This window comes from Quercus lobata, chromosome 3, assembly GCF_001633185.2.
Source record: "Quercus lobata isolate SW786 chromosome 3, ValleyOak3.0 Primary Assembly, whole genome shotgun sequence".
NCBI lineage: Eukaryota > Viridiplantae > Streptophyta > Magnoliopsida > Fagales > Fagaceae > Quercus > Quercus lobata.
In genome coordinates this window covers 45,249,314-45,321,402 of record NC_044906.1, presented here as the reverse complement: position 1 = coordinate 45,321,402, position 72,089 = coordinate 45,249,314, and the positions used below count along the sequence as shown (strand labels likewise).

General features: G+C 35.1%; 3 protein-coding genes across 3 annotated transcripts; 1 reads left to right on the top strand and 2 right to left on the bottom strand.

Moving 5' to 3' along the window:
- Positions 1-32,122: 32,122 nt before the first annotated feature.
- LOC115979689 lies at positions 32,123-34,770 on the bottom strand. Its single transcript, XM_031101754.1, has 9 exons — positions 34,559-34,770; positions 34,348-34,444; positions 34,145-34,269; positions 33,982-34,063; positions 33,474-33,612; positions 33,222-33,379; positions 33,021-33,141; positions 32,616-32,804; positions 32,123-32,505 (listed from the first exon to the last, which is right to left on the bottom strand). The coding sequence occupies exons 6-9, from the start codon at positions 33,371-33,373 to the stop codon at positions 32,242-32,244; spliced, it is 726 nt and encodes a 241-aa protein (XP_030957614.1). The 5' UTR covers positions 33,374-33,379; positions 33,474-33,612; positions 33,982-34,063; positions 34,145-34,269; positions 34,348-34,444; positions 34,559-34,770; the 3' UTR covers positions 32,123-32,241.
- Positions 34,771-40,479: 5,709 nt separating this feature from the next.
- On the bottom strand, positions 40,480-43,915 carry LOC115980958. Its single transcript, XM_031103154.1, has 2 exons — positions 43,103-43,915; positions 40,480-43,005 (listed from the first exon to the last, which is right to left on the bottom strand). The coding sequence occupies exons 1-2, from the start codon at positions 43,913-43,915 to the stop codon at positions 40,480-40,482; spliced, it is 3,339 nt and encodes a 1,112-aa protein (XP_030959014.1).
- Positions 43,916-63,466: 19,551 nt separating this feature from the next.
- LOC115980957 lies at positions 63,467-64,639 on the top strand. The gene is made up of 2 exons (XM_031103153.1): positions 63,467-63,962; positions 64,191-64,639. Exons 1-2 carry the CDS (start codon positions 63,467-63,469, stop codon positions 64,637-64,639), a joined length of 945 nt encoding a protein of 314 aa, XP_030959013.1.
- Positions 64,640-72,089: the final 7,450 nt, after the last annotated feature.

Sequence of the window (72,089 nt, the reverse complement as noted above, 5' to 3'; positions counted from 1 at the left end):
TGGCAATTCGTGAAAAAACCACAACAAACAAATGAACATATGAGAGAAGTCATAAATCACTAAACTCATATTCACTTGTTGAATACAATAAAATCTATCCGAACACAAACTCTTAAAAAACTTTGCAAGAATAGAGTTTATGGCAAGTAGACTTTGACAATCTGTATTTCCGAAACACTTTAAACAAAACTTATCAATGTATCTTTGTGTGAAACAGAAATAATATATTGCATACAAGTATAAGAAACATATGTATAAAGGGAGAAAAAAAACAACACATGAAGAGGTAGGTGAAAGAAAAACATACATCAATATAAAGAAAGAGATAAGTGCAATGTATGTCAATAAATGGTCACAAGACCTCATGTACAAGAGTAATGTATCTAAAAAGAAAGAAAAGAAAAGATACATACTATCTCACTACATCCGTCAAAAAGTATCAACACTCCCCCTAACAAAATGGTCCTATACTAACTCTCCCCCTAAGATGGACTACTCTCATACCAAAACTACTCCCCTTTTTTGTCACGAATGACAAAGGGTAAGAGTGTCAAGTAGACATCTCATCAGTAGAGCTAGTATCTCCATCAGCATCATCCGAAGCATCATCATCGTCACCATCATCATCATCCTCATCCTCAGAATCAGAAGCCACGGGAGAAGGTGGTGAAGGAGTAGCCTTAGGAGCAAAACAACCCATGGATGCCTGTCGTCGTGCAATACGATCGACATGAACGTTCACCTGATACAACTCCGTAGAGAGTGTATCGAGGCGAGCATCCATGCACTGCAGCTGCGCCATGATGTCTCCTAAAGACACATCACCTGAAGAAGAAGAAGGAGCCGATATGGATGGAGCCGAACAGGATGGAGCTGAACGGGAGGAAGGGGCTGCTGAATCCGACTACCGCAATCGAAGCTGGGATTCACTACGTTTAACGGTAGCGTAATCTATGGCACACATGACGGTAAAATGGTCGAAAGAGGGAAAAGGAACGAAAAAATGGCGTAGAATCCTCATGATAGCGGAAGGACAGATGAGCTTATCATGGGACGCCGAATCTTGATGAACATTTATAATAGACAAAATGAAATGAGAAGGAAAGTCTATGGTAAGATGCTCAAGAAGTGATAACAAAAATCGAGCACGAGGCTCTGTGATGGAGTTATAGTGAGAGAGTGGATGCAAAACAAAAGTCATCACCATGTTCATGAATCTAGGACCTTTAGCAAAAGGTTGACATGGTGTAAAAAGACGCTCACCCCAAGCAGTAGGGCACTCACAAAAAGCAGACATGAGCTCATCCTTGGACACAGTCCTCAAACACTCACAACTAGGATAGTCAGGAAACTCTATCCTAAGGACCCGAAGCACATTCGCAACCAACTGCGGTGTGATAGGAATGCGCGTACTTCGAACGTGAGTGAAGAAAAGAGGTACTGACCGATCAATCCCGTGCATCTTGGAGTAGAACTCCTAGATAAGCACGAGAGGACAGGTGACAGGGACGTCACACAGTGACTTCCATCCTTTACTGTGAATGACAGAGGGAAGGTCGGTGTCTGCAAAATCCGTCAAAATGACTTGGCGTTCCAAATGAATGCCTCGTCACTTCTTTATTCAATTGTGAATAGATTTGATTGAGGGGAATGGTTAAAATCAAGACTTGGAGCTTTTGTTTTGAGGTATTGAGTTCTAAACTCTTTCCTTTCTTTTATGCTTTAATCTTGTTTTTAGTGTTTTTTTCTCACTTTGTTTATGTTCTAATATCCTTGTTTAGTTTAGTTTTATGTAGTTTTTATTGTTTAAAGCATGTTAGGTTGTTAGATTCTTTGTTTTAAATCCTGTTCTATTTTATGTGTTTCTAAGTTTCTGGGTTAGGGTTTCAGAGTATGCATACGTATGCATGCTTATTGCATGCACACGTGTACATGAAGTATGTGTATGAATACAACTGGGCCACGTATGTAGGCCCGATGTATACGTATGCGTACTTAAGCCCAGAAACCCTAATCCGAGTTTTCTACTTTTGTTTCTTTGTTTCTCTTTTATAATACGCCTTTGTTTTGTCTTTTTTCTATGTTCATAAGTCTCTGTTTCTCAGTTTGATTGTCTTTTTTCCTTTAACATGCTAGATTAGGGTTTCCTTTTATTTCTTGCTTTGATATGCCATGAACATGCATTCAAATGTCCATGCATTAGTGCATAAGTGTTGTGGTGCGGCAAGGTAAGTAAAGGTGAGTCATGCATTTGTTTGTTACACAACCTTGATATTCCCTTGATGAATGTGTATATGCAAAGTCCATGTGCTATGCTTTAAAAATGATAAACATGTTTGTTTGAGTGCTTTCAAGTTGCTACCCTAGATATACCTTGCTTGCTTGCTACCCTGATTTGTTTACTACCATGGATGTAATGAAATAGTAATATGCTAGGGTTTATGATGATATGATGATAAATGTATGTTAGCATTTTGGGATGATTGATGCTATGTTTTATGCTTAGATGTATGCTAATGTGTTTGTGAGTATAGAATGCAATGTTGAATATGTCTTTAATAGGATTAAGACGTAAGACACAATGACTGGAAGTCAACCCACAGGTCGGGCGGTTTTAGGTGCGTAACACCTTCCCAAAACTGTACCTAAACTTCGAACCCATACTCTGGTAGTAAGACTTAGTCCTTCCATATAAGAGTGCTATATACATGGTTCCTAGGCCATAAAACTAGGTGGCAGCTCCATTTATCTTTTCTCTACCCTGGTCCACTTGGCTAAGGCGTACTCCCCACCATGCATTGTGCCCAAAGTGGCGATTCCATTTGGGATTGTGAGTTTGATTCCAATGTGCCCATTTCTTTATCTTAATAAAGGCTTGTTTAATACTTGTTTGCACACACTTCACTTGGTTCTTTTGTCCCTTTACCTCAGTTGGTGATGAGTGGGAAGAGTACACTCTATTCGAGCCAAAGTCTTTCGAAGTTCATCCCACCAACTCACAATCTGCGCCATTGCCTATAATGGGCTTTGAGTACATTAACATTTTGCTACTAATCCAAAATGGTCCACTTAGGATCTTGGTTGGAATCATGACCCACCTAGTTGTGAGTGACCTACTGATCTGTCCTTTTAGCTTTAAGGAACCTACCCACACTTAGAGAGATCCTAGATCCTATCAAAAAGAGGGAACCCTTTATATCTCTTGTTTGTTCAACCATATATCTTATGTTAACCAAATTTTGAAGGACAAATAAAAGATAAAAGATGTAAAATTAAAGGATGACCCAAAAGTTATGGCATACCTTAAGATATTTGGGGTGAAAGAAAAGAAGTTCTCATATATAAGACGCTTATCCCAAAGTCCAAAAGTATATCTTAACTTGAAAGGTTCATAAGACCATAGCCTAATTGCTATCATAAGCCCAAATCAAAAGGCCTTTTGGAAAAGGAGAACCTTGGGCTTAAGGTAACAAGTATGCTATGGACTTAGCATCCAACATCCTACAAGTTAAAATGAAATTCCCTAACCTTGGGCCTCTTTGTTGTGTGCCTAGGCTCAAAATGATAAAAATTTCATGGACTTTTAATGGAAGGCTACAATATATCATAGCTAGAGGGCTACCTAAAAAAAAAAATGATGATGAAAAAAAAAAAGAGTCCAAAGGTGATGGATACATTGTATGCCCATATTTGAGACAAAGGGTTGAAAATATCTAAGTACATTCTAATGAAAGCCCATAAGAGTAAGATGTGAGCATTATTGTAAATGGACTAAAGCCTAAATGAAATAAGGGGCAAAGTTCATGAGAGGAAAGAGAGTGATTTTGTAATTGGGCCTTCATTAAAATGGACTCAAAGACTTTCTAAGAACATAAAGTTAAAAAGAACCCTTTAATTGTGACATGGACTTAATAAAAGTGGGACTTCGTTTCAAGCACCATTGCACCACCAAGATCAAGAAAGCACGTCCCCACTCCTATTTGGGTCTGAGAGAAACACGGAAGACACTTGGTCAAGATTGAGGACACACATCTAGAAGAAGTATTTCAAGAAGGAGGATCATCTTAAGTAACAATGGCCACTCCAATTGATGATGAGACCACATAAAAGATATTCAAGGAAATGGAAGAGCAAAGCGATGTTCTCAAGAAAATGGGAGGGCTTTTTACTAAGCTAAAGGTGGCTAGGCTCAAAAAGACCGCACATGTGGAGATTCATGATGATGAAGAAGGGGAAGGTTGGGATGAAAGAGATAAGGCCAATTATGAAAGGAACAAGCAATTTGTGAAGCTCATTGCAGATACCATGGCCATGAAAGAAAAGATGGAGAAGATGCAACTAGCCTTTTGCAAGGCCCAAGGGATGGATGATTATCTCTATAACATGGGAAGCATAAGTTCAAAAACTCCCATTGCATTACCTCCAAAATTCAAGTTTCTGATGCGGAAAATTTTGATGGAACTAGAGACTTTAAACAACATGTTAGGAGATATTTAAGCATTGCAGAAATGAAAGGATTGGATGAGAAATAAACTTTGCATGTATTTCCTCTTTCACTTATGGGAGGTGCATCAAGGTGGTGTTATAGCTTGGATTTGTATAAAACCAAGGTGTGGAATGTGCTAGTGGAGTTGTTTGTGGATCAATTCATCTTCAACACCATGATTGATGTGACTCTAACAGACTTAGTGACCACTAAGCAAGGTGTAGGGGAGACATTCTCCGAATATATGATAAGGTGGAAGGGAAAGGCATCAAGGATGGTCAATAGGCCAAATGAGAAAGACCAAATCAACATAATTATCAACAATTTTCTCCCAGCATATAATAGTAGGCTCCTGTCATCACCTATTAGTTCTTTTAGGGAATTGTGTGATTGTGGAACTAGGATAAAAGATGCCATCAATAATGGGCAATTAGAGAAAGGTGAGAGAAACCACCAATCAAGAAGACATATGGGGGAGGAGTAACTACTTCTAAAGCTCCTAATCTTGTAAATGTAAGTGTCATTATACCTCAATAAACCCTAGCCTACCTAAGCTTCACAAAGAAAACCTGTTGAGAATTTTTTGACCTAGGAATGACCCTCGCCCAAGCATATGAAAATTTGACCTTCAAAGAATTCATCAAACCTCTAGATCCCACACCTGTGCTCAATCCTGTACCTCCTACTTGGAACCTCAATGATTATTGTCACTTCCATTAGAAACCTGGCCATAAAACTTAAAATTGTTTTCGCCTCAAACATGAAATACAAGACCTTATAGGCAATGCAACTCTCCTAAATCCCAATATCATTACCAAGCCTAACATTAGGAAGAACCCCTTGCCTGATTATCATCGAGCTCCTCCTCCATATTAGAATTGGGTGCAAATAGATGAGATTGAGTGGGATTGTTCAATGTTGATAGAATCTATAAAGGCTAACGAGATGATGAGGATGAGATTTCGAAGAATGCGGCGGCTGTGTGGGGGATACTCCCCAAAGGAATAACTGAATTAAAGAATAGGGTCATGGAGGACAATGTGGCAAACATTACTAGGAGTGGAGAGCACTACAAGCCAACCTCTTTGGAGAAGGATCATCATGGCAGGGACATAGGAGAACGGTCCAAGCCTTAGGAACCTAATGGGAAGGAAGAGAAAGAGGAAGAAGATAGAGTTTTGACCCAATTGAAGAAAACTCAAGCTCTTGTATCTATATGGGGCTTACTAATGGTTTTTTACAAGCATCGTAGTGCCTTTTTGAATGTTTTAAGAGGAAAGGAAGTACCCATAGAAACTACGACGTAAGAAGTGCTATCTCTCATGGGAGTTAAAGCCCCATCTCATCCCCTCCTTGCCTTTTCCGATGAAGAACTGCCTATTGAAGGAGACACTCACACTAGACTTTTGCCAATCACCATCGAGTGCATGGGTGCCAAGGTTCCAATGGTGCTTATTGATAATGGATCTGCATTGAATGTGCGATCTTTTAGGACTGCTTTTGCCATTGGCCTAGATGTGGAGATGACCATTCCTTCTCCTTTGACTGTTAGGGCATATGAAAACACTTTAAGGAAGTTTATGGGGACCTTTAAAGCTCCTTGCAAGATTGGCTCATTGGAGACAATTGTGGAATTCCACATGATGGGCATCACTCCTAACTACAATCTTTTCTTAGAAAAGGCATGGCTTCATCCCATTGGGGGCCATTCCTTCTTGTCTACACCAAAAGATGAAGATCACATTGAAAGGAGGGATTGTCGTAGTGATTGGTGATGGTGAAATCCTAGCTCCTATCTGTGGGCTTGAAGAGGGAGGAAGTAAGCTTCAAATGAGTGGCTTTGAGTTTGTGAACATGGATTTGCTCCCATATTGTAGCCATGAGGTAATTGCAATGATGAAGAACATGGGGTATATGCCTGGTATGGGTATTGGAAAAGATGAAAAAGGTTTGGATGAATTCCCCGATTTCAAGACTCAATTGACCAAAGAACATTTAGGATTCTTTGAAGGCTATGATGAAATCAAAAAGAACCTTGGTACCCTTAAAGGAAACTTTGTAAAGAAAGGGGGAGACTTTCCTTTTTATGGCTTTCCCAAACTTTGGGTAGGTAAGGAAAATGTATCTGGGTTGGGAGATGTTCTTCAATGAGAAGCTTACTTTCAAGGAAACCTACTATGGTGATTAAGGAAGTTCAAGAGAAGGTCGACTAAGTGGAATACATGGATGTTGAAGCTATAGAGACTATGCTAAAGATGGAGGGGGACATGCTCACCATCACCATCGATGAACCAAGTGATCCTTTTGCCTTTATCGTGCCTACTATGGGGCACCTCAATAATTGGACTTGGGTTGGGTTTTCTAACAATGTGAGAAATAAATTTTGTAATGCAAGTTCCGATGTACTTTTCAACATTTTCAATAAGATGAATTCTTATTTGGCTTATTTTGATGTGTTCCATAATATTGAAATTTTGCACTTAAATGATTCTAATGAATTTGTAAATGAAATTAATAAACGATTGGAAAAGAAAATTGAACCTATGAAACCAACTTTTGAAACTCTTAATTTGGGAAATGATGAGAATCCATGCTTAACTAAAATTGGCTCAACCCTAAATGATAAAGAAAGAAAGGATCTCAAAGAGCTTTTCACAGAATTTCAAGAATTTTTTGCATAGTCCTATGAAGATATGCCTAGTATTGATCCCGAGATAGCTCAACACCACATTGATATCCATGCTCACATGGTACCCATTAAACAAAAGTTGAGACGTATGAGAACCGAATGGCTTCTAAAGATCAAAGAAGAGGTCACAAAGCAATTGAAAGTAGGGTTCATAAAACCCATGCACCAAGTTGAGTGGATAGCCAATATTGTGCCCGTACAAAAGAATGATAGAAAAGTAAGAATGTGTGTGGATTTTAGGGCTTTAAATAAAGCTTTCCCTAAGAATGATTTCCCTCTTCCCCACATAGATGTCCTAGTGGATAATACAGCCGGTAGTGCCTTGATGTCCTTCATGGATGGTTTCTCAGGATATAAATCTTAAGGATATGACTAAGACCACCTTCACAACAAAATGAGGAATCTACTACTACACAGTAATGTCATTTTTTATTTTGTTTGTTTTGCTTTTGTTTTCACATGTTTTTTTTTTTTTTTGTTTAGCTTCTTTTCCCATGCTTTTATGCTTTCAATTTCTATGGTCCGAATGTTTGTTTGTTTTTTTATTATCACATGTAGAATTAGGGTTTATTTTTTGTTTTCTTTGAATCAGTGCCATGATCATGCATTCATATGCTAATGCTGAATGCCATAGGTGCTGAGTTGCTTCAAGGTAAGTTAAGGGTAAGTCATAAATTAATAATGTTCAATCATTTGTGATATGATCTTGCTTTGATGATAGAGATGAACATGCTTGTTTCGATAAGTTATGCTTAATCACATGATTGTTTGGATCTCTTCTTACGCATATGGTTCTGTCTTGGTTTAATATTACATGTTGCTGCCTTGAATATGATATGATGCAATGCTTGATGAATGCTAGGATGATGTGATGAGATGTATGTTAGGGTATGCTATGATGTAATATGATTTATGATGACGCATCTTTAGATGTATAATGCTAGGGTCTACGAGATATGTTGTGCCATGATTAGATGTATGGTAGGCTTTGTTTGCAAGCATGATAGATGTATGGTTAGGGATATTTGATGTCATGTTATGTGTTTAAATGTATTCTAGTGTGTGTATGTGTGAGTTAGATACAAGTGTTGAGTGTGCCTTTAATAGGGTTAAGACATAAGATACAATGATGGGAAACCAATCCTGGGGTTGGGTGGTTTTGGGTGCCTAACACCTTCCCAAGACCGTACTTTAACTCCAAACCCATATATGTCATAGTAAGATCAAAAGGTCCTTCCTCGAAAGTACGCTATATATATGGTTCCTGGACTATTGCAAAAGCTTGGTGGCGACTTCTAAAAGAATGACCCCTTGCATCCACACATATCCTGAGGGAATTGAACATGTAGGCATAGTAGAAGATGTAGAGATAGAGATAGAGACCAAGGTTGCCGAGGCAAGAGCCTCAGAAGAACAGGTAGAGAAAGAGATGGAGAAGACTAGAGGCGCAGGCCACCCAGAGAAGTTTGAGGCAAAATACCACGATTGGCACCACATATATATTCCTTTAAGCTCGTAAGGGCACCCTTGTTTGTTTGGTTGTTTGGGATTATAAGTGCACCTTCGTTTGCTTTTCTTTTTAAGTGACTCTAGGATAATGAGTGACTTGCCATTCGCTTGCAATTGGCAAACCGAGTTCTGGAATATTGAACTTGTCGTTGCTTATTTTCGGAGCAATAAACGTGGGAATTCGAACATACGAATCCCACGTGACTTTATGGAGTCGCACCCTACCCCATGTATGCGTGTTATGTGCCATGTGCATAGGTTGGGCCTGAGCCATACGTCGAAACAAAATGTTTTGTCTCTTATTCTTTTGATTTCGTGAACAAAGTTCACGAATCAAAAGAAGGGCATTTGTAGACACCACATTTTGTACCCTTTACAACTCAGGCCCCCATTCCGCAATGATGTAGAAATTCTAATACCCAAGGTTGGTTTAGGGCCCAACCAGTTGATAAATTGATTTGAGAAGTGCTAAATGAAAAATATAACTTTTAAAGAGAAATTAAATCTATTTTTGAAAAGTAAGGCCAATGGAATCCCTCGTTATGCGCACTCAAGAATAAGCCTGCGCATGCAACTTTCTGCATGCGTATGCAGGCTCGATCTTGTGCACGCATTGCTATCCACATCTTCTGGGATCATTCCAAACCCTTTTTTCCACACCATAAGTAGCCTTACATGGTATATTTTCAAAAGACACGAAAATCCTACGGGAAACGATTAAGATTCACTAGAAATAGTGAATCAAAAAGGGAGTTTTTTTCACAAAACATCCTCAAGTCAATTTTCTTTTGATTAGGGCATTTTATGGCCTTGATCTTTTAGTTTAAGATTACTAATCACTATTTTATTGAATTGGGAATAGATTTGACTAGGGGCAACAGTTAAAAATAAGGCTTGAAGAGCTTTTTCTTTGAGGTATTAATTTAAAATTTTCTTTTTCCTTTTCTTTTCTTATTATGCTTTAAATCTTTCTGTTGACTTTATTTGCTTGCTATTATATGGTTTAATATGTCTATCTAGCTTAGTTTTATGTAGTTGTATGTTTGAAAAGCATGTTAGGATGTTAGATTTCTCATTTTGAAGTTTTATTGCATCTGTTGTGTTTTTAGGGTTTTCTAGGCAAGACTTGCATAAGCTTAATCTTGCTAGTGCACGTAGGCTAGTTCATGCGTGCGCATGAACTTGCTTGAAAACTCTAATTTTTATTTTTTTGTTTTTCTTTTGTGTTCGCATGTTTTTTTTTTTTGTTGCTTTTATGCTTTCAATGTCTATGGTCCACATGTTTGTTTTTTTATTATCACATGTAGAATTAGGGTTTTTTTTTTTTTTTTCAATGCCTTGATCATATGCTTATGCATAATGCCATAGGTGCTGAGTTGCTACAAGGTAAGGTAAGTTTGAGGCAAGGTACCACGATGGACACCACACCTATATATATATATATATATATATATATTCTTTTAAGCTCGTAAAGACACCCTTGTTTGTTTGGTTGTTTGAGCTCGTAAGAGCACCTTCGTTTGCTTTTCTTTTTAAGTGACTCTAGGATAGTGAGTCACTCGCCATTTGCTTGCAATTGATAAACCAAGTTCTGGAATATTGAACCTGTCATTGCTTATTTCTCAAGCAACAAAGGTGGGAATTGAAACATACGAATCCCATGTGACTTTATGGAGTTGCACCCCGCCCCATGTATACGTGTTTTGCGCCTTGTGCGTAGGTTAGGCCCGAGTCATACGTCGAAACAAAATGTTTGGTCTCTTATTCTTTTGATTTCATGAACAAAGCTCATGAATCAATAGAAGGGCATCTGTAGACACCGCATTTTGTACCCCTTATGACTCGAGACCTCGTTCCCCAATGATGTTGAAATTCTAAGACCCAAGATTGGTTTAGGGCCTAATCAGATTACATATTGACTTGAGAGATATTAAAATGGAAAATATAAATTTTTAATGAGAAAAAAAAAATTTTATTTTTGTAAAATAAAGGCCAAAACAAACTCTAGGCCTACGTACGCAGGCATGAACCTACGTATGCAACCTAGAAGTCTACGTATGTAGGCAAAAGCCCGCGCATGCAGATAGGGTTTCAAAAGTACCAGAAAGGCAAGGTTTTTGTATTAAAAAAAAGGGTTGGAATGAATCCCATATCGTCTGGGAGCCGTTCCAGACCCCCATTTTCACAATATAAATAGCCTTACATGATACCTTTCAAAAACACACCGAAATCCCACAGGAAAACATTAAGATTCACTAGAAATAATGAATTAAAGAGGGATTTTCTCACAAAACATCCTCAAGTTAATTTTATTTGATTAGGGCCTATTTTGGCCTTGATCTTTTGAATTTTAAGATTACTAATCACATGTTTATTGATTTGTGCAAGATTTGACTAAGGGGAACGGTAAAAAATCAAGCATAGGAACTTTTTTTGCTTTGAGTTACTCTTTTAAACTTTTCTTTTTATTTTCTAGCTTTTGTTTAGTTTGTTTCTTTATTTGTTTTATGTTTTAATATGTTTGTGTAGTCTAGGTTTATGTTGTTGGATGTCTTAAAAGCATGTTAGAGTGTTAGATTTATAGTTTTAAGTTATGCTTTGTTTCTGTGTTTGCTGCTTTTTGGGTTAGGGTTTTTAAACAACCCTTGAAAGTTCAAACAGTGTGTAAAACACCCTTGAATGTTTAGACCCCCAATTACAAAATAACCAATTCAAGCTTTATGCCAAATAACTAGTGTGAGGAAAATGAACAAAAGCTATAAAACAGAATTGGTAAACAATCTAAGCCAATTTAAAATCACAACCCACAGCATATAATAAAAGGCACAGATAAAAGGGAAGGAAGATGCAAACACAAGAACAACACGCGATGTGTTATCGAAGAGGAAACCGAAGCCTTCGGGGTAAAATCTCTCCGCCGCCCTCCAAGCAGTAAGTAATCCACTAAAAAATGTAGTTGAGATACATGGACAGCAATAGACCCTCCAAGCGTAATCTACCCAGTGCACCTAAGCCCTCCAAGCTTCTTGCTCCAACGAGGTTGCGTCGAACCTATTTCTTTTCAAGCTTTTCGGATTTCGCTACTTGACCATAGCACCAACCAATGTAGATTGGTTCCTTCTTAACTGCTTCCCAGAACACCAAACAGCCCTCTCATAGTAATGGATATGGTGAAAACAGGTTTTGGTAAAAGACCTCTCAAGGGTTTAACAATGGAGAGGAAGAGAGTTGAGGAATTTGAAGAGACTCTTATATAAAGATTGTAGATGAATCAATCTTGTTTTACTCTAGGGTTTCTCTCTTAAAATTCTCTCTGGAAGCTGTCTTTGTTATGTGGGTATAAGGGGTATTTATACTGGGATGAGAGGGGAATGTGAAACGTTAGGTTTTTCAAAACAGGGCTGGCTTGCAGCTTGACTGAGTCACGAGATCCAGCCGCGCGATAACAGAATAGCCAGTTGTCCTATTTTGTCCTGTAATGCTCCAGCTAGCATGACACTTCGAATTCTGGCATGCTTGGCACGTGTGTTGCTTCTGGCGGTTTACAGCCGCGAGTCACCCGCGAGATCTAGCTGCGAGACATTGTTTTCTTGCATACTCTTGAGCATTCAACACTCTATCTCACTCACTATCCTTACAACAAACCCACCTAAATACAGGGTTACTAGTTGCTGAATTACAAGCAAATTTGGTACGGAATAAAACCAACAAGATGGTTGAATAAATTCAACCTTACAATCTCCCCCTTTGGCTATTCCGTGACAAAACCCTAAAACAGACTCTAGACTTAACATGTGAGTTAGGAACAGTTGAGCAAAACTCACTCACACCTAATTCTAGAAACTGTGAGGCACTTGAATCATATGAACACGGAACTCCTGAAACACAAAAATACACCATGATCATTGTATGCAGAAAACATGAAATGCATATGAAACAAGCATAAAGTGATCAAGCAAAGATGAAGTTAAGAAACAAACCATGGCTTGATCAAACAAGTAATCACTACAAGGTAGTGATCACAATACTCATTCACACTTGGAATGAACACTTGAACATACAAGCTAACAAGAACAATGCAAGTTACTTGTATGCCCAACACTCAACCAATGCATAATGCACTAAATATATGCATCTATGAACAATCCTACAAGGGCACAAGAGTGACAGTACTTAACAAGAAAATGCATGACATTTAGTTAACAGTACTGATTTAACAAAAACATAGAGGTTGCATAAAGCATGGTACAAACCATAAAGCCTACAAGTAACCCTAAAAGCTTACAAAAGCAGCATGGGTACAAAATACACTATATACTGAAAAACAACTTAAAGTAAAGTATTGAAACTGCTTGTAGAAACACTCCCCCTTAGGTAATTTCCTCCCCCTCTGATCAAGCTATCACTCCCCCTTTCATTACATTCCCCTCCCTTATGACATCATCTCCCCCTTTTTGTCATGGAATAGCTACACATTCTCTTCTAGCTTCCTCTGAATCTGATCCAATTGAGTTTGGAGTGAGGTAAACTTCATATCCCATCGAGTGTTGTGATGGTGTAGAGTAGATGTGAGTCCGGACATCTTGGTATTCAACTCGTGTATAGAGGATACAATGTGATCAAGTTTTTTGTCAAGGGAGAGGGTGCTGAAATGCGAACCATTGTGAGATGTGGAAGTTTCCGGTTTGGCTCTCTTTCGATTATGACCAATGCTTGCGTTGAATGTATGCATGTTGATTGAACTCGGTTTTGGGCAAGGAGATTCATCTGCCGTTGGATAAATTCCTTTGAGTTTCAAGATCCTTGAAATGAGACAGCAGAAAGGAACACATATTCGGGACTCAGTTCGTAGAACCGTTTTGCGCAAAACATGAAAGATATGAGCACAGATGTCAATCTCTACATCAGAGATTAGGTCATGAAGAAACAAGGCACGTCCGAGGTTCATATACCCAGTGCTTGATAGGGGGTACAAATTATGACACATCACAATTGTAAGCACTCTCAGTTTTGGAGGAAGAGAGGAAACACTGACGGAGTTTCCATTGGATGAGAATTCCAAGTCTTGTCCAAGACCCTCCTTAAGGAGTTCCTCATCAGGACAAAGATCATCATAAACCGGTGAGTGTCTAAGCATTGGTCGGTTGATGTGAAGGATCTCTGCCAAATATGCAGGAGAGACTAAAAAACTCTTTTTCCTAACCCTGCACTTAAGTTTTTCTCCTTCCACAATCACGTTGGCATAAAATTCCTTTACCAAATTCTCATAAGCGTCATCCAGATAAGAGAGAAGGTAATTCCAATCCTTGTGAGCAAACCATTTTGGAATGTCAGTGTCATGAAGAAGGTAATTCCAATCCTTGTGAGCAAACCATTTTGGAATGTCAGTGTCATGAAGTGACGATTGGTCAACAGATCTTTCTAGTAATGATGTAGCATTTCGGAAATAATTCTCATGAGACTGAAAGGCAGCATAGGATCTGAACTTGTTGGGATCGAACCCTTTTGATGAAGAACGAGTCCCTTTTGTTTGAGGTGAGTACTCATCGACATCAATGACAGGTTCCTTTCCTTTGGAACTACCTCCTTTCACAGTTGCTTTCTTGAATGGAGACATTTCCAGTCTGTATCATGTAATAGAGGAAAAGAAAGAACATATTCCAACAGACATTATTAGCAGTGGGTTAGAGTCAAATTAGGGATAATGAAGAAAACCCTAAGAGCTAGATGGAAATGACCAGAAAATAACAATGAGGGACAATAATGACCCAAATGTTGCAACAAAATAGAGTGGATTAGATTAAAACCACACAAAAATGAAAACATCAGACACTCAAATAACCAAACACGGGTAAGAGATATATGAATACCAAATAGAAAACAAAAAGCATGATGAAAAGGCAATAACTGTGAAAAAACAAAGAGTAGAGGACAAAACCCACACCTTTCCTTGAAGATTGAGAGAATGGTAACAAATTGGTGAAAGAATTTGAAGATTACCACAGTGATGTTGAAATAGTGAAAGTAAGACCAGAAAGTGAACATTCACAGAATGCGAGACAAGCAAATAAGGACCCCTTTTTGAGAATAGTGTTGAAAACGAGCTTATTTTGCAAAACACGCAATTTTCGCGACTAAGGTAAGTCACCAGAGAGCCGCCAATATTACCCACCAAAACACTTCAAATCGAAAATTTGAAAAATTTACTAAGTGCTTTTCGCGACTGGAAGTCTCACTGGCGAGGGAGTCGCGAGCTGAGCTGCAAAAATCTTTGTGTACCCTTCACGACTGGACCTTCCACTCGTTAACAAGTCGCCAAAAATGACCCGCGAGCTCGCGACTGTGGCATGCGACTTGACTTACTCGCGATTGAGTTGCCAAAATAGGGCAACACTGTTTTTTGAAATTTTCAGTTTTTGAAGAACAAAATACTTTCCAAAAACACCTAAAACACTCAAAAATCTTTTTGTGCTTGAATCAACAAAGATTGAGCATGTGAAAACACATTTTATCAAGTACAATCACACAAATGAATATGGCATTCATTGAACATAAACTTGTGTGTTGTGTGTGGGTATCAACAATGAGATAGTCCTTAGTCTAATGTGAAACTTCAATGATCAATTCAAACAAGACATACACAATTAGCACTAGATCATGTGACCCATCTCAATTATAGAAGTATGCATATATGACCTCCCACAAGACTTGATTACATAATTTGGAGCTTTATATTTGACTCCACTTTCAATCATAACATTTAATCTTTTTGATCCTTTTAAGACAATCACCTCTCATTGTGAGAGTGATATTTGATATTTCACCTTGATGAGATAGCCTTTGGCTTTTTGAATAATCATTCACTTTAATTTTTGGTCGCTTTCCCTTTGTCCTAGTTGAATACTAGTATGTGCGACAGGCTTTTGTAGCTCAATATCTCTTTTCATTTGGAGATTTAAATTTGGTGAGCTCTTTTTAGCAAAAACAAAAATAAAGAGTGGGAAGATATATAGGCACAAGTCTATGCATGTCTCAAGATCAACATAACCATTCACTAATCATTCATGACAAGTTTGAAGATCTATTTACAATAGTCACATAGATTTCAAAATTTCTTCCACAATATAAGAGTGCAAAGGAACAAGCTATGCTTGTAAATGCATAAAGCCATTAGCACAAAGGTACAAGGCAAAACAAGTTTTGAGACAAAACTCAACAATGTCGATCAAACTTTTTGATTTTATACTTTTTATGTGGTTTTTGGATTTTTTGACACATAAGAAAGAAAAGATTGATAAAAAAAAACAATGTAAAAACAACAAAAGCAAACAAAGCAGTTAACGTCCAACAGAATCATGCTATACAAACAGCCAACAAAGTATTGTGTGCCCCAACAAAAAAAAACCAACACATTGTATATATGTGAAGCACACATCACACAAGAGATTCAAGGAATTGTACCAACACCAATGGTCTTACGGAGGGATTCAAACCGTGGACCATCGAGAGGCATGGTGAAGATGTCCGCCTTTTGATTGTCGGTGTGTATGAATTCAAGACACACAACTCTTTCCTCTACCAAATCTCAAATGAAATGGTAACATATCTCTATGTGTTTAGATTTTGAATGCTGGATAGGATTCTTAGAAAGATTGATGGCAATGGTGTTGTCACAGAAGACACACATCATCTCTTGAGGAATTCCATAGTCATGAAGTAATTTCTTCATCCAAAGAAGCTGGGTGCAGCAACTTCCAGCGGCTATGTACTCTGCTTCAGCAATAGAGAGACACGAAATTTTGTTTCTTGCTCATCCACGAGACAAGATTGTTACCAGGGTAGAAGCAGCCTCTTGAAGTACTCTTCTGATTGTCCACATTACCAGCCCAGTCAACATCTGAATACCCTGCAAGACAAGCATTTGAGTCTTTTGAATAGCACAGACCATAGTCTGAAGTTCCATTGATATATCGAATAATTTGCTTAACTGTAGTCAGGTGTGATTCCTTTGGATTAGCTTGATATCTAGCACAAACACCAACGCTGAATGCAATGTCCGATCTACTAGCTATAAGATAGAGTAAACTCCCAATGATACTCCTATATAAGGTAGGACTCACTTCCACTTCAGAAGAATTAACATTCAGTTTAGTAGACGAGCTCATGGGAGTAGAGGCATGTTTTTTGGAGTCTAGTCCAAACTTCTTGACAATGTTTCTAGCATACTTTTCTTGTGAAACGAATATACCTTCCTTCTGTTGTTTGACTTGAAGGTCCAAGAAAAATGTGAGTTCCCCCACCATACTCATCTCAAATTCTTTCTTCATCTCCTCAGAGAATTCAATAGCTTGATCTTCAATGGTAGCCCCAAACACTATGTCATCAACATATACTTGTGCCACAAGAAGATAATCTTCATCATTTTTGACAAACAAAGTCCGGTCGGCATATCCCCTTTTGAATCCTCTATCTAGGAGGTAATGTGTAAGCCGATCATACCAAGCTCTAGGTGCTTGTTTTAAGCCATAAAGGGCTTTCTTCAATCTCAACACATGATCAAGAAAGTAAGGATCCTCAAATCCTTTTGGTTGCTCAACAAACACTTCTTCATTCAGGTATCCATTTAGAAATGCACATTTTAGATCCATTTGATAGAGTTTGAAGTTCATAGTGCATGCAATGGACATGAGAATTCGAATAGACTCATGTCTTGCCATAGGAGTGAAGGATTCATCAAAGTCTACTTCTTCTACTTGAGTGTATCCTTGAGCTACTAACCGAGATTTATTCCATATTATCTCTCCATCTTCATCGGTTTTGTTTTTGAATATCCATTTCATGCTTATGACATGAACATTTTCAAGCCTTGGAGCAAGTTCCCACACATCATTCCTCACAAACTAATTCAGCTCTTCATGCATTGACTCAATCCAATTCTCATCTTGAAGAGCCTCTTCTACCCTTTTTGGCTCAAATTGAGTAAGGTAGCAATGATATGTTACATGATTGGCCAAAAGGATGTTTCCTTTTTCTAAGGCGAAGACCTTCATCTAGAAACCCTATGATGTTGCTTTCTGGATGGTTCTTAATCACTCTTGATGATGGCTTCGTTGATGTAGAGACTTCATCACTCCGTGAGATGGGAGGATGGACTTCCAGAGGAGTGAGAGGACTTGATGTTCTAGATATCAATCTTGTTTCCATTCTTAGGTTCATGGGAGTTGATTCTTCTTCGGGTGTAGATTCTTCAACTTCTATATCAAGAGCTTCAACCTCAACATCGGGTTCTTTGGTGCTCGGCCCTTCTCCATCATCAATCATCTCTACCTTAGTTAAGGCATCATCAATCTTGACATTGATGGACTCCATCATTGTCTTAGTTCTCTTGTTAAAAACTTTATACGCCCGACTTGTAGTAGAGTACCCAAGGAAAATACCTTCATCACTTTTTGCATCAAATTTTCCTAGATTCACCCGATCATTTAGGATATAACACTTGCTTCCAAACTCTCGGAAATACTTTACTCTAGGCTTCTTTCCATTCCAAATCTCATAGGCGGTCTTCTTTGTTCCTACTCGGAAAAATATTCTATTGCCAATGTGACACGAGGTGTTTACAGCTTCTCCCCAAAACTTTTAAGGTATTTGCTTGTTAAGTAACATGACTCTTGCCATTTCCTGAATCACCCAATTCTTTCTCTCTACCACTCCATTTTGTTGAGGAGTTTTGGGGGCTGAAAATTCCTTTTTGATTCCATTCTTTTCACAGAAAGACTCAAATCTTGCATTCTCAAATTCCCTCCCATAATCACTTCTTATCTTGGCAATAGGGACCCCTCTCTCGTTTTGTAATTTCTTGCACAAAATTTCCAACCTTTCACATGCTTCTGATTTTTCTCTAAGAAATTCAACCCAAGTGTATCTTGAGTAATCATCCACAATGACCATAATGTACCTCTTTCCTCCTAGACTTTCAGTTCTGGCAGGCCCCATTAGATCAACATGAAGTAATTCTAAACACCGAGAAGTAGCAATGACATTCACCTTGTGATGGCTTGCCTTTGTTTGCTTTCCCATTTGACATGCACCACAAATAGTCTTCTTCAACTTTCCAAACTTAGGAAGTCCCTCAACTGCTTCAAGATTAGACACTTTCGCTACTTGTTTGAAATTTGCATGCCCAAATTTGTGATGCCAAAGTTCCAACATGTCAACACGAGCACGTTTACACGAAATGGGTGCCGTAGGAACTACTCTGTAGCAGTTTTCTGTAGTCCAATTTCCCTCCAAGACTGAATCCCTTCTTCATTGATGATTAAGCATCCCTTCTTGGAGAATTGGACCAGGAAATCCTCATCACATAGTTGAGTTATGATTAGAAGATTTGCCTTCAACCCTTTGATGTATAAAACATCTTTCAACAGAGGTAATCCAGGTATCTCGATAGTCCCTTTACCGAGAACTTGAGCATGACTTCCATCCCCAAAAGTCACATAGTCACCAACCTTTTCTTTGAGTGTCTTAAACAGTGACTTATCCCCTATCATGTGACAAGAACAACCGCTGTCAAGATACCACAAGCATGAATTAAATACCTTCAATGAGGTATGCACAAATAAACTCACATGAGACAAACATTCTTGACCTTCAAATAGAATCTTATCTTCAGTTTTCATGCTTCTGTTAGATTGACCTTTCATTTTCAGACTCTCAATCATCTCACACAACATTCTATTTTTTCTTTTGTATTTCTTAATCAACGATTTAGATTCAAATATGCTATTGTGTAAGATGTGATTCTTATTTTCAAAATATTTCAGCATGTGAACAAATATCCTAGCATGTTTCTTTGTTTTTAACAACTCTACGAGTTCATTGTTAAGACACCCTTCAAACATACTCATAGAGTCATTTTCACAAACACTTAAACTACAATTCAGCATGGCCTTTTCCATAACAGCATCCATAACAAAGGGGTCTAGGATCGCACTTAGGTAATTAAACCACAACAAGTGCACCCGCTCTGATATCAATTGAAAGTTCAAACAGTGTATAAAACACCCTTGAACGTTTAGACCCCCAATTACAAAATAACCAATTCAAGTTTTATGTCAAACAACTAGTGTGCGGAAAATGAACAAAAGTTATAAAACAGAATTGGTAAACAATCTAAGCCAATTTAAAATCACAACCCACAGCAGATAATAAATGGCAAAGATAAAAGGGAAGAAAGATGCAAACACAAGGAAAACATGCGATGTGTTATCGAAGAGGAAACCGAAACCCTCGGCGTAAAACCTCTCCGCCGCCTTCCAAGCAGTAAGTAATTCACTAGAAAATGTAGTTGGGATACATGGATAGCAATAGACCCTCCAAGCCTAATCTACCCAGTGCATCTAAGCCCTCCAAGCTTCTTGCTCCAATGAGGTTGTGCCGAACCTATTTCTTTTCTAGCTTTCCGGATTCCGCTACTTGACCATAACATCAACCAATGTAGATTGGTTCCTTCCTAACTGCTTCCCAGAACACCAAACAGCCCTCTCACAGTAATGGATATGGTGAGAACAGGTTTTGGTAAAAGACCTCTCAAGGGTTTAACAATGGAGAGGAAGAGAGTTGAGGAATTTGAAAAGACTCTTATGTAAAGATTGTAGATGAATCAATCTTATTTTACTCTAGGGTTTCTCTCTCAAAATTTTCTCTGGAAACTCTCTTTCTTATGTGGGTATAAGGGGTATTTATACTGAGGTGAGAGGGGAATGTGAAACGTCAGGTTTTTCAAAACAGGGCTGGCTCGCGGCTTGACTGAGTCACGAGATCCAGCCGCGCGATAACAGAACGGCCAGTTGTCCTATTTTGTCTTGTAGTGCTCCAGCTAGCATGACGCTTCAACTTCTGGCATGCTTGGCACGTGCTGCTTCTGGCGGCTTGCAGTCGCGAGTCACCCTTGAGATCCAGCCGCGAGACTCTGTTTTCTTGCACACTCTTGAGCATTCAACTCTCTATCTCACTCACTACCCTTACAACAAACCCACCTAAATACAGGGTTACTAATTGCTGAATTACAAGCAAATTTGGCACGGAATAAAGCCAACAAGATGGTTGAATAAATTCAACCTTACATCCCTGCGCACGCATGCTTTGTGTATGCGAATGCAGGTCAAATCCTGTGCATGCAGGCTTCTATACTCGTAGGCAGGCCGTTGTCCAGAAACGCTAATTCAAGTTTTTGCTTTATTTGTTTCATATGTTATAGCCCTGCTTTGACCCTCCATGTATTTTTATATGAGTTGGAGTCTTTGTTTCACCTATTTGTTTGCCTTTCTCATGTTTAAATTATGCTTTGTCTTTATTTCTTTGTTAAATGTCATGCCATTTATTCACATGTTCATGCATAATGATATAGGTGCTAAGTTGCTACAAGGCAAGTAAAGGTAAGTCATGCATTCATAATATACATGCATGGTATGGTTTAGATTTGATGATACAATTGTGTACTTAATACATTAGGTGATGAACATGATTTGTCTTGTTTCCGTCTTGATTTGATGTTCACATGCTTCTGCCTTGGATGGAATATGATGACATAATGATAGTGGCATGCTAGGGTTTGTGTTATACCATGCTAGATGAATGCTAGGATGATGTGACATGTATGTTAGATGAACGTTAGGATATGCCATGATTAGATGTATGATAGGGTTTGTGATGCTAGGATATGCTATGATTTGATGTATGCTAGGGTTTGTGATGTGATGATGTGCCATGATTAGATGAGTGCTATGTTATTTGATATGCATGATTAGATGAATGTTAGGCTTTGGTTGGCAAGCATGATAGATGTATGGTTAGGGATGATTGATGCCATGTTGTGTGTTTAGCTGTATACTACTGTGCATGTGAGTATAGATACAATATCAAGTATGCCTTTAATAGGGTTAGGACCTAAGACACATTGAAGGGAAGCCAACCTTAGGGTTAGACGGTTTTGGGTGCCTAACACCTTCCCAATACCATACCTTAACTCCAAACCCACATCTCTGGTAGTAAGATCAATAGGTCCTTCCTCAAGAGGACGCTATATATATGGTTCCTAGACTATTGCAAAAACTAGGTGGCGACTTCTCATTGTGTCCACACCCTTCACGTTTTGTTTTGTCTTGTCTTGGGCCCATTCTTGTTTTGTCTTGGGGCATTAAGCCCACTTTTGTCTTGTCTTGGGACTTAGGCCCACCTTTGTCTTGTCTAGGGGCAATAAGCTTATTCTCGAGTCGTCTTGGGCCTCCTTTGTCATGTCTTGGGCTTTGGCACATCCTTGTTTTGTCTTTGTCTGGTCCTGGGTCTTAGACCCATCCTTTGTTGTGTCTTGAGCTTTAGGCCTATCCTTGTTTTGTCTAGGGGCATTAAGCCCATTCTTATGTCTTCTTGGGCCTTAGGTTCATTTGTGTTTTGTTTTTACCTTGTCTTGGGCCTTAGGCTCATCCTTGTTTTTTTAGAGGCATCTTTTTTGTGTCTTGGGGCCTTAGGCCAATCCTTGTTTTTGTTTTGGAGCCTTAGGCCAATATCTTGTCATCTAGGGTTGTTACCTTATCTTGTCTTTTGTTTTGGGCCCTAAATCCACTCTTGTTTGTCTAGGGGCATTAGGCCTTTGTCTTGTCAAGGTTTGTCATCTTTTAGTGTCTTCATTGTTGTGTCTTTAAGTTTCTTTCTTTTAGATCTTGCCTTTCTTGGGTCTTGTCTAAACTTTATGGTCTCATTCTAGGGGTATGGTTAAGTGGGGATTGAACATAAAAGTTTTGTTGGTAATCTTCTTGAAATGTTTCTCATAAGGGTAAGTCTCTTGTAGGTGACCGATCATTACTCCTAAATAGAATATTGCACAAGCTTCTTGGTCTCGAACTTCTGATAACCGCCTTATAAGAACTGATCTTACTTCTGTCGACCAAATGGCATCAAGTGACCAAGATATTTTGAAGAAGATGGAAGAAATGATGTCAAGGATAACTGCTCCTATCATTGAGGGGCTTCACCAACTTGAGAGTGCTCAGGGAAAGAAGAAGAAGGTAGTACAAGAACCTCAAGATGAAGACTATCTTTGATGAGGATTTTTTTTTTGAGGAAAAAGAGGTTAAGATCAACAAGGAACCTAAGAAGAAAGAAAATTTAAAGGAAACCAAAGAGATGAGTCAAGAAATTGAGAAGATGAAGGGTTTGCTTAAGAGGTCCCAAGGTATAGAGGACTTCATGCATGATATTGAGGGATTGTGTCCATTTCCCGATGTCTGACTCCCCTCAAAGTTCAAGATGCCAAAGATGGATTCTTTTGATGGTATTGGAAATCCCAAGAATCACTTGAAGCAATGTGTTCTTGCCATGAAACCTCTAGGTCTTACCAAGGAGCAAATTATTTTGTTTTGCCTTAAACTCTTAGGGGTGTAGCCCTACAATGGTATCTCTCATTAGAAAATGCTAAGATGAATGATTGAGACAAGATGGTTGAAGCTTTTGCACAACAATATTTGTACAATGTTCAATTAGATGTAAGCCTTAGAGACTTGGAGACTACAAAGCAATTGAGCAATGAGTCATTTTCTGATTTTTTGATGAGGTGGAAAGGAAAAACTTCCAAGATGCCTAATCATCCTAGTAAGAAAGACCAAGTGAGGATGGTTATAAAGAACATTCTACCTACTTATAGGCGCCAACTTGCACCAATTCCATTGAAGACTTTTGTCAATTTGTATGATGCTGATATACAAGGTGAGGATGCTATTAATAGTGGACTTATTGAGAAATGTAATGCAAAACCTCAAAAGAAGTTTGGGGTAGGGTATTCAAGTAATAGTGGTAACAATGGTGGTAAGAAAAGTAAAGTTAATACTGTTAATGTTCAAAGAGAGTTCACTCCATTGGGAATGACTTTATCCCAAGCACTTGAAACTTTGTCAACCAAAGGATTTATCAAGCCATTGGATCTTGGAAGGTATACTCCAAACTCCTCTGCTCCAAACTACAATGTAAGTGAGTATTGCCAAAACTATGGTCATTCTATTGACAAGTGCACTCATCTCTGTCATGACATTGAAGACCACATTCAATCTAGCAAGATCCCTCAGCCACCCATCAACCTCCCAAACATCAAGAGTAACCCTCTCCTTAACTACTATGTTGTGCCTCCTCCTACGTGGGGTTGATTGATCGAGAAGTTTAGTCTTTGTTATTGCATTCCACAAGGGTCTTTCATTTCAATGTGTTTTTCAGTTCAGAAGTGTCATTGTTGTTTCAATTCAATATGTCTTTGTTGTTTCAATTAGGTGAGTCTTTCAATTCATGTACTCTTTATTTCATCAATAAAATGGTTTGCAATGATGTGAGTGTTATGATAAGTTCTCAAAGTGGTTTGTAATTATATTTATATAGTGGTATTAAATATAATTAATGGTAATTTTAGGCTTGTCAAGAGTTGACAGAAAGGCCCAAAACCCATTGAAGCTAGTGTCTTATTTGTCCCTTTTGGTCCCACTCCAAGCCATATACTAAAACCCAATTATAATGGCCCAAAAGGCTAGCCCAATTAGATAATTAGTTATATATAAGGAGAGAAACATACAGAATTTTTTATGGTATAAAAATGGTGTGTATGTGAGTGTAAGTCACTCTCTTATTCTCCCTTGAACAAATATGTATAAATTGATTGAGAGACCACACTTCTTGGGTACAAGTGGAATTGGAGTGAATATTAAAAGTGTTCCCAAGTACTTCGCATCTTTGGTTTTGAATTTCACTGCACCAAGGTACGCTCTCTTGTTCTTAAATTCTGAAATTTACATAGTACATGTTATCAATTGCAAATGAGGTAGATCCGTTGGTTTTCCATTGCATATGTTTTGTATGCGATACAGACTATGTTTTTCCTACACTAACACCTCCCCATCCCCATACCTAAACTCTGAACCCATACTTTGGTAGTAAGATTAATCCTTCCACATAAGGGTGCAATATTTATGATTCGTAGACCTAATCTAGGTGGCGACTCCATCTTTTCTCCCTAATCTACTTGGTCAAGGTGTACTCCCTTTTCCTAAGGAGAAAACTGCCACGCCCACAACGATTTGCATGTAATTTGACCTAATTAATCAACTTGGGTAATTAATTCAATTACCCGGAGTCAATCTATATTTACCCATCAACTTTTATTTGATTTTTTTGACACTATGAATTCCTATATCTGAATTTCCTTCCTTTCTTCCAGTTATAGTCGTTAAGCTGTTGTTGAAACAGAAATATTTTTCCAATGAGCTTTTATATTTTCATTTAGTAAGTTGAAATTTGCATTCACCTGATAAAATATTGAATATAATTTAGCATATTCTTGTCAAAGTAAATGAAAGATCATATATGTTAATTGTATGGTCTTATAGTTGCACATTTGTTAGATAGTTCTCTTGCTGTTGTTTGAAGTACTTTTTTAGCTTTCTTATTAAACAAAATAAATATAGTACACTCTATTCAATCATCAACATTGAGTTGAATTCTGTACCTGCATGTATAAATATCTAATTTAATTTTTTTTTAATAAAAATATTTACTTTTATGTTTACATATATTGTATGATAGTGAAATTGATAATTTAAATTTTACATTGGAATTGGAAAATCAAACTTACATTTGCATTGATTGCACCAAAAATCATTTTTAAATTTAACTGTTTTTTGCACTTTGTGCATCCAATATAGTACCATCCAAAGTTTGTTTCTATATTTTTTGTTGTTGCAAGGCATGTGAATACAATTTCCTACAATATAAAAGAAAAAGAAATTACTTTTTTTGTTAAGTTTGTTGAAAACTAAATATATTATTGGTGTAATGTTATTGAAAAAAAAAAGTAGAGTACTTGATTATCTGACTCTCATTCCAAAGATATTATTTGCTTGATTTTCCTTCTATTTTTTGTGATCTTTTTTCAAGCGGTATTTCCTCCTTCAATTGTAGAGGAATTCCTTCAATTTGAGTATTTTCCATATTTCTTTCATGATAGAAGATTAAAATTAAAACATAGTTAACAATTATTGGATATGAAGGTTGTTATTGTACTAAATTAATGTATTAGGATCATTTAAAAAATAATAATTGATTAGAATAAATCAACAATCAAAGAAAAAAAAAGCAACTTAAAATACAAAATTAAATTGCATAAACCAAAAGTAGAGTTCTAACGAGTACAAAAATTTATAAACCTAAAGCAAAGATGCAAGAAAAAAAAATCAACCAAAAAATTGAGAGAGAGAGGGGGAGAGAGAGATAACATTTTTCTGTGAGGGAAAACTATGCAAAGAATGGAAAAAGGAATGACAAATTTATAGTAAAAGGGTGTGAACAAAAAGGGACAAAAAAGTAGAGGGTAGTGGAGAGATGAAAAAGTAAGGGAGGAAGAAAGGTATAGTAAAAGGGTGTGAATAAGAAGAGACAAAGTAAGAGAAGATGAAGGGAAAGATGAAGAGTGATATTAAAGTTGATAGGCCAAGAATGTATTGACCCCTTGTGATGAATTAACCAATTAATTAGCCAAGTTAATTAATTTATTCAATTAGCATGCGATAAGCGTGGTAGCATAAACAAATACTAACTAAGTTAAAATGTAGCGGAAAATAAATTGACATGGTGATTTGTTTACAAATGGGAAAAATGTACACGGCAAAAACCTCACCGAGTGATTTTAAGGCCACCACTCCCGAGAATTTACTATTATCACAACAAGCGGTTACAATTAAAGGAATCCTAGTACCTTATACCAACCTACAGTTGAACCTTTACCCCAATACCTAATTGGACTTGTTTTGTAGTGACAATCTCTCCTTTTCAATGCATGGCTCCCAGTACGTGACTAACTAATTCGATGTGTGGATCCCCATACGCAGCTTATTCACCAACTTGAGAGAGATGTTAGTTGCAAAGTTCTTTAGTTCATCAATACAATAAAGATCACAAAACTCCTTGGTTACAAAACCCTACGCTGTACAAACACAACAGCTTCTTGAATAGAAAGATGAACTAGGGCATATGTCTCTGGTTCACAATATGCTTGTGAAAAACTTTTGCATTGAGGTGCATCAACTGTGACGGCCCTTAAAACAATCCTTATATATGTTTAGGGTTATGAGAAAAGAAAGCCCAAACATCTATTCATGGATTGGAGTGAAATCAGATCCAAAAAACTAATTTTTATAAACCTCGACAGATATCCTATCTATTGAGAAGTTTTCAAGCATTGGGCTTAAATAGCCTTTTAAACCTCGATAAATACTAGCTGTTGAGCTTTAACACATTCTAAATCTAGTTCCTTGAACTTGAAACCTTGTTCCTTGAAACATTAAACACATCCTAAATCTATCTAATTACAAGTAAAATGCGTTTTGTCAAAGGATTAGTCAATTCTATATTGACATATGTTCCTAACATGATTCACATATGTCCTAACATGATTCACATATGTCCTAACAAAAGTAAAGAATAATTGAGAGATGAAAAGGTAAGTGAGGGAGAAAGGTTAGAGAAATTGTAAATATTAAAAAAAAAAAAAAGAGTAATATTTAAAAACAAATTATAGAGAAATTGAAAAGAAATAAGATAATGACGTGGATGCTAATGTGGCTCAACTGAAGCATAGCCACAATAAATGCTACGCTTCAGCTTTTAGATATATACTAGTGTTTAACCCGCGTAATGCGCGGGATCATTTGAAATCTCATAAGTAGAAGAGAAATTATTATCACTATACATTCTAAAGACTCTCAGTCATCACAACCCAGGAGAAAAAAAAATTAAAAAATGAAAAATTGTAACATTCAATTTCAATTTTGCTAACAGCAAAACTGTGCCTACGCACCAAAAATGACTCTACACAGCATTTTTTACATATGCAATAATCTAATGAGCTTATGTAGATAGTCATACACACATAATTTAAAATAATGGTCAGCTTAGCAGGTAAATCTACTTTGTATTCAAATCTCAACACATCATACTTCTCATTTTATTTATTTTAATCATGTTGCTAAAAATGACAGCAAATCAAGTGTCAAAGTGAAAATATAATAAAATTGTACAATAGAAATACAACTTCACATTTTGAACTTTGGTGGCATTTACTTAGGAGCCTGACAAATTACATTGAAATAAAACAAACATGCCTTTTCAAAGGGGGAAAAAAAATCTGTAACATTCAATTTCAATTGAAGTAAATGCTGCTTGTGGAGGTAATCTAAAATGGTAGATTTTAATTAAATCAACGCAGGTGAAACAAATTGGGCACCATCAACTGGTGTTGAAGACCCGGATGGATGCATTTTGTCAGCAGCAAAACTGTACCTATTCACATTTTGTCAGCATCATTTACATACACTTTCATAATGTTTTCCTTTATTTTAACTCAATAAGAAACTTTGGAAGTGTACTACCTTACATATGCCTAAAGCAAATTTGAGAAAAGCCAAGCTGGATGGATATTCTGTAAATCTCTAAAGCTACTAACTTTCAAGTTGAAAACATGAGTTTCATTTTGATCATTGAAGAAAATGCAATTACTTTTATACTCAGTAAACTTTTCAGCAAAAATCGATAAACAACAATCATTACCCTCCTCCTTTCTTTATTAAAGTATCTATCTACAGCATAGGTCAATATAGCTGGTGCTTTTCTTCATTCACCTTTCTTAATCTATGATCAATATATAGCAGGAGCTTTAACATAAATATACACTCACATATCAGAAGCTTGTGTTTGAACCAAAAGAAAATACTTAAAAAGCACTAATACATATTAATATGAAAAAGAAAATTCTCCATCTTTTCATTGTGATCACTAACACCTATCAGCTTTTAAATATGGTTCAATGTTCTTTGATAAGTATCTATTTTGATTTTTCTTTCACCATTGGAGGCAAAAATGGAGCCAACTTCAACGACGAATTGAATAAATTTTATCATATTAATATGGAATTGAAAAGAGTAGGAGTCAAAAGGATAAGAATGATAGTAAGGCTATCCTAACCTATCAGTTTTATCCAGCAATGTTTGTTGAGAACACCTGGTGAATGTTACAAATCTGAATTTTATCGAAATAACAGGATAAGAAAGTTTGTTAAAATTACAAAATTTTCAAATTTTAAACAGTTTAAAACTGAAATATATGTATATTGGAGATTTAATATGATAATTCGTAATGGAAATATGGCAGTCATAGTAACTTAACAGTACATTCTGTTTACTCTTCTAAAGAAACTAAAAAAAAAAAAAAAATTAACAATATAATGTAATACATAAAGACTCCTAGAGTAAGGTAGTATATACATTAGAGTTCAGATTTTTTTTTTCTTTGATGCATTTTGCTTAGTACCCTTTTGATGTTTTTGAAGCATTTGGAGCGGCATTCTTTTATGACCAGGTCTTCCATCTTCAGTATTTACTCATCAATATAAAATCAGCCCACTACCTTCTTTTTATCTTTTCATTGAGTTGCAAAGCAAAATTTTAAATAAAAACTCGAAAACTAACACCAAAGGCTGGATGCATGCACATATGAAAAATTATGTGAACATGAAATACTTTATGAATCATATACTTATTCAGAGCAGCCCAATCAGCAAAACCTACAAACATTGAAAAAAAAAATGCTAAGAAATCAACCATTATTGAATGACGAACATATTTTTTCCTACACATATTCAAGGACTAAACCCCATGATGCCACTCCCAAAAAAAAAGGATTACAATAAATCAAAAAGAAAGCATCAAAATAAAGTGTAAAACACATCAAGTAACAAAATTCTGACCTTGGATATAGGTGCTGCAGAAAAGAAGCGAAACAGAATAGGTGTCAAATTAACAATTGGAAGGAGGGAGAGGTTTTATTTGGCCGTTTTTTCTTTTACCAACTACCTATCCCTATGAATGCAGAACAAATAATGACTTAGATTGTCTCTGATGACATTGTGCAACTTTGTTTAGTATTACCTATAATTTTCAATTTCAAAGAAGGTAGTAAATAATCAAAGAATATAATAATTCCAATTTGGAAAAGATTATAATATTAATAAAGTAGGAAAAACTAAAATTATAATCTGAGGCCAAAACATTGAAAGAGACAGAATAAACATTCAGATTTTAATTCAAATTCGAATAACAAAAAGCAGCAGTAAAGATGTAAATTAAGTAGAAGAGAGAATTGGCTAAAGAAATCAATTTGTAAAGACAAAAGCTGCCTAAGACATGCAAATCAAAGCCAATTGAAACAAGAATAGAGTAAATGAACAAAATGATTTATAATTGTATTTGAAATTTAAATATCAAAGAAGGAATGGGTTTTTCATTTTCTGGTAGAGAAAACAGTAAAAAGAGAGGAGAGGCAGCAATTCAAAGAGCTTGAAAAGTCAATAATTAAACAAACGAATGTTCAAAAGCACAGAGATTAAAAAAGTGACAAGGATCTATATAGGATGCATTTGTGATTTGGTTCTGTCAAGTTTGAAAAGCTTTCACTATTATGCATTTCTGAATACAGATCATGCCGTAAGAATTAATATTCACAAAAAAACATCTAAAGAAAGAGAATGAACATCCGAATTTAAGTTCATATCCAAACACAAAAAATTGATACGTACCTTTTGTCGGTCTGTTGTTAGTTCCGATTATGTTAGTCACAGAGTTGCGTCGAACTCTATCTCCGTATCTCAAATCCCTAAATTGACAGCAAACCTGAAGAAGACAATAGAGTAAGAGATTAAACCAATTCTAACCCGTCTATTTACATAAATTAAACAAAACATCTCCTAACCAAAAAACCTAAATCATAACCAATCTAACCAAAACACCTGAATCATAAATAATGCCCAAATGGATCTCTCAAAAAAAAAACCCCACTGCCCAAATGTATAAATATATATTAATTTTTTTTATTAAAAATGGTTTAAGCAAAATAAACAAAAGGCTTGCAACTAAAAAAACCTAGCGATACAGAGAGGGAAGGAGAAAGTGCCTGATCGAAAGTTCAGATTCACCCACAGTTCCACCTTTCCGGTGCAAATCCATATACACATAGATCAGAATAGCGTGTTTCAAACCAACAAACATACGAAGAAAGAAAATCCAAAAGGAAATGGAAAAAAGAAAGAAGAGAAACCTTTAATCGCACGATTCTCCGCTGGATCGCAGTTTCTAATTTTTTTTTCTTCTACTTCTCTACATCACAATATGGCTTGATTGTCTAAGTCTGGCATGGGATGGCAATGGTCGGCCGTACGAATCTTCACTGGATCGCAAGTTTTTCCCTTCCTCTATGCCGCAATATCGATAGGTGTTTTCTTTTAGAGAGAGAAAATGTCTAGCGAAGTCTGATGACAAAAGATGGCTAGGTTTTTTTTAATTGCAACGTGTTTTTTATTTTATTTTGGTTTTTTTTTTAATATACCAAAAAAACAGTCAAACGGTGTTGTAGCTTTTAAAACAATATAATGTATCACTTTTTAAAGTAAAACGTGTCTGAATTTTGGATAGGCAGTTATCCTATTTGTCAGCACGGCCTTAATTATAGGAATCCATTTTCTCTCAGCTTCTGCTATTATATATACTAGTATTTAACCCGCGCAATGCGCGGGATCATTTGAAATCTCATAAGTTGCGGAGAAATTTGTGTAATAAAATAATTTTTAAAAGCAAAAAATTGTTGTAAAGTGTGTATGATACGTTAGTTATCAATTTGTTTGTTTAATTAATACAACGAAAACACTCAAGACTAACTGAAATTTCTTAGTTCATATACAAATCAAAGGAAAAAAAAATTATATGATTGAAGCATTTGGAGCAGTATTGTTTTATGACGGGTGCTTCCATCTTCAGTAGATAACCAAATCTACTTAGCTCATAACCAAATCAAAGAGAAAAATTTTTTTGTAACATTCTATTTTAATTGAAGTAAATGCTACTTGTGGAGGTAATACACTCGCATGAGATTCTAAAATTAAAGCTACTATATTTGAAGTTGAAACTTCTTTCAGGTTTTCATTGAATTAACATGTTTCTAATTTGTTCTTAAATCAATCTTGAAGTTTGAGTTGCACTTCTCTCACAACAAAATACGGTTTTTTCACAAAAGTTTTAAGGATTCTAAGGATAGAGTTTCATGGCATCATGCAATTTTTTATTTTTTTTTTACTTTGTCCATGATCCTATATATTTTGAAAGCAAATGTTCGAAGCTACAGAAGCACTCTGGAACAAAATATTGATTCATAAAAATCATAGTTCAGCATAATGTGTTCAGATAAATTAGAAATTTGTTTTGATAAGACATAATAGAAAAATATAGAAGCAGTTGTCTTAATCTATGATCAATATATAGCAGGAGCTTTAACATAAATATACACTCATATATCAGAAGCTTGTGTTTGAACCAAAAGAAAATACTTAAAAAACACTAATACAGTCATAGTAACTTAACAGTACATTCTGTTTACATTCAGTTTAGTCTTCTAAAGAAACATACGTACATTCAGTAAGGTAGTTCTAAAGAAACATATGTACATTCAGTAAGGTAGTATATACATTAGAGTTCAGAATTTTTTTTTTCTTCGATGCATTTTGTCTAGTACCCTTTTGACGTTTTTGAAGCATTTGCAGGGGCATTCTTTTATGACCAGTTCTTCCATCTTCAGTAGTTGTAGGAGCGGTTAATTCAGGTCGTTCAACAGATGTTTCTCCTATTTCTATTTTTTGACCGGCTATGTACTTGTCCTTTTTTGGTTTTCTTACAATTTCCTCCAATATGTTCTGCAATAATTTGTATTCTTACATATCAGTTAAATATGTATCGTAAATTATGTGTAAACTAATGTTTGAATCATATAGTAACCAAGGTGAAGTAAGTATGCTTCAATTACCTGATGTTCCTCAACTTTACATGAGTCATTTTGCTTATGTGAAATTTCCATATCCAAAATCTTCGAAACTGTGTAATTTTCTGTTCCATACTTCAAGTTATATTCATCAAGATGCAGTTGGAACAAATATTTGTTGCCAATGATTTTTTGAATCTCTTTTGGTAAAATATTCTCATCTAATTTCAAGATCTGTATGAATAAAGTATCATACTGTTAGCAAAATTTGTATATATACATGCATCATGTCTTGTGCAATTATTTTTTATTTTATTTTTAAAAAATAGAAAATGGTGCGTGAATTTATGTGTTTTTGTGTGTGTGCATATATAACATTGGTAAGAAAGTATTAAAACTTCAATTTCTAAATAATAAAGATATAGGGCTGACATTTATATATAAAATTACCTCTTCTTGCATCTCTGCAAGTTCTTTTGCAGTTTTCGATATAATTTTCTCAGCTCCTTTGTCAAACAATATGAATGTGGTTGATCCGGTCTCATCTTGTACTTCGACTTGTATTCTATAGCTATTTTAGATACAAAGTTGTTAGTAGAGTATTATATATATTTTGTGCTTATGTTTACAAATCATTTTTTTTTTCATTACCTTGGGACTGCAAACTTTGGTTCATTTTTACAACGTTCACACCATAAAACTCCTTTGACTTGTTTCACTTTTGTTTTGCATATAAGACATGCAACATAATACCATCCATATTTTTTGTTGATATTAATGATTTTGGCATTGCATGTTACCATCAAGTCCTATAATACAAAGTTTAGTCGGTTTATAAAATTATTTCTTATTATAAAATACATAAATAGTTATAAATTCATAATATAAGACTATAGTTGTTACCTTTGTCTCTGAGTTCCATTCCAAGTTCTTTATTTCAGCAACTGTTTTTTTATTTTGTGACGCAAGTTCTTCATCTTGTACTTTAAGTAGTCTCTTTGGGAGTATTTCTTTAACATTTACGTCTATTGTGGTGTTCAATCTATGCATTAACATTAACATTAGTTTATTATTAATTTACATATAGGATTATCTAACCCAAAATTAGGTATAACTCAATAAAACAATAACAGAACAGTTTGTACATATTTAATTGTTGATACCTAGTATTGCATTCTAAATAAACTGAAATAAACATGTTTTTCTTAAAGATACTTGCTGGTCTCTTTTTTAACTTCTATAGCATCTGTTTTATGCAATTTTAAGCTATCTATCATTTAAGAAGTATTTCAAAGTAGTCTCTTTTTTAACTTCTATAGCATCTGTTTTATGCAATTTTAAGCTATCTATCATTTAAGAAGTATTTCAAAGTAGGTACACTTTCTAAAAGAAAAGGTGTAATAGTAGTTACTTGTTTCTAATTTCTGCAACTTCTGGAATGTCTAAATTTACACACAGTTTTGTTGCAAAAGTTGATGATAATTGATAGTCACCTACAAAAAATTGTAAAAAAATTTAAGCATTATAGATACATAAATATTATGTATTTGATAAATGATTCAATCAATTGTTACCTCTAAAAGTTTTCACAATAGTTGAAGTGACTATTACAATAAATGGCCCTTTATTTGTTTTGTAGAAATCATCATCTATTTGATGTGCAGTATTTCCCCACAAAGTTGTTTGAATTGATTTGGTCCTGAAGTTGTTTATATGTAAGTTTGAGTTATTTGAAAATTATAACATATGAGTTTTAAAAAATGTATATAGATCTTACTCTTCTAACAATAGTTGAATGTTTCTTATCTTTGTTGGACGCCCTCTTGTTTTGATCTCCTCAATGGCTCCAATGTAGTCCAATATGCCAATCACATCTGGAAAGAACACATTTAAAAAAAAATATATAATAGTTAGTATTAAATTATGAATTGCATTATTTTTTTGTTCTGTAAAAGTAGATGCTTGGCTTGTAAAATAATTAAAATTACCACTCAAGTAAGTATTGTCATAACAACGGGAAGCTATTGTTCCATAATCAGCAAATTCAAATTGGAATTGAGGTATTGAATGATCAATTCCGCTGAATTTTGAGATTGAAGTTGCTGAATTGAAGAGTATTTTGAATTTGTTATGTACTGGACGATAGTTTCCTTTATTTTCTTCAACTAAAAAGTTTGTAATTGTATATATGCTCCCTTCAATTAGTTATGAACGATAAGTTTGAGCAAGATTCTTTCTGATGCTTGCATGTATCAATGTTTCCTATGACCATTTCAAATGAATTATTCGTCAATCAATAAAATAATATTAGTAAAATTTATTTTATTTTGAAATCAATTATGAATTTACCTCTTTGTCAACCAATATCATATCGAGGCTGATCAGATCATGGTTGCTTGCTATATTAATTGCATCCCACATTCGCAAAACTCTAACTTTCACTTTTGAGTTATCTTTGTCACTTGATATCTGTTTCAATGTTGTGTACTCCATATTCATTAGAATTTGTATTATCTGCACAATTTAAACATCATTAAAATTTATATATAATTATGGAATAAAATCTATCATTTGCAAAATAAGTGACAATGAAACTTATATTATTGACAGTTTCAAATTAAAGAACAGTATGTATTACGTCTGTATGTACTATTCAATATTTCTTTATGTACAATATTAACATGGCAGGATCAACAATAAAAACAATGTTAACAATCTGTGACCATTATTTGACCACTGGAAAAAATGGAAATAAATTAATTGGGACATAATAATTATACATGTCAATTTAATTCAAAATAAAGTTTTAATTGAATCAAAATAAAAATGACATAAATAGGAAAAAAATCAGGGCATTCCAAACTTTCAGTTTGATTTACGTAATATAAATCTGTAAAAGATATCAAGAAATTGTAAAAATAAATGGAAAATTAGAGAAAAAGATAGCCAAAACTAATATTTATTGAGTAATGCGGCAAAACAGAATTTAATATGCAATAATTAATTTTAGGGAAACCATAATTTTAGTTTAAGGAAAACCATCAACAAATTTATACTCTTCAGTATTCGACAAAACACAAAGACAACCGGAAAAGATAAGTGAAAACTTAACAAAAATTTCCTAAATGGAAAAAATAAAAATGTTAAAAAATAAAAAAGGAGAAAGTTAGAACTCATATGTTTTTCAATAGAGATAAAAGAAGAACCCTAGATAATTAAATTCAATAGAGAGGAAATGATCTGTGGGCAGTTATACACAATTGGGAACGGTAATTGAATAGGAAAAAAAACATGCTAACCTTCTAAATAATTTGTTGTTTCAGTGAAGCCTTCTGAATAGTTTATTGTTGACTGTTGTAGTGAAGGAATGGCGGTTGAAACAATTGGGGTAGAGATTCTCTATTTTTGTTTGTGTGTTTTGCCGAATAAGTGTACTGCTTGAAGATGTTAAAAAGTTATCGCACCACTTGAATGGGTGATTCATCAATTTTGGGCTTGATCAGCTTATTCCGACTGGCCCAATTTTGGATCTCATCTGAGGCTTATTTTACTTCAGTAACAGAAACTATCATACAATCAATGACTTTTTTTTCTCATGACTGAGGCCGGGCTTGGGATTGTCTTTTATTGTATATGATTTTCCAACATAACTCCGTAGGCTTCGTGGTTATTAGATGAAATGGATTGGTTTTTTTTAGCTTAAGGTATGGGCCTACCCAAATAACTTTATAGGTCTCAGGTTTATTAGATGAAATGGTTTGGGCTTTTTTAGCTTAAGGTATGGGCCTACCCAAATGGGAAATTGGGCATTGTTATAGACCCACAATAAGAATTTATCTGGAGTTTTAATTCTGAGATTTTTGTGTATTTGGCAATTGTCTGATTTGTGAATATGTAATGGTCTTATTGAAGGTAATTTTTGTGATTTTTAATTTTAAAAAATATGGTGTCTGATTATATGATACGACAAATTTCTATTGTTATATGGGATGATACATCATCAATAATTGTTACATTGTTCTACCATGTGTGATAGGAGTAATTCATAGACTTAAATGACAGCATCCAAAAATTGTGTTTCCTTTTTGACATTAACAGGACCCATTTTGTGATTGACGGACTAATCTAATGCCAGAAGTCCACTGAAGTTGTTTGAGACTCATTCTATGTCTAAGTCTAACACTTCGATTCTTTTTTTCTTTTCTTTTTTTAACTTTTCTGGCCTTCTGTTTATTTCTTTAAGGGCTAGCATTAAACTGAAACCGTGTAGCAGTGAAGGTCAAAACAATAAGTGAAGCACCAATTGAACATAATTTTAACCATTCTATTTAGTATCATTGTTTGTAAAAGGGCATGAATGTGGTAATGGTCATGAAAGGATTATTGTACATAACGTAATCATCATTCTAGTAACTAATTTTTTGCCCAAAATATGGAGTTTGGTCCATCTAAAATTAAAATTAGTACCTGAATCAAACGTAGGAAACAAAAAGCAAGCATGTAAAAAAGAAAGAAAAAATTCAGGCTATAAAACTGTACACTAAACAGATGTACAAATTGCCATTGTTCAAATACATTTTAAAAATAATATAAAAAATCTTCCACGCCATTAATACAGCCACAAATGTGACAATGTTGCTAATTCAGCATATGGACACTCAAATTCAACAAAACAAAGTATTCAACAGTATGAAAGATTGAGGTTAATAATTAAATAGATACAAATATAAGATACCCAAACTTTATAGTTTCAGATTTCAAAATTCTACAATTTCAATAACTCTTCAAAAACAGCAGATCAGGTAGAATGTAAAACGGGAACTGGCAACTAAATAGAATTTTGTAGTTGCTATTTTTTCTTCTGATGTTATCGTGCTAGCTGCTGCATCATTTCGAATAGTGATAACACTTTCTCTTTTTTAGCGCTCCTCCCCCCTTTGAATACCCACTGCACCACAACCATACACATCCCACAAAATTTAGTTCAGAATATGATCAGTAGGATGCAAACGGGAAAAAAAAGTGTAATATTCATGTGATCATAAAAACAAACCCCTCATTTTAATTAGTCAGCAACTTTCAGATTCTAAAAGACCAAAAAACTACACTACAAATCATATTATAAACAAATCAAAAACTCTCTCCTTTTACAGTCAAATTTAAGAAATTGTGGTTGCTAATATTTGGTTTTTGAAGTTCCAAGTTAAAAAAATTCAATCCTCTGACATTGCTAGAGCTCATAAACCAACTCAACGTTAGAGTATTGCAAATGTAGTTTGACTTCCTAAGAGGAGTCTTTGAACTTTGACTTTCTCTTATTTGACACATGAGACATATGTCCATGAGTCAACGTAGTTCTTTATGTTTTGTGACTTAAGAAGTCTGCTGTGATATCGCTCCGAATCAGTAAGGTGGATGGCCTGGCTTCGGTGGGCTATCGAAACGGTTGATGGCCTGCAAGGAAGGAAACGCAATCAAAGAGGAGACCGGAGAAGACCGGTCGAACCCCCTCCGATGGAGAAGTTAGTTTTGTAGAGAAGGAAGTTCCAAGTCTTTTGGAAAATTGTCTGAGTGAGAATCTTACCTTTGTCGGGTTCAGACCGGTCCCTTATATAGGGAGCCTGGGACGGTTACTTGTCCAATAACCGTTCCAGGATTTGTGGAAACCAACAACTCCGGAGTTAACTACCTCAACGGATATAAAATTGTAACCGCTAATGGAAGTTAACTTATTCGAAGGGTTTGTTGAAAGTCTAAGTGTTGAGTTTCCGTCTGTCTAGCATAGGACGGTTTGGTTCGTCCAAAGATATCTATCGATTGTTCATGGACGAACCTAATGGACGATCATGCCTCATGGAGGACAGTTTATGGAGTGGTGCTATTATTCATGGACGCTTCTTCCTCTTCTGGATAAACTATGGGATCAATCCTGCGTTGTAGGCTCTGGACGAGCCCGTTGGACGAGCTGGAGATGGGAATTATTTTCCGCTTCTCTATCATGCTGTATTTAAAAAATTTTAAACTCATCATGTATAGAGTTGTTCTGTCTACAGTAAGAAGCCTTTCTAACTTCTGTTCTCTACTTTATATTGAATTGTTCTTTCCCATGTCTATATATCACCCTCAATCTTATTCCTAGAAGGTATGGAGATGCCATTTGAGCTAAAGCTCAACGTCAAGTTTTGCTTGCTTTCTGCAAATCTGCTCTCAAAACATTGTGGCATTAATTCAACTCTAATAAATCAAATCCTTCTCTGCTGTTATTCGTTTGTGTTATTGGCCAGATTCAATGATTTTATGTTTTCTAATGAATAAAGTCAGCTTAAATAGATCTTTAATCACTTATTTTTCCCTTTTTGGGATCATGATTACATGCTCATTTTTTGTTAATATGGTGTTTGTCGTGTCAAAATTCTTTTACTTTAATTCTATTTTAACTTGTATAGTACATTGCCAGTGTACTTGGAGTGGGTTTGCTTCCTTCCTAACATGATGAAATACTGCTATGGCCTCTAGGTACTATTGAGTAGTAGAGTGGTGAATATTGATACTATATATAGACATATAACTTTTTCCTTGTGGATACATATGATCTCATGTTACCATACTTGGTTGATTTTGTGAAATGTAGTTCTCTCAGGTATGGATTTTGCTTTAATGTTATTGATCTTTGCAATTTTATACATTCTGAAATTCAACTTACAATACACCACATGAAGAATCACCTAATGTTTAGCAAATTACTTCTTTAAAATACTAATGGATGAAATGATGAAACTCCATTAACTTATTCTATAACTCACTGGCAGAGACTTTTTAAATAAGAAATCAATCAAACATATAGATCATGACAGCATATTTCAATATCATAATTACTAAATCAAATGGTACCAAAATATTTTGACCAACTAATCCAAAAAAATAAAAAAATCAATATAAATACAGTTAGGTTCAAACAGTAATATAATAATTGGTAAGAAGTAAATCACAGGTACAACAACCGAGGCAAACATTTTATCATTTTTCTCTTTGACTCTTAAGATTTTCACAAAAATAGTAATTTCCTTTTTACTACTAAATGTGAAATATCTTGTACATCATCAGTATATATTATATGAGAAACATAGTGTAAAATTGGTGTATACACAAATTATAATTTCATGTGAAGTGTATATATCAATACTAAGATCATCAATAACTCCCCATAGCAGATATGGAAAATGTTTTTTAGATTTCTATATCCTTTTTTTTTTAATATTATTTTCTGTTTAAAAAAAAAATTAAAACTTACCTATTAGTTAACCGAAATCATAGCAATGTTGATCAGGTCATAGTTGTTTGCTATGTTAACTGCATCCCTCATTCACTGCTATTTGCTTCAAAGTTTTGTACTTCATTGCGATATAAATCTGAAATATTTGCACAATGTAAACATTAGTAAAATTTATATATAACATTAGAGTAAAATCTATTGTTTACAATAAAAGTGACAATCTAGTTTACATTATCATCAACTGCAAAATAATTTTAATAGATAATATGTGTTACCTTTTGGTAGATCATTAAATATTTCTTTACATACAATATTTTTGGTATGAAAGTGATCGCCATTATCATTTTCAGCAATAAGTATTTTAAGACCATTTCTGCTTGTAACTCTAGAGACGGCAACATATAACTGTCCATGACTGAAAACTGGTCTCTCTAAATAAAGTCCAACAGATTTCAAAGATTGTCCCTGGCTCTTATTAATTGTCATAGCAAAGCAAACAAATACTGGAAACTGTCTTCTTTTTAGTACGAAAGGCCATTTAGATTCAGAAGGGGAAAGAACTATTCTTGGAATAAATACTTTATCTCCAACATGAGATCCTGATATTATTTGAGCTTCCAAAACCCATTTTGATAACTAAGTGACTAAAAGCCTGGTACCATTACAAAGTCCAGCACTTTGGTTTAAATTTCGAAGTAGCATTATTGGCAATCCCACTTTCAACCTAAGTTTATGGTTTGGAATACCGGGATACTTCAATGAATTGAGATGCTCTGTTGGATACATCATATCTTGATCTAGAATGTTGGTTGAAGCTTTACATATTGAATCTGCACCGAGATATGTCTTTTCATCAACATTGATAAGGTCAATCATGTAATCATTTATGTCTTCAACTACTTCATTTGTTGGAGCTAAAATTGCCCTTTCTTCTAAGTACTTTGAATCGCTGAATTTAGCTTGGAAGTCAGGATAAGTAGCATTCACGATATCGTTGAAAGGATGACTACCAGGTTGAATTAGTAAGTCATGTGGTATTTCAATCAATGCTTCATCTTCACTATCATTAAGTCCACCATCACCAATTTTCAATATCCATTCAGCAAATTCTCTTGCACCAATATCACCTGGATCTTGTGTCAGCCTCATATTTTTGGACAAAATGAAAACTCTACAATTGTTCCATAATGAAGACTTGGTAATTGATGCTTCAACTATTTGTTCTCTTCGTCCTTTTGGTATAACTGGTAAAATCTGTCTAAAATCACCACCAAGAACAACTGTTTTTCCTCCAAAAGGTTTGTCTGTACTATCGCTGGCAGTAAAATGTAATATATCTCTTAGTGAACGATCAACAGCTTCAAAACAGTTTCGATGTGTCATAGGAGCTTCATCCCAAATTATAAGACTTGCTTTTGTCATAAGTTCTGGAATTTGTGAACCTTGTTTAATTCCGCAAGTTGAACTGTCTGTTACAATTATTGGTATTTGAAATCTTGAATGAGCCGTTCTCCCTCCTGGCAATAATAATGCAGCAATTCCAGATGATGCTACTGCAATGACAATCTTTCCTTCTGAACGCAGCCGGCATATAATGGTTTTCCAAAGGTAAGTCTTCCCAGTACCTCCATGTCCATATACAAATAAGAAGTCACCTTTATTTCTCAAAACAGAATCAATTACTGCATTATATATATTCCTTTGATCAGAATTAAGACCATTAAAAAGTTCAATATGTTCCACTGCCAAAGAATCTCTATCATAATCCAATTCTTCTTGTAATATTCTGTTATTACATTGTCTCAAAAGCAATGTGTTTGGATATGGTATTGTTTCAAATTCTTGCAAAGATCTTCCACTTCTTATCAGAATTTGTTCTATATCACTAAATGCATAATTCTGCAATTGGAAGTCGTCAAGATGTAAATTGTCATAGCGTAAAACTACTCTCTGATGATGAAGAATGTCCTCGGATAATAATCGCCAATTCGAAATCCATAGTTTATAAGGGTCAGAAACTTCACAAAAAATCAGCATTGTGACAAAAAGATCACAAAGTTGTTTTCCTGAAGCCCAATGTGACGCATGATTTAAAGCTTCATGCCATTCTTTATCATCATCAAGCAAACCAAGCGCATAACATGCTGATCTGAAATCTGAATATACTACATTCTTTATAGTTCTTATTTCTTTAAAGGATCGAGCTCCTTTAACAACATTTAATAACATCCGTAAATAAAAACGCTCTCCACTTGCAGGATGAGCATAGTATATACGCCCTATACATCTTCCAGACTTCCTCAATCTCCATTCCTTGTCTTTTTTATGCCATGCCCATTTTGTTGGAAACTCAGAATAAGTTAATTCTCTTGCTTCTTCATACAACTCATTTGCTTTCATCCACTTTGTAAATTTAGTTTTTCTGATGTCTGGTCTATTAATAACATTATCTAAATACTCTGTATCTTTAAAAACAACTGGCTGTTGATTTTCGATATGGAAACTAAGTCTTTGTACAGCAGGTTGTCGATAGTGGATTTCAAACTCAAATATCCTCCAGCATGCCTCTATGGCAGACACATATCTACAATTTAAGTATGCTTTAACTTCATCCGTGTCTGTCATATTTTGCATTCCAGTAGAAGCATCAACATGTAAATTTTCTTCAAGAATCAAAGTTGCACGATCAGGTCCCTTCGTAATATATTTGAATAAGTATTTGATAGACCTTGAACGATTACACCACTCGACATTTATGTGAGCTTGAAATTTCACCAATAAATCAATATTGTGAGGAACTATATATCGATTATCGAGTTTGACTCCATTTCTTTCAATATATATTCCATTATTCCTTCTTCTATAGATTGGGAAACCATCATTATCAACTGTGGTCTGAGAACAAAATTTCTTAGGAAAGTGTTTCACACATTTGTTCTCAATCATACAACTTGCCTTTGAATTTACAGATCCGCAAGGACCATGTACCATGTATTGTTTGACAGCATCATAAGCCAACGGTTCCTTTTTCAAATCTGGAATTTCTGCTGAGATTATCTTGTCAATTTCTGCTGCTGTAGGATGTTTGTCATCATTATGTAGAAAAAGCAATATGTGTTGCATGAGGTAGGCCTCTCTTTTGATATTCAACTGTATAGACAACTGGTACCAAAACAGCAAGTTAAATATATTAATATAGAGTAATTATAAACACCAAAAGGAATAAGAAACCACTCATCCAAAGTGTACCTGCAATTACTCTTCCAAAGTGTTGACCATGCTTTAAATCGTTTAAAAGTTGATCAAGCTTTATCTTAAATACTCTTGCAACCACATCAGGTCGGTCTTCAATTTTTTGCCCAGGTTTCCTAGATAGGAAAAGCTCAATTTCCGGCCATTTTGCATTGCATGTGAAGGTAATGAACAAATCTGGGTAGCCATCCCATCTACAAATCGCCATTGCATCTTGGTAATTTTCGATCATATACCTTGGACCTCCTGTGAAACTTGAAGGTAAAACAAATCTTTTCCCAGCAAATGCAGGGGTGGTATCACCTCTCATAACAACATCCTTCAATCCATTATACAGTTCAATCCTCAACTTTTCTTGATTACTTTTCACCCACATAAGTCTTATTGCCTCAATACATGTATAGGCATCTACATCAAATTGCTGAAATAATCGGCCACCAGAAATTAATGCATGTCCCTCACCATCCCGCTCTTGCAATCTAAATGCATAATATTCTCTCATAGTAACGAAGTCATTTGTGTCAGATCTGGTCTCATCTATATTTCTGTACAATATGCCAAGCCTGAAGCCATCCTCACCATATGGAAATAAAAGAGGATATTGCAATGCCATGTATGACGGATGCAACTCATTGATCCTATGTAACCCTCCTTCTTTTAATTTCACAATAATATCACGAAATGCATTATCAACACCAATATCGCCAACAATAATTGCAGCAATTTCAGAACATGTAGGAAGATTGTACTCTCTTCCGTCTGTACTTCGTGAGCCAATAAGACGTAATCTTAAATGATGAATATCACGTTCTATGAACATCTCTAGACATACGAAATATCTTCACCAAATTGTTTGACTCATCAAACATTTTGACCAATGCATCAACAATAGATGGATCAAGGTCTTTATTAGCTGTACTGCTACTAAAGGCATTCATTCTATGTTGGACTTCATTTTCAGTATCATAGAAATATAACTGTGCAAATTGTGGGTCCTCACCATTATTAGGAAGAAGTGTTCCAATCCTATGATGGGTTTAACCATTAAGTCTGAAAATGTATGGGCCTCTACCATCGTTAACTCTATTATCCACCTTGCCACCCATAGATGTCATTGCAAACATTGCGTTATAATTCCTTATTTGAGTTCTAAATGTTTTAGATCGTTGTCCACCAAGAGGATCTAATAACTCATTAAGAAGAGGAGGTGTTTTTCTAAGTAAAGGCAACTTCACCTTACCCTCCATACAGCACAAAGAAAACGTTGGAATTCTAGGCCTTTTAGATTTTACACTCCTTTCTTCATACCATAACACAGCACCACAATGCTTACATAAATAAGAAGGTGGGCCAAAATTCCAAGGTTCAATAGCATTACCGGGTGAATGTAATGAACAATTTTCATGATTGACTACCATTTTGTTTCTCCTTTTTTTTTTTTTCAGCAATGACTATTTTCCTGTATTTTCTAGCTTCAGCAACTTCATTTTGTAAAGTATTTTGTATTTCATACTGTTTTCTTTTGGATCGCTTTTCAAACATCATCATCCGTCTTTTCTGTCGTTCTAAACTTGCATTTTCCATTTTCTCTTTTACTATTATAAGATGGAAAAACAAAAGTAAAATTAGCATTTATTTTAAAAGTGAAAGAGTACATATTTAATAATCTTCTCAAAGCTACTTTTGTTCAATTGTTTTTTTTAATCAAGCATCAACAAATTATAAAGAGATACAAATCTAAATAAAACCAACAAAGGGGAATTTGGGCTTAGCATCTGTTTTAAGAGTCAAATGATAAAAAGATACTAATCTAAATAAAAGCAACAATGGGGAAATTTGGCAATACTAACCTCTTTATTTAATTCAGCAGTTCTTCTTGAATAGTAAAAAAAAACGTCTTAAAATCCAAAACAGAGATGATAAACCTACAATAGCACGCGAGAATGTAAACACTATTGAAAACACAAAACATGGCAGGTTTATTTGTATTAAACAGTAGAAACTATCAGTTTACTGAAATAATGAAAAATAAAGTAATTAATACTAAGAATGAGACATACACAATTAAAACAAATGACTATACAAAATAAGTAAAGCTAACAACAACAACAATTACAAATTTAAAAACACTGCCAATAAACTGAACCTAATAGCCTGAGCAGTACAAAAAATAAAAGATACCAAGTCTAATACAACAATTTTGAAATAAACATCAGGAAAGAAAATTTAAAAAAATAATAGTAAGCATTCCAGTAAACCAAAACAATAAATCAGAAGAGAAACAATAGTTAAATAAAATACTAAGAAGAAAAATACAAAGGCAAGAATAGAAGTGAGTGTGCTAAATATGTTTAAAATCATGAAATTTGGTGTAAAGATAGAATTAATTCAGATCTATTCTTTGAAACTTGAAATCTGAATTAAAATTCGAAAATCAAATTTTAATGCTAAGATAAGAAGCTAGTATGGGGTAATTCTTATGTATTACGTCATAAACAACCATCCAAACTTACAAAATGTTCATCCAACAGGTACAAACTATTAGTTGTGATAGAACATGATAGAATTACAATGACAATACCAACTTCAATGAAATACTTCAATTTAAATTACTTTATCAAAACTGAAACAAAATTGTATCATAATTATATGATTTTGAAATTATGTAGATACAAATAAAACTGAAACCCCACTTCAAAAACTGGAAAAAGCTTTTTAATTCCTCAAAGCTTTTCTGATCAATATAATCAATTACAAAAGTCAAGCAAATATCAGAAGTTAGCATCTTGCTATATTTTAATATTTTTCGTCACACTTATAATAGTAATTGAAAGTCTATAAATGCATACTTTTGGATGAACACATCAACCAAAAGAACTTTGCTTTTACACCAACAAATAAAATGTCTTTATAACAAAAGAAGTGTAAGACTGTTTTCTGCAAAACACTAATTACAAATGCAGGTATAAATTATATAAAATAGTTTTAAAAAATAAAATTTATAACAATTTTTTTTTCAAAAGTATAATACAATTAGAATCCCTAAATATAATAATATATATAAGAAAACAGTTGAAGAAACAGATTAAAGAACCAAATAGATATGAAGAATGTAACTGCAGGTAAATTGTACCTTCACATAAACCATGCATGTTACTTAAAGAAACAGTCTCATAAATATGGTCATTAACAAACTCTTCAAAGTAAACAAAAAATAACATTGACCAAATATTCAAAATTCCACTCTCAACCCCCCCTACAAATAACAGAACAGGTAATAGAGAAAACCAAAAAACCCAAAAATTATAATTTAATTATTAACTTTAAAAAATAACCAACCATTAAAAGTTAGGTAGTTTTCAAAATTTTAGAAACTGTATTACAAAAAGTTACTATTGTGAAACCTATAGTTGGTACACTCCTCCATGGTTCTTAATTTAAAAATACATTTGAGCAGTTCATTGAGTTGCAAAGCTAAATTTTCAATAAAAATCAACAGCTACTGTACATGAATCAATACTATAATCGAACAAAACAAGATTCAAGAAATTGCAAAAATAAATGAGAAAATAGAGAAAAAAGGAGGAAAAAATGCATACCTTCGACTATACCCATTTTTCCCTGGAAACCCTAGAAACGACAAATGAATAGAAAACAAAAAAAGAGGAATTTTACCTTGGGGTCATTTTATAAATTAGAAAACAATCAACTTAATACACTATACTTAATGTGATGGAAAATATGGAAGGGGGTGGATGGTTAGTTGTTTAATTATTTACTTTGCTTGAAGGTACTATGGTTTTAAAATGGATAAAATTAATGACTATTTCTTTTTCTTTTTAAACAACAATCTTTACTAAAATGTATCTAAGTACACACGGAATATCAAACAAAGGAGTAACTACACTAAAAATACGTTTGTATGAAGGTATCTACATGTTTGGAATCTCTAATCATACATGCCTAAAAATGTTTCTAGATTGTTGCAAAACTGATCAATATAATGAATTACAAAAGTCAAGCAAAAATCAGAAGTTAGCATCTTGCTATATTTTCATATTTTTCATCACACTTATAATAGTAATTGAAAGTCTATAAATGCGTACTTTTGGATGAACACATCAACCAAAAAAACTATGCTTTTACACCAACAAATAAAATGTCTTTATAACAAAAGAAGTGTAAGACTGTTTTCTGCAAAACACTAATTACAAATGCAGGTATAAATTATACAAAATGGTTTTAAAAAATAAAATTTATAACAATTTTTTTTTTCAAAAGTATAATACAATTAGAATCCCTAAATATAATAATATATATAAGAAAACAGTTGAAGAAACAGATTAAAGAACCAAATAGATATGAAGAATGTAACTGCAGGTAAATTGTACCTTCACATAAACCATGCATGTTACTTAAAGAAACAGTCTCATAAATATGGTCATTAACAAACCCTTCAAAGCAAACAAAAAATAACATTGACCAAATATTCAAAATTCCACTCTCAACCCCCCCTACAAATAACAGAACAGGTAATAGAGAAAACCAAAAAACCCAAAAATTATAATTTAATTATTAACTTTAAAAAATAACCAACCATTAAAAGTTAGGTAGGTTTCAAAATTTTAGAAACTGTATTACAAAAAGTTACTATTGTGAAACCTACAGTTGGTACACTCCTCCATGGTTCTCAATTTAAAAATACATTTGAGCAGTTCATTGAGTTGCAAAGCTAAATTTTCAATAAAAATCAACAGCTACTGTACATGAATCAATACTACAATCGAACAAATCAGGATTCAAGAAATTGCAAAAATAAATGAGAAAATAGAGAAAAAAGGAGGAAAAAAATGCAATCTGCAAATTAGTGGACCACCAAACTTTAGTTCATCTATCAAATTTTTACTACACACTCCACTTCAACTTCTTGAAGCCCCAAATTCACAAATCACTACACTTTGTAATCTTTGTAATTTTAGAAACTGTATTACAAAAAGTTACTATTGGGTGCATTCACATATGATTAATTTTGCGAATTATAAAAATCAACAGCTACTGTACATGAAACACTTTATGCTAAGGACCACAAACTAAATATTCAAAACTGGCTTGAAATTGTAATTAGCAGTTATACAACCCTTAACATTACAAAGTGAAATATCTCAAAAATAAACCAACAAAGACATAAATAAGTAAACAAAACATAAAAGCAATTCCTACTTTCTAATAAATCAAAACATGAAAATAAATATCAATAGAGGTTTATTTCAGTAGAGAAATAAAAAAATAATAATAATAAATACAAAAAAGTAAAACAACAAAGACGATTGTATATTCCAAGCATTCAGTTTTTTTTTTTTTTTTTAAATACAATCTAAACAGAAATCTGCCAAACTAAAACTAAATTTAATCAATGAGAAATTAGGGAAAAAGGAGGAAAAATGCATACCTTCGACTATACCCATTTTCCCTGGAAACCCTAGAAACGGAAAATGAATAGAAAACCAAAAAAGAGGGAAAAATGTCTACCTTCTCAATTGTTTCTTGTTGAAGAGCAGAGATGGAATAGTTTCTAAGTCATCTGTTGCAGAGAACGAACAGAGGTTGCCACTGTTGCAGAGGTTTTACTTTTCATCTATTTATACTATAATCGACCAAAACAGGATTCAAGAAATTGCAAAAATAAATGAGAAATTAGGGGAAAAAATGCCTACCTTCGACTACACCCCTTTTTTTTCCCTGGAAACCCTATAATCGATAACTGAATAGAAAAAACAAAAAAGGGGGAAAATTTCTACCTTCTGAATTGTTTGTTGTTGAAGAGCAGAGACGGATTAGTTTCTAAATCGTCTGTTGTAGAAGTTTTCAGTCTGCACGCAAGTTTTGTGTTTTTTGTATAGTAAGCTGAATTTTGATCGTGTGTTTAAAGGTGCTGTATCGCTACAAGTCTGATTTTGAGAGTCTGAAGATAAAGTGATAAACCACTCCAAACGCACCGTCTGAGTTTTTTTAAGTTTAAACTCTATACGTGCCGGGTTACTGACTAAAGATGAGGCACTCCAAACACACCGTCCAGTTTTTTTAAAGTTTAAACTCTATACGTGGCAGTTTTTTAGATAAGCATTTTTGCTTATGTGTCAGCACGTGGTTAAAGGCTTCTGCTATTATATATAGTATTAGATTAGATATATATGATAAATTTGTCAGATTATTTTGATTCGTAATAATATAGAGGGCATTCAAATTGTTGTTAACATACATTGGTGATTGGGCTATGCAATAGATGCCATGCTTAAATGTAGTTGATATAATAATTAATATATATATATATATATTTATTATTATTATTTTTTTTTTTGAGTTAGTAAATAGAAATATCTTAATTGAGACGGAAGGGGGAAATGGTCAATTCTATTCCATCAACCGCTTTGGTTTGTCAATTAAAACGAATTTTCTGGATACCAATCTATTCTAGTGTACAATTTTTGGAGTTAATTGAAAGCTTTTTGTGACACAATCATCTCTGTCTAATCGCCTTTCATTTGACAAATCGATTTCATTAAATTGACATTTGACAATATATAAAATCATGTGTCCTAATCCTTTACTTACCCTCATAATTAACTCCAACTATAATGCCCAACAGGCACGGCTAACAGCAATCAGATGTTAGCAAGCAAAGTGCTAAGAAAATCATACCAGACATGAAGCTCTTGTAGCTAATAGCCTTTGGTCCAAATGACCCCAGAAATATGTAGCCCATGTTTCTATAATTACTTATTTGTATATTCAATGTGCGATTAAAAAAAAAAAGAGCGATTCAAGTTTCCTTGTGTATTTAACCAAACAATGATGAAAAAAGAAGAAGAAGAAGAAAGATAAGACTTGCATATGGTGATTAAATATTGTGTAAAAAATTGTTGATAATTAAATATTGTGTAAAACATTGTTGATACCCATTTTCGCGACACATTTTATGTAAGCCCAATTCAACCAAGCTCCACTTCTTTGTGGGCTTAATTCATGTATTGTATTATATTTTATTCTTTTTAGCATGGCCTAAGCCCATGCGACTTATTGGAAAAATTGAGAGAGTGTGGTTTGGTGGGTATGGGTTGATTCCTTTCGGACCTTTTGCATGACCTCAGCACATGCATACTACCAAGTGAGCAAGGCACACTGGTAGCACCCCTTGCCCCCCCCCCCCCTCCCTTGCCGATCTTGAAAAGCAAATGAAGATTTGGTTGGGTCTTAAGAGATAAAGCCCTTAGATATATTACAGAACAAATACTTCTTTGATACACCTAACTGGCCTAAGGGAAGGCTACAAAAACAATGAAGTTTGAAGGGCAAAGTTAGTGAAGAAAGAAATAAAAAGCTACTGGGAGAGAGTAAGTGTAACACCCTAGTTATTAAGTGTATTTTGGAGGAAGCTTGAGGGGCAAATTGGTAATTTTACTCAAGATATTTTTGGGGCAATTTGGTAATTAAGCTTTTCAACTTAAGTCACCCCCCTCCCCTCCCCTTTCTTCCTCATTTCACGTTGATATCTCTCTCTCCCTCTTTCTATCTCACCCACCCACCGAAGCCCACACACCTACAGACTCTAGCTCCCTCTATTTCTCTCGCTCCCTCACCGGTAAACCAGCCATCTACCACCACTTTTGGCAGATTTCACCAGAGAACCTCATTAGAAACCCCATACGCTCAATTATCCCAAACTTTAAAGGTAAAACTCTTTAACTATTTTGGTAGCTTTTCAAGTTGTTGTAAGATTTCTTTCTAATTTAAGCTACTTGAGTGATATACATGTGATTTGAGTACATGGGTTTTTGATTTGGTGGACTTAATTGTTAAATGGTTAAGGGTTTTTACAAATGGTGATCATTTGGGGTTTCTCCATGGTTAAAATTTGGGTTCCTTGAGCAATCATGTGGGTTGATTTTGTGGAAGTTTGGGTTGATTTTTGGAAGTGTGTTCTTTGCATTTTAAATGACTTTGGCAAATGTGCGTGTGAGTGGAGTGATAATTACAAATTTATGAAAGTTAAGTGTGAGCATGTGCTTTTGCATACCAAGTGTTTGATAAGTTATTTATATGGGATTTTTGGGTTTGATTCCTTGTTTTTAATATGCTTTAAATCTAGTGGTTTTAATGTGAGTAAATTCTCAAATAATTTGGGCTAGTCTTACAACTATAACAATTTTCTAAAGCTGTCATGACAGATTTGAGTCAGCCGCAATGCATGATTTTTAATAAATTACAGAAAAATCTTTTTGGGCTGAATTTTCTGTGGTACATTGTATACATATAGGGGAATGTTCCCTTAAAGTTTTGAATTAATCGGATAACTTTTCATTGACCAAAAATTTTTTAAAAATGGCTGCCCTATTATGTACTGAATCTTAAAGTAAGACTAAAACGTTGAGAAATTGTGGAATTAATCCCAAACCTCGGTTGAGCTTATCTTGGCTTTAATATATTATTTAGTACTCAAAGAGATTAATGAGTATTTTATATTATCTTATGATGCACATTTTTGTGGTAGTGAATTTAAAATGTTTTGGTTGTGTTAGCACTATGAGTTTCTTGGATGCTTGTTTGGTTCCTGCTTGGGAAGGGTACTTGTCTTAGGATGGGCAAGCTAGACTTTAGGGCCTTTGGTTTGATTTTAGGGTATTGTTACGATTTATGGAGATAAGTGTGATGGTACTTTATGAACAGCCTTGTTATTGATAGGTTTGACCTTTGTGTTTCTAGGTTTCGATACTCTTGGTGATGGACCTAGTGACTAGATTAGTTGATTTTGTGGTGCCCAGTTGAGGTAAAATTAGTTAGCCTTCCGAGATAAGTAGCTTTTTAATGGGATTTTTGAAAAATAACCATGTTACATAAATGTTGTTTTTAGGTTAGACACGCTTTTGGAAACTATCTATGGAAACTATATTTTCCTAAAAACTATTGTGCCGTAACCTTAGGCTTCGCTTGGGAGGAGGGAATGCAATGAAATGGAAATGAATGAAAATAATCATTTTAGAATATTCTTCATTTTCCTTGTTTGGGAGTTTTAATGGAGGGAATGGAAAGCTCATTCCCTTGTTTGAGAGTTTAAGTAGGAGGGAATGGAATAGGTAGGAGGGAACACTCATTCCTCTCTATTCCCTTAGGCTTCGCTTGGGAGGAAGGAATGGAATGGAATGGAAAGGAAAGAAAAGAATCATTTTAGAATATTCTTCATTTCCCTTGTTTGGGAGTTTTAATGGAGGGAATGGAAAGCCCATTCCCTTGTTTGGGAGTTTAAGTAGGAGGGAATGGAATAGGTAGGAAGGAACACTCATTCCTCTCTATTCCCTTAGGTTTCGCTTGGGAGGAGGGAATGGAATGGAATGGAAATGAATAAAAAGAATCATTTTAGAATATTCTTCATTTCCCTTGTTTGGGAGTTTTAATGGAGGGAATGGAAAGTTCATTCCCTTGTTTGGGAGTTTAAGTAGGAGGGAATGGAATAGGTAGGAGGGAACACTCATTCCTCTCTATTCCTTTAAAATCTCAAATTTTTATTCCCCCCGAAATTGGGAGGATTTTGAGGGAATAGAATTAAATTTAATGATTTTTTTACTAAAACTCCCAAAATATCCCTGTATATTCAACTTTTTATTTTAAAATAGGGGTCTAATAGTAATATTGTCATAAAATGATTCCGTTCCATTCCCTCCATGTTGCTCCCAAACAAGATTACTTACATTCCATTCATTTTCATTCCTTTCCATTCCTTTATTTTAAAACATCCAATCAAGGTTACTTAATTTCATTCCATTCAATTCTTTTCCATTCCTTTCCCTTACTTAAATATATTACATTCCATTCCATTACTTTCCATTTCCTTATTATTATTCCATTCCATTCCCTTATGAACTCCTAAGCGAAGCCTTAAAATCTCAAATTTTCATTCCCCCCGAAATTGGGAGGAATTGGAGGGAATGAAATTAGATTTAATGATTTTTTTACTAAAACTCCCAAAATACCTTTGTATATTCAACTCTTTATTTTAAAATAGGGGTCTAATAGTAATATTGTCATAAAATAATTCCGTTCAATTCCCTCCATGTTGCTCCCAAACAAGATTACTTACATTCCATTCATTTTCATTCCTTTCCATTCCTTTATTTTAAAACATCCAATCAAGGTTACTTAATTCCATTCTTTTCCATTCCTTTCCCTTACTTAAATATATTCCATTCCATTCCATTACTTTCCATTCCCTTATTATTATTCAATTCCATTCCCTTATGAACTCCCAAGCGAAGCCTTAATGTATATGTGATTATATATATGAAAATGCATCATATTTGGTATTGTATTTGGGGAAATGCATGAATTGTTGATATGGAAAATATGAGCATCTTTGATTTAATCTTTGATAAGGAATTCATTGATTTTATGGTATATTGAATAATTTAAAGATGCTTATCTTGTCTTGTTATTTGGGAAAAAGATTGAAAATCTTTTGACAAGAATGAAGTTGAAAACCTTACAAACTTTGTGGAAGTTAGATTATTTAAGGTTTTCTGAAACTAGCTAAATATAAACTATGTGTTTCAAAATGTATGTAACCTGTGAGCTTTATGTGGTTTTAACACCATGCCATGTGTGATTTCCCGGTAATCACTCGATTTGGTTTCCGTAGTCTTTGTGACAACGGAATCAAATCCAGGTTAGTGCCCTTTCACTTTGGATGACGCGTTCTTCCCTGCTACCTATGGGGGGAAGAGGTTCCTTGATTGTGTGTGGGTGAGGCTGCTGCCCATGGGGCCAAGAGACTACATTCAAGAGAGGTCCTATTTGATGCGTTCTCTCTGCTGCCCATGGGGGAAAAGAAAAACCTTGAGGGTATGGGTGAGGTTGTTGTCCATGGGCCAAGAGTCTGCATACCAGAGAGGACAATATCATGCCAATTGTGAATGGGTGGATCTCTTGATTGGTCTATGTGGTAGTATGGTATATTTGTGATAAAATTACTGTATGTTAAATTTTATGGCTTTGGAAATTGTATTGTTAGTGCTCACAGATTATAATATATAGTTTCATGGTATTATTTTGAGAAACTTTGTGTTTCACCATCTAATCATTCTTGTTACATTATTACTAAAAAATGATCTTGCAGTATTCAGTTAGCAATTTCCCAAACTAAAACATGTTTTGCAAACTATTTATAATCATGAAACTTGCATTTCCTCCACCCCATTAATTATGCTACTTACTGGGTTTTAGCTCATCACACTCTCCAACAGTATTATAGATAAATTTGCTATATCTCGAGCATGGAGCTTGTTTTATTGGTGGTAATTGGAGCATTATGCTAAGTGAGAGATTTATGCTATGATTGGTTGGTGACTCAATCTTGCAAAGTTTACCGAGATTATAATTAATTTTATTGGAGGTTGGATACTTGGGGTTTGTTAGTCTTAGGCTTTGTAGGCCTAACTTCAATGTTGAGGTTGTGTATTCTAAAAGGGATTGTGGTTTTGTGTTATCCATTTGGAGCTTTGAAATATATTCATGCATTATTTGGAGGAACATGACTTGAGTTATTGTTTGTAATTGTGTTATAGAGCTCTGACTTGTAATATGAAGATTTTAGTATGGTCATTTATTCTTATCATGCGTCAAGGAGAGGAATAGAAGAAAAAAAAATCTCCTACATTCTTGCTTTTAATGGTTCTTTCCTCACGCTTTGGACCCTTTTAGGTGTAGGGTGTGACAGTAAGCAAGCAGTGTGGGGTTCAAAACAAATGGTATATTGATATGTGATTTGGTGGGTATGAGTCGATTCCTTTCGGACCTTTTGCATGACCTCAGCACATGTGTACTACCAAGTGGGAAAGGAACACTGGTAGCACCCCTCGCCCCACCACCCCACCCAACCCCCCCCCCCCCTCCCCCTCCCCCTCCTTTGGCCGATCTTGAAAAGCAAATGAAGATTTGGTTGGGTCTTAAGAGATAAAGCCCTCAGATATATTGCAAAACAAATACTTCCTTGATACACCTAACTGACCTAAGGGAAGGCTATAAAAACAATGAAGTTTGAAGGGCAAAGTAAGTGAAGAAAGGAATAAAAAGCTACTGGGAGAGAGTAAGCAAGCGGCGTGGGGTTCAAAACAAATGGTATATTGATATGTCAATATATGTTATAAAAAAAATAAATAAAAATAAAAAAAAAATAAAAATAAAAAAGTGGCTGCAAAACAGGAACTTCAGAAATTACCACGGGGCCCACCATACATGATTCAAGACTTAGGAGCTTAATTATTTCTTATGGCATATGGGGTTATGTCTAAGTTAGTCCACATGCCTTTGTACATGCCTGCAAACATCTTTCTTTAGGCATTGAAGTCATGCAAACGTTAGCACCCAGCAACCATCTCTTGGTCTATGTCATGTTCAAGCATTTAATTCTTTGAAAGGTACATTTCTCCATGCATTAGGAGAGTGAAGCTTCAAGACACAGCTTGGGTTTACTCATCTAGGATTTATATTAGGAATATTGTTCCTAAAGTATAATCATAGAAAGCCAAAGAGAAGCGAGAAAGCACCAGGAAATTAAAGGTTCCCAAACCATTCTACGAAGAAAATTATAAAGCTACATGTGGACATGAAAAAAGAAAAGAGCATTACGGATTGGACCTATCATTTGGTTACAATGTGGCTTTGTTGGACTCATGACCACAATTTTTCAATAAGTGGGTTCCATGACCTATGATATTTATACAAACAGACTTCATTGACCCATATCATCTCAACAAAAAATAAACGTTTGGGTAAACTAGTTCCCAAACTTGCAACATTTTCAAGCAATGGAAAATATCAACTACTCACATGCTTGTCGCAAGTGCCACACGTGCTTGGGGGGCTAATGTTGATACCCATTTTCGCGACACAATTTGTAAAAGCCCAATTCAACCAAGCTCCAGTTCCTTGTGGGCTTAATTCATGTATTGTATTATATTTTACTCTTTTACGCATGGCTTAGCTCATGTAATGTATTGGGAAAATTGAGAGAGTGTGGTTTGGAGGGTATGGGCTGGTTCCTTTCAGATCTTTTGCATGACCCCTACCCATGCGTACTACCAAGTGGGCAAGGGACACTAGTAGCACCTTTGGCTCATGGAGGAGGTCTTGTACCCGAAATTTCCACCTTAAAAGAGCCTTTATGCTCTAGCTAACTGTGGCCTAGCTTTTCTGTTCTAAAACATATAATTGACCCTAAGTGGCTAGCCTTGTCTATTGCAACAATCAAATGCAAACTCCAGGGGCCTGCCATGTCTAGGAAACATCAACCCATGAATTTAGGCCACTTCAATTCCCAAATTATACAAAAAGCAAGCCAACCCTCTTACCCCATTAAAGCAAATCTGACCATAACCTCTTTGATTGAGACCTTGGGGTTCAAAACCTCTTTTATTGACCAAAAAATTGTCACTTAGAGCAACCCAAATGCATAAAAGGCCCTAATCAAATTCAAAATGAACTAATCACGTTCTACCCTTAGAGATGAAACTTTAGAGCAAAAGCCCATTTAGCCAGCTAACATCCTCACAATTCTGAAGCTTAGGGGTGGAAATATAGGTACAAGGGAACCTTCCCTCTCTTCCTCACAACCTCTCTCAATTCCTCTTCTCGTTGATTGTCGGTTGAAGTTTCGGACCTGTGTGCTTTTTTTGCATTTTCTTGTATTTCAATTATGGCATTTTGATTTCTCTCTTGTTAAAGTACCATTAGCCTTTTGTTCATTATACATTTGGAATTTTGGGCTTAATTCTCCACAGTAAACACTTCTAAAGAACCCAATGGGAGATTTGGGCTAATCTTGCATTTTTGGCCCTTGTCGCAAAACATCCCAAACATTTTGGAGACTCCACTAGGGAGTCAAGTAGCTGAAACCAAAGAAGTTATGTATCCAAAGATGCAAAACCAGAAAAAAGATGGTGTTTCTCACACCAACTTGTCATTCCAAGAGAAAACTATATGATGCTTTGCCGCACAAGAAGAGCATGGTGAAGTTGAGCAGAAAAAAGTTCTATCCTTAGCTCATTAAATTGCTGGAGATGCTCCAAATCATGTGACAAAATTGCCCCAACCTTTGGAAGTCATGACCAGCTTATGCATCCAAAATTATGCTCGAACCTCGCATGCTATGCCACGGCATGTTCATATATTTCAAGTCATGACAAGCGCATGCATTCCAAGCCATGCCAACACCTAAATCATTCTTGAATTTAAGATTATGCTTGAAGAGGGAAGCGCTAATGTGTCATCCTTAAGAAAATTTTTCTTGTCACTCAACTCTTGCAAAGGGAATTCCTAAGTAAGCCCACTAGTAGGGGGAGCTTGGCACGCACCTTTGGAGAATTCTTTTCTAGACCTCACTCTAGATATTGATGTCAGATAGCTCAAAAATTACATGCAAGTTGCTGGAAACTCATTCCAAAAACTTTTGAGTGAAATCTTAGTATAATGTGGAAACTTGGAATAAGCGACATAGAGGCTAAGGAGAGAAATTTTTGTGCTAGGGATGCAACAACCCGACATCGACATCTCTAATTCTTTTTTGTGCTAGGGATGCAACAACCCGACATCGACATCTCTAATTCTTAGGCCATCAATATCCCAAAGAGGCTAAGAAGCGTGAAAAAAATTATAAAAAAAAAAAAAAAAAAAACTGTTATGCTGGGAATGAAATTGTTGTGCTCAGACTTGTGCACTTTTCTGCATTTTCTTATATTTCAATTATGGAATTTTAATTTCTCTCTTGTTAAAGTACCATTAGCCTTTTGTTCATTATACATTTGGAATTTTGGAATTGATTCTCCATAATAAACACTTCTAAAGAACCCAATGAGAGATTTGGGCTAATCTTGCATTTTTGGCCCTTATCACAAAACATCCCCGTCAAAAATTAATATTCTTCTCCTAGATATCTCTTTTTTCTTTGTTTTCTTAATTACAATTATGAGATACAAGATTATTTGAGTTATGAATATTGCAAAAGTCGAGGTGATTCATCAATTTTTGTATGCACAATTACTTATTCAGTATATTAAAAAAAATATATATATTGGATTCAATTTTTCCTTTGTATTTCACAAAAAAATATAAAAAAGATAATTCTTGTGTATGGTGTTTAGAATTTGTCACGCCCCAAACCCAACTATAAAGATAGGCACATGACAACCGTCACATGCTTATAAAGTAAGTACCCTACAAGTATGCAAGGCCTTCTTAGCAACTAAAATTTATCCTCAAAAATTAAAACCAAATAAATCCAAAATACCTCAACACTTTCTTTATGAACAGATCTCCAATAATTTAATAGGAACAAAATCCAAACCTCATGTACATAATGCCAATTGGCCAATAAATATAAAACTATTAAAAGACCATCCAATCCCAAAATCACTAAACTTCTTTTCCTACTCACAACACAACATCAAACTCCCAAAACTTGGTATTCTTCACAATCTGAAACTGGAAGGGAAAAAGGGGTGAGCTGACAACTCAATAAGTAACCAAAATCCTAATAAGTTTTATAAAGCAGTAGATCTGTAAAGTAATAAGATGTAATATGATTTTTCAAAAGTTATAATATACTATGGGTTTTCAAAAATAACTAAAGAAGTTTCATAGTCTTAAAATAATAAGTTGCAAATAGATCACATACTTTAACCTTACAAATGTATCATAGATGGTTTAGAAAGTAGTCAGTTTTCCATATATCAAAAGCTATAACTTACAATAGATTCCAAAAATACATAAGCAATTTAAGTGACTCAAAATAGTTCAAATACTCAAACATAATTCATATTTTTAACAATCTTATGACTATGGTCATGCTATATCCCCGTGACTGAGCATCAGAGTACCAATGAATATTCTTAACAATCTTATGACTATGACTATGTTGAGTAATTTTTCTACTTCTGAATCAAATAAAATGAATATGACCATTCCTGAGCTATCTTCAACCTTTAATTGAATTCTATACTTGATAAGAGAAATGACATATATAATGTTAATATCATATTAGTTATTGTGAATTTTAATATAAAAAGTAAACATTTTCATTTTGTGTGCCTTGGGATTAGGAAGCATGCCTTTTTGTTGCAATTGTCGCACCATAAAAATTCATCTCTTGACTTCTTTTTACGACATACTTTGCAAGAGATAAAGTACCAACCAGAATTATCTATCTCAATGTTTATAATCCTTCCTTGACAGGTAAAGATTGTTTCCTAGTAATTGAATTTAATATCAATCAATTCATAATTTTATAGTTAAATTTTGTAAAAGTAGGTCTATAGTACATAAAGCAATGTTAAGAACACAATATTATTGTTCAAGGTTTTTTTTTTTTCTTACCTCGCTATCAAAGTCCCACATAATTTTTGTTATTTCACTTATGGTTCTTCTGCTGATGTTCATCTCTTCTTGAATTGTCACTTGTGGTTTGAATTGCTTTGGCATTTGTACTATTGGTTGGTTATTTTCCACCAGCATGTTATATTACATAAAGATATTAGACATAGTATTATAGAGACTGTAAATACATTAAAAATGTGAATCATGTAAAATAAGTAACAAATAAGTTTCAAAAGTAATGATACCACAAAATGATAAAACATACACAACAACTTATTTTAAAAGGCTAATATGTCACAACCTAAAAAACTTGACTATTGCACATGTCCTTTTAGGAATTACTACATTCTAATTTACAAGTTGCAGAATTCCAGTATAGATTCGGTGAACTTCTTTTTGATAGGACATTATAAAAAAGAGTCATTATCCACGCACTGCCAAAACAACCTTCATATCAAATAAACACTTTCCCATATTTTGTACCACTTAGACTTTTTTACTTTAGGCCTTAAACGACTCCAAAACCTTCCTTAATGTACACTCTTCCCTGTCATTAACAACTGCAATTCATGTTTCTAGTTTCCCATATTTCATGTTAACTACAATCTGCCCATTGTGACCATTATTGTTTCCTACAGAAACTACTAATTTGTTCCTGGTGGCATCCACCGGAGTATTGCACAATAATTTAAGGTCATAGCTTATTTACCATGCAGTGACTTGGGACATATGCTTTGAGCAGTATTGTAGAGACTGTAAATACATTAAAAATGTGAATCCAAAATAAAGCACTTACTAATCTTTAAATTTAGCAGTATTAGGAATGTCCAAATCAATATAAACTCTTGTTCCACTTGTTGACGATAAGTTATACTCTCTTGCAATGCACAGGATTCATTAGAAAAAAAAAGTACAATTATCTATATATAAACTTATATTTGTGGTAAAAAGGCCATTCCATTCAGGCCCATCAACTACCTAAAAAGAGAAAGTACCCACTCCAAGTGGATTACCAGCTAGGCAGTTATTTCAAAACATCCCACTTGAGCTCAAAGAAGTTTAGGAGAAAATTGTCTTATAAGTTAAAGACATTTGTCATCTACTCAATTATAAATTTTGAGGCTTTGTTTATGTACCATAAGTGGACCCTCCTATCACATGTAATTGTTAAACACTTCCTAAGTAATGAAGGTATAGAAAATGCACAAAACACATGACAATGTTGTGATACAAACTGCTTATGCATTTAAACCATTGCATTTAAGTGATAAGTTTACACACACAGTGAGTATTGAACCTACAATCTTATTCACCACCCTTTATTTATGAGTCTCTAACTAATTACAAAAATAAAATAATAATAATAAAATACAATCATCAACCCAAAATAAGAAAAAATGATCCAACCAAATGTACAACAACCAATTATGCATAATACAAAATACAAAACCAAGCAAAACCCATCATAAAAAAGTGAAAATATTATTACACAGAAAGACTATTATGTGGATGGCCTACTCATATGTCTCATAAGTCCCTGCTTCATTGACTTCAACACTACACTAACATTTTTTTAAATCATCGAATCAAATAAAGTATTATATCTTCCAGAGTAACACGGGAACCTTTCATTTCTACATGAGCAATAAATTTGAAGGAAGCTGTAATATTAGTCTATAATTGAAGTGGCACTTGAATCATAATCATCATCTATTACATAGTGTGCATACTGAGAACTCCTTCCTTTATAACTACTGCATATATAACCTATTGGAAAATCTGGTTTTGCATCTCATACAAACACACAACAAAAGCAACAAACACGGATCTACTTTATTCATGAGAGATAACATGTAACCTTGAATTCTAGAACAAATAATAGAAAGAGTGCCTTGATGTAGTGAAATTCAAAATCAAGACTTGAGAATACCTCTAATCTTCATCCCAATTCCACATGGTGCCCAAGAAGTGTGGTCTCTCAATTAGTTTACATGTATGTATTCAAGGGAGAATAAGATAGTGGCTTTCACTCATATACACACCATTTCCATACTATATATTGAAAATTCTATATGTTTTTCTCCTTATACATAACTGATTATCTAAGCTTTTTGGGCCTGCTTAATTGGGCTTTAGTTTGTGGCTTGAGATGGGACCAAAGGGAACAAATAAGACTCTAGCTCTAATAGGCCTTGGGCTTATCTGTCAACTCTTGACAAGTCCAAAGTTACCATTAATTATATTTAATACCACTATATTAATATAATTGCACTCTAAGCCTTATTAATAAATTATATCCCAAGACTCTAATATAAAATATCCATAGTAAACAAAGTCATAATCAATTGTCACTTTGTAAAGAACTATTTTATCCGTAAGTACCCGATTTAATCTTTTAGTTATTCACATTTATTGAAATCCATAAGCCTTATTAACTTTGTAAAGTTGTGATTTACAAATATGTATTTTGTTGGCTTTTTATTCCGTACCAAATTTGATTTTAATTTTATTCAATCTTTTGTACCCTGTATCTGTTGTGGGAATTTATTGTAAGAGTTATGTGATAGTGAGAGAGAGTGTGAAGACTCAAGCTATTGAAGTAAGGAAGGTTTTTGCGGGTATCTCGTGACTAAGCATCTTGCGAAAAGATGCATGTGCCCTATGCATGTGCCCTATGCATGACTGGAATACGAAGAGTTTGTACAGATGGAGACAGCTGTGTCTCACAAGTATCTCACAGGCAAGGCCTTCCCACGAGACACCCGCGAGACATTCTGTTTTGCCAGTCTATACTGTTTGATACACACTTTCTGTATCGTCATTATATATACACATATTACCCACAAATATGAAGGTGAGCTTCTGAGAGAAAACCCTAGCCAAAACACTTGAGAGTTAGAAATTGTTATACCAACAATTCTCTACACATTTGTTTGTGGAATTTTCTTATCTCCTACCTCTTCATTTCCATACCATTGAGAGGTCAATAGCCCAAACACTTACCACACCATTTGAGAGTGTCAAGTGAGGTTTTGGTGCTGCTAGGAAACATTGGAAGAAGCCAAGGATGGCAGATGCAACATGGAGCTTGTTGCGGGATCTGGAAAGCTAGACAAGATACAGTTCCGAGAAGCCTTGTTGGAGTAGGAGCTTGGAGGGCTTAGGTACAAAGGGTAGATTAGGCTTGGAGGGTCTCTTGCTTACCCATGTATCCTAACTGATTGTCTAGTGGATTGATTACCGCTTGGAGGGCGGCGGAGAGGTTTTCACTGAGTTCTTCGGTTTCCTCTTCAATAACACATCTCGGTGTTATCTGTGTTTGCATCTCTCTTCCCTACTCTTGTTCATTTCATTTTGCTGTTGTGTTGCTTTAAATATGGATTAGAGTAGCTCTCTTGCATGTTTGCTTCCATTTACACTATTCCGCACTTAGTATTAAGTTAGTGTAAAAACAACCAAGCCGTAATTTGAATTGGGGGTCTAAACGAGCTCTTGTGTTTTTACACATTTCAAGCTTTCAATTGGTATCAGGGCGGGTACATTCGTTGTGGTCTAAATACCGAAGTGTGATCCTTGACCCTTTATGATGGACCGGTCATAATCTCTTAATGCCCTACCATTCTATGATGGAGGCAACTATGCTTTTTGGAAGGTCCGAATGAGGGCTTTCTTGTGTGCTATAGATGAGTCCGTGTGGGATTTCACAAAAAATGGGTATGTTAAACCCATTACTGCCAAGTTCAAATGGGACAAGGCAGCTCTTGCATTAGCTAATGCGAATAGTAAGGCCATTAATGCTATATTCTGTGGTGTGTCCCCTGATGAGTTTCACAGGATATCACACCTGGAGACAGCATAGGAAGCTTGGACAATCCTTGAAACGACCTATGAGGGTACCAAGAAAGTCAAGGATACGAAGCTACAAATGCTTACCACCGGATTTGAAGAACTTAAGATGGGAGATGATGAGGCTTTCGATTCTTTCTATGGAAAGCTCAATGAGATTGTAATTGCCGAACTCAATCTTGGAGAGAAGATTGAAGACTCTAAGGTGGTGAGAAAAATTTTGAGGTCTTTACCGGAGAGTTTCCGAGCAAAAGTTACAGCTATAGAAGAGAGTAAAGACTTGGATGAGATCAAAATCCAAGAGCTAATCGGATCTCTTCAAACATATGAGTTAGGACTGCCTTTTCATAAATCGAGCAAATCCCTTGCTCTTAAAACCATCACCAAGAGAATGGACAACCCCTCCGAAGAGGATGATGTGGAGAAGGAAGTAGTTTTCCTTGCAAAGAACTTCCGAAAATTTCTAAAGATGAACAACAGTGGAAAACCTTTCAACAGCGGAAAGTTTTCATCTCCCAAGGGTGATAGGAAGGAATTCAGGAAGAAAGATGGAAAGGACTCTCAATCCACTCAAGGAATCACTTGCTTCGAGTGCAATGGACATGGTCATGTTAAGAGAGAATGTCCTAATTATTTGAGAATGAAGGGCAAGGCATATGCCATAACTCTCAATGATTCGTAGTCTTCTGACCTAGATTCGGAGGGCAGTTGTGATGAAGAAGTGAACTACTCAGCATTTATGACTATTGCTTATGTAGAATCTTCAGAGGATTTGAACTTGCTCGTACAAGAACTTGGGGAGCATAGTGATGAAGAATCCATGGGAATTGTAGAAGAATCGGATGCTGAGATAGATGAAGATATAGCTAGTCTTCAAGAAAATTATAACTCTCTCCTTGAGAAGTTGGGAGAATATGCAAAGGTGGCTAAGGCAACTGTGAAAAAGATGAAGAAAGCTGAGGAAGACTATAGAAGTCTCCTAGTGAGATATAAGGAGGCCAAATGCGAGATAGAAACACTAAATGGCGAACTAACCGAAGCTTACACCAAGGTGAAATTCCTTGAGCTTGAGGTAGTTCAAGCGAATTCCAAGGTAAAGCGAGTCTCCACAAAGAAGCTTGATGATATCCTTTCATCTCAAAAGACCTTCTCCGACAAAACCGTATTAGGATACACTGGAGGAAGTAGTTCAGCTATGAACATCTCCAAAGAATTGAAGTTTGTGAAGGCCAAAGAGCCGATTGCAGTTGTCCCAACTGTTGAGAAAGCCAATGTGGAGTAGAAGAAGAATAGGGCTGAGCAAAGGGTGTTGAACAAGCCTCGCAACCAATCAATGGTCAGGTCTGAAGACAATGGGAGATCACCTCCAAAATCACAAAGAGGTCTGAGAGCAAACCATGTATGCCATTATTATGGAATACAAGGGCATACCAGACCCAATTGTCATAAGCTAAGAGCATTGAATAATGCTAGGGACCAAAGGTCAAGAGAACCAAGAGATGACAGGAGGAATTGGACTGTTGGGCAACCACGAAGTCAAAATGAAGATTCCGGTGTGGTGGATGTAATGAAGATGATTGAGGCATTTACCACATGTTTGGCAAACTTCAAAAGTAGGTTTGAAGGTCACAATTCACGTACCCAATCCTATAGGGATATCACCACAAACGCACGTGACATGTGGGTGAAGAGGGTACTCATGCATGATTACCTCCCATGTCCATGCATCAATACTTCCAATGCTTAGGATCATAGGTTCATGCATCATATCATGCATTGTTTTCTGTTTATAACATTTCTTTCAAGTTTTGTTGTTGTTGATCTTACTTTTCTTGTTCTGCTTTTGAGTTTGTTCAAAATTCAAAAACCCATAAAAAATTGAAAAATCTTAAAAAAAAAAAAAAGGTTTGATCGCTTGTCTTTGTGTATGTCACATGTGAGTTTGGCTTAGTACCTTCGTACTTATGGCGTAGTGTATTTACGAGCCTAGCTTGTTTTGTATGCACATAAATCTTTGTGGGAGAAATCTTGAAATTTTTGTGTGATTGTTGTAAATAGATCTTCAAACTTGTCATGAATGATTGGTCAATAACTTGATGGTCTTAATACTTGCATAGACTTGTGCCTATATCTCTTCCCACTTTTTTTTTTTTTTTTTTTGCTATAGAGCTCACCAAATGTAAATCTCCAAATGAAAAGAGATATTGAGCTGCAAAAGCCTGTCGCACATACTAATATTTGACTAGGAAAAACGGAAAGCAACTTTTAAATTAAAATGAAAAGGTGCTCAAAAGCCAAAGGCTAACTCTCATTGTTGAAATATCAAAAATTTCAAGCACCAATCTCAAAAAGAGATGAAATATCCAAAAAGGGATCAATTGTAATGAATTATGCAGAGGCAAAATGAAAAGCTTCTAAGAATTGTAGTCATTTTCTTATGGGAAGTCATATATGCTCATTTCTATAATAAAGATAAATCACTTGATTTTTGTACTAGTTGTGTATGACTTGTTTGAATTGATCATTGAAGCTTCAATCTAGACTATAGACTATTCCACATTTGATACTCACACACAACACACGAGACTTTGTTCAAATAATGTCTATCTCATTTGTGTGATTGTACATGTTCAAATGTGATGTGTATGCTCAAAATACTTGCTGATCAAACCCAGAAAGATTTTTTTTTTGAGTGTTTTATATGTTTTTGAAAGTGATTTTGTACTTTTTTGTTTCTAGTTTCTGTTCAACATGCATTTTTGTGTTTTTCATCAAAAACTGGTTCAAAGGCTGTTTCGCGAGAAGCTCGTGACTTAGAGCTTCTTGCGAAATATGCTTAAGGGAAATCAAAAGTCATATTTTTCATACAGAAACTCTTGCTACTGCCTCATGGGTATTTCGCGACTAACCTCTTCTCGTGAAATGGTTTTTAGGCAAAAATTGAATTTTTCTCAAAATCACACAGAAACTTTCATGACTGACTCGCGCCTAATTCACGACTAACAGCTTCTTGCGAAAGCATTTGTGCTTCAGTGGCTCTTTTCACAACTGTTTCGTGACTTATTCACTACTGCCTAACCCGTGAAAAACGCGTGTTTTCAATTTTTATGTAGCAGATGTGACATCTTTTCAAAACTCATAACTTCCCTCGCATTGCCTCTCTCGAACCTGTCTCAACCCAAAATCAATTTTCTCTTAAACCCCATCAATTCCAAGCTTGTTTTCTACGATTTTAACTTTAAGGTATGTTTTCTAAAACATCTTTCCTTTTGTTTTTCATAGATTATGCAGAAAATTAGTTAGGGTTCTCAAAATTAGGGATTTTTCGAAAATGGGTTGGGGTTCTTAATTTTTGTGAAAAATTTTCCAAAATCTTATTTGGCCTTAGTCCCATTTGATGTTTGTGTATCTATGCTGGCCCCTTGTGGCAATTTGAACTTGTATTGAGGCATGTTTCATCATGATCATGCATTTTTCATAGTGTTGATAAACTGTTTCATGTTAGGTGTTTGATAGAATGTCCAAGTGACATTCTTTGGGTGTATTGGACTCAAATGAGTTCCTCTACTTGAGTTTACTTTGATTGAACTTGTTTCACATGTTTTGGATGTGTTTAACTCATTTTGTTTTTCAAATGCCATGCCTTGCACATACTATGCACACTTTAGGCATCTCTAGGTACATCTCATGCATCAGTACATGCACACATATGTACACACTTTTATACTCACTTCACTCATGCATTGTGAGTCTGTTTACATGGCTTATCATCTTTAACTTGTTGTTTTTGTTTGTGTGCTCTGTTTTGAACTAACTTGAATCTAATCAAGTTTTTGTGCTCTGTTTTTGTGTTTTTGCTCTTGTTTCATTTTTGTTCTGTGTTCATATGTGCAGATGTCTCCATTTAAAAGCTCAGCTGTGAAAGGAGGCAGCAACAAAGGAAACGAGCATGTGATTGATGTTGATAATCTCTCTCCAAAGCCAAAGAGGACTCAATCATCAATAGGAATTTTTTATCAGAACTATTTCAGATCTTATGCTGCATCTCAAAACTTTGAGAAGTACTTTATGGAAGATCCACTGTTGGTTGAAAGAACTATTGACCAGCTATCTCTACATGACACAAATATTCCCATATGAATTGCCACAAAGATTGGAACTTTCTTCAATCAACTCTTGACAATGCTTACGAGAACATGGTGAGAGAATTTTATGCCAATGTACTGTTGATGGAGAGGAGATCAAATGTTGGGTTAGTGGAAAAAGTTTCTCAGTGTCACCAATTTACTTGGCGGAAATCCTACACATCAACCGCCCAATACTCCCCATACCGCCGGTATATGATGAGCTGAATCCAGATGAAGAGATTCTTAGAGAAGCCTTAGGAAATAATCTAGAAGTTTCCTCTAATGGGAAGTCAATAAGTGTGGAATCTCTTTCTCCTGAACTAAGACTACTTACAACAATCATGTGTAGCAACCTCTACCCTCTGTCAAGCACTGGGTTCATGAATCTTGGTCGAGCACTATTCTTGCATGATTTAATCTCTGATGTCGAGATTGATGTGTGTTCTCATATCTTCCACATTCTAGCAAAAATAGTTAACCGAATTGCCTCAAGGAATTGCATTCCTTTCTGTCCCCTTATCTCATGGATTTTGAAGCTCAAAGGTGTCTATCCCTTGGAAAATGAGCACCCCTATCCAAGGCCAAGTCCAATTTCTATCTGCACTCTCCATGCAAGCATGAGTCACACTAAAAAGAATCCCAAGCAAGAAATTCCTGCTACTCAGGGAAGCTCAAGTTCTACATCACATGTTTATGATGAACGGCTAGACAGCATCTTGGATACTCTCCAAGAGATTACTACCAAGATATCCGGACTAGCATGTACTCTCAACACAATCGTCTTGAAACCAAGTTCACATCTCTTCAGACTCAACTGGACCAAATTCAGAGGAAGCTAGAGGAACATGAAGACTAGCTATTCCATGAAAAAAAGGGGGAGAAGGTGTCGTTGTTAGGGGGAGTGTAGTGGTAGGGGGAGAAGAAGACAGTAAATAATGTTTGGTTTACTTGTGCTTATATTTAGCCTCTTCAACTACTGGTTTATGTTTATGCTTTTACTGCTTTTGTTTAAAACCTCATCACATGTTGTTTTAGTTAATTTCAGTGTTTATTCAGTATATTGTGTTTGTGACTATCTCAATGCTTGTGTAGCATTCTCTGTGTACTTTTAGATATTGCTAAAATGTCTTAAGTACTTCACACTTGTGCCCTAGTAGGATTGTTCCTAGATGCATATACTTCGTGTATTTTGCATTGGTTGTGCGATTGGACATGCAAGTAATCATAAGTGATTGCTTCGTTGTACATGTCCGGATGAACATTTACTTGTTATATGTTCATTGGAGTCATTCTTTAATGACTACCCTTGTTTGATCAAGTGTTTGTTTGCATGATATCTATTGTTTACATACTTGATCGTACTATGCTTGCTCTTGTTCATACCTTGTGTTCAACTTGTCATAAACTTAATGAAAGTTTTGTTTGTGTGCAAGTGTTTCAAGTTATAGGTATAAACTGCAAGTGCTTCACATTTTCTAGATTAGGTGTGAGTGAGTTTTTCCATTATTTCCAAACTCACGTTTAAGTCTAGAGTCTATTTTAGGGGTTTTGTCATGGAATAGCCAAAAGGGGAGATTGTAAAGTTGTGATTTACAAATATGTATTTTGTTGGCTTTTATTCCGTGCCAAATTTTATTATAATTTTATTCAATCTTTTGTACCATGTATCTGTTGTGGGAATTTATTGTAAGGGTTGTGTGATAGTGAGAGAGAGTGTGAAGACTCAAGCTATTGAAGTAAGAAAGGTTTTCGTGAGTATCTCGCGACTAAGCATCCCGCGAAAAGATGCATGTGTCCTGTGCATGATTGGAATGCGAAGAGTCTGTACAGATGGAGACAACTGTGTCTCGCAAGTATCTCGCGAGTAAGGCCTTCTCGCGAGTATCTCGAGGGTAAGGCCTTCCCGCGAGACACCCACGAGACATTCTGTTCTGCCAATCTGTACTGTCTGATACACACTTTCTGTACCCTCATTATATATACCCATATTACCCACAAATGTGAAGGTGAGCTTCTGAGAGAAAACCCTAGCAAAAACACTTGAGAGTTAGAAATTGTTATACCAACAATTCTCTACACATTTGCTTGTGGAATTTCCTCATCTCCTACCTCTCCATTTCCATACCATTGAGAGGTCAATAGCCCAAACACTTACCACACCATTTGAGAGTGTCAAGTGAAGTTTTGGTGCTGCTAGGAAACATTGGAAGAAGCCAAGGATGGCAGATGCAACATGGAGCTTGTTGCGGGATCTGGAGAGCTAGACAAGACACGGTTCTGAGAAGCCTTGTTGGAGTAGGAGCTTGGAGGGCTTAGGTACAGAGGGTAGATTAGGCTTGGAGGGTCTCTTGCTTACCCATGTATCCCAACTGATTGTCCAGTGGATCGATTACCGCTTGGAGGGCGGGGAAGAGGTTTTTCGCTGAGTTCTTCGGTTTCCTCTTCGATAATACGTCTCGGTGTTATCTGTGTTTTCATCTCTCTTCCCTACTCTAGTTCATTTCATTTTACTGCTGTGTTGCTTTAAATATGGATTAGAGTAGCTCTCTTGCATGTTTGCTTGCGTTTACACTATTCCGCACTTAGTATTAAGTTAGTGTAAAAACAACCAAGCCGTAATTTGAATTGGGGTCTAAACGAGCTCTTGTGTTTTTACACATTTTGAGCTTTCAAACTCCTTACTAAAGTGGGCGCTCTAAATAACCAGTTTCCATTAAACTTATCTCAAGGGGATATTTCGAGTCTCTATAAAAAGAGATTATGGATTCCATCTTGTGAATATGTGTGCCCTTAACACTACGTGTGATTACCCAACATACTGAAGTTTTGACTATGAATATTAGATCTCACTCTTGATATATCAAAGTAACCAACATTTCATGATCAGCTTCACTATCCTCTCAGGATTAAGAGTCTATGAAATTAGAAGTCATAAGGTTAATTATTTAGGTGACCGTTGTTAATTGAATAATTAATCTCACAGCGGTCCAATTCAGTATGCCTTAACTCTTAAGACAAATCAACACATCAACTAGAAGTCTCCACTTCCATGATCAAGACAAACCATCTTAATTGATGTGTTATAGTCTTCACAGATGAAATGCCCAATTTTATCACTGACTTCGAACTATATTTTGAGTTTACAAGGAACTTGTGATTTATATTTTTTATGACTAAATCACATACAATACATCTCAAGGACTATGATAATGTCTCATTAGTTCACTTATAAATAGTCTGATATAATCAAACAATTTAATTATTTATGACATGCCAATAAATTGGATTTTAGGGCATAAACTCCAACAATCTCCCACTTGCCCTCAAAGACAATTTACCATATATCCGACACTTATTTCCCTTTAGAGTAATTCATGATCACTCTAAGGTAAGGTTTGGAAACAAGTTTCAGCCATATTTATTGCATAAATTATCTTTTCTACTACGAGATCTCACATACTCATATCTCTCTTATGAGATAATATTTATGCTTAATGTGTATCTTCACAACCTAGGATGAACACATATCTTGAAGTCCAACTTCATGAATCACAATCAAAATAAAAGTCAGTATTTGTACAATCAGTAACCATTAAATCCTCACTTTGGTGGACAAGCATATAATCCCTCATTCTCCTAAGATATTTGAGTATATGCTCTACTCCCACTAAAGTAAGTGATCTTAGATTCAATTGAAATTTGCTTACCATGCCCATCGTAAAATAGATATTTAGCCTAGTAAATAGCATAGCATAAAGACTTCCTATTGATATGATATAAGGAACTGTCTTAATATGATCTTCCTTTTATATGTCTTAGGACCATAGTCCTTTCTTGAAGTATTACATGCTATACTTAACTAGAATCAAATCTATTTAAGCAGTTTGAGATAGACCCAACATCCTAATTTCTAAATTTTAACAAAGTTTAATTCTTAGGATGTGACCAATCGTTCCCAAGTATTTTATATCAAACTGGACTAGACAACAAAAAACTCTATTGATGACAATAACTCTACATCATTCTAAATTATTAGAATGTCATCAACATACATTTAGAGATTTATTATTCTATATAGCTTTTATACACACAAGGCCTTTTAATACTTGATCAAAATCAAAAAAAATTGATTGCTTGATCAAAGATGATATTTTATGATTCAGATGCTTGCTATAGTCCATAAATGGACTTTAAGCAACTTGCATACTAAACACTGCTGGTTCTTTGCTATGAGCAAGTCTGGTTACATCATATAGATGTCTTCCTCAAGATTGCTACTAAAAGAAGCGTTCTTGATATCCATTGCTATATTTCATCCAAATGAAATATAATGAATAAGAGAATCTAGATAGAGTCAAACTTGACTATTGGTGAAAAAATCTTTTCATAGTTGAACCATTTCTTTCTGAAGCATACATTCTTATCGCGTTTTGTGACTTTTACACTTAATGGCCCCTCCTTCCTTATTCTAGATCAAACCCTAAGGGTCCATTTGGTTGGGGGTAAAACAAGGAGGATAGAAAATAGATAAGAGAAAACTGATTTTATGGGTATTTGATTGGAGAGAATGAGAGGATGAAAAATTGGTGAGACTTGGTGTTTCCT

Coding starts and splice junctions, on each gene's coding strand:
- LOC115979689 (XM_031101754.1), bottom strand. CDS start 33,373: ATGGTAACATGCAATGCCAAAATCATTAATATCAACAAAAAATATGGA. Junction 33,142..33,221: donor CCAAAGTTTGCAGTCCCAAG/GTAATGAAAAAA, acceptor TATCTAAAATAG/CTATAGAATACAAGTCGAAG. Junction 32,805..33,020: donor TTGCAGAGATGCAAGAAGAG/GTAATTTTATAT, acceptor TTATTCATACAG/ATCTTGAAATTAGATGAGAA.
- LOC115980958 (XM_031103154.1), bottom strand. CDS start 43,915: ATGTTCATAGAACGTGATATTCATCATTTAAGATTACGTCTTATTGGC. Junction 43,006..43,102: donor ATGGTCAACACTTTGGAAGA/GTAATTGCAGGT, acceptor TTTTGGTACCAG/TTGTCTATACAGTTGAATAT.
- LOC115980957 (XM_031103153.1), top strand. CDS start 63,467: ATGGGAGATGATGAGGCTTTCGATTCTTTCTATGGAAAGCTCAATGAG. Junction 63,963..64,190: donor CTTCGAGTGCAATGGACATG/GTCATGTTAAGA, acceptor TGGGAATTGTAG/AAGAATCGGATGCTGAGATA.